Source organism: Sminthopsis crassicaudata, chromosome 4 (genome assembly GCF_048593235.1).
Source record: "Sminthopsis crassicaudata isolate SCR6 chromosome 4, ASM4859323v1, whole genome shotgun sequence".
In the NCBI taxonomy this organism is placed as follows: Eukaryota; Metazoa; Chordata; class Mammalia; order Dasyuromorphia; family Dasyuridae; genus Sminthopsis; species Sminthopsis crassicaudata.
Genome location: NC_133620.1, coordinates 441,310,190 through 441,380,467, shown reverse-complemented (window position 1 = coordinate 441,380,467; position 70,278 = coordinate 441,310,190). Strand labels below are relative to the sequence as shown.

The window sequence follows — 70,278 nt, the reverse complement described above, 5'->3', positions numbered from 1 at the left end:
CAACAGTGTACCTATACTGATGGTAAAATATACCTCACAGCCATACTACAAAGAACCTACAGCGGCTCCTTTGGAGGAGAAATTGCAGACAGTACCATGGTACAGAAGTACAACAACAAATTGAGGAATTCATCAGACAAATGTACTCTCCCCTAGACTACCACCCCCTAGCGCTACCAAAATCCCGAGGTATAGACCTTGACACCCAGAGTTCTACTATTCTAGAAGCCACGCTCAGAGCTTTGAACTCCACCAACCCCACTCTTGCAAGCAACTGCTGGCTGTTGGCCACCCATCCTCCTTGCTATTCCCACAAATAACACAAATATTCCTCTACCAGAAGGTAATTGTACCATTGCCCTCCCTTTCCATGTTCAGCCTGTAGGATTTAGTTGAACCTTGTGCATTCAATGATCCCCACAGAATAATACTTATATCGATGTGGGATTTATGACCTTTGTTGATTGCTCCTCAATTTCTACCTATACCTCTGCCCCACCCCCAGACAGGTGTTCATATGTGGAGGAAACATGACTTTCACAGCTCTCCCCACAAACTGGTCAGGACAGTGCATCCAAGCTACCATCCTTCCAGACATTGATATCATTCTGGGAGACGAACCAGTCCCCTCCCCCCCCCCAGCCTTGATTACATAGGAGGCTGTAAAAAAAGGGCTGTCCTCCTGGTACCACTACTTGTAGGTCTAGGAATTTAAAAAAGGGCTGCCCTCCTGGTACCACTACTTGTAGGTCTAAGAATTACTGGGGCTGTAGGTTCGGCAGGACTAGGAGTAGCTGTTCATTCCTACACTAAACTTTCCAACCAGTTGATTGATGATGTCCAGGCCCCTTCAGGTACTAGAAATGACCTTCAAGATCAGATTGATAGCTTGGCTGAAGTAGTATTACAAAACAGAAGAGGTTTAGATCTTCTCACTGCAGAACAAGGTGGGATTTGTTTAGCCCTACAGGAACGATGCTGTTTTTATGCCAACAAATCTGGAATTGTGCGAGACAAGATAAAGAAGCTCCAAGAAGACCTAGTGAGGAGGCACAAAGAACTATCTGAAAACCCCTTTTGGAGTGGGTTGCACGGAGTCCTTCCCTATCTCCTTTCCCTACTGAGACCCTTACTTAGCTTCCTGTTACTTTTGTCCTTTGGGCCCTGGGCTTTTCGGAAACTAATGGCCTTTGTTAAAACTCAAATAGACAGTATTTTGGCAAAACCCATTCAGGTCCATTACCATCGCCTCAAAACAGGCGATCTCCCTGATTCTTATGTGGAGATGGAGAGATGCCCCCAAATAACAAGGCCTGGTTAGCCAATGACGGTTAAGATTCCCCAAGGACTGTTCAACCTAAGCCAGGAAGTGCATGATATGCCATACCCTTCCCATGACGGGTAAGACCTTTCCCCAGGGGAACAACCGAAGCCAACAACCGAACAACAGGCCAAGGGGCCATAAAATTCACCATCCAACCATCTCCACAATTAATAGAGAAAAAAGGGGGACCTGTAGAGAGCCATTACTGATCTATAAGAAGCTGGTAAAGATTGTGAATCCGGGTAACCATAATGGTGGTGATCTTGACAGTGATAGAAAAGTTGAGAAAAGGGAGTGAGGAGGAAGAGAATGTATTGAGATCTGCAATAAAATTACTAATCCCACGATGCCTGTTCATTCTGTGCCACTTAGTCTCACTTTAAATAAAAAAAAGAAGCCTTTTTTCCCCCAAGAATTTCTTTTTCTTTTATTTTTTTAAATAGCTTTTTATTGACAAAATGTATGCATGGGTAATATTTCAACACTGAGCCTTGCAAAAACTTCTGTTTCAACTTTTCCTCTCTTTCCCCCCCACCCCCTCCCCTAGATGGCAGGTAGTCCCACACATGTTAAATATGTTAAAGTATATATATGTTAAATACAATATTTGTATACATATTTATACAGTTGTCTTGCTACACAAGAAAAATCAGATTTAGAAAGTTAAAAACAAAACAAAACAAAAAAACAAACCTGAAAAGGAAAACAAAAATGCAAGAACAATAACAGAAAGAGTGTAAATGCTATGTTGTGGTCCACATTCATTTCCCATAGTTCTTTTGCTAGGTGTAGCTGGTTCTGTTCATTACTAATCAATTGGAACTGATTTGGATCCTCTCATTATGGAAGGCACCCGTGTCCATCAGAATTGATCATCATATAGTATCGTTGTGGAAGTGTATAATGATCTCCTGGTTCTGGTCATTTCACTCACATCAGTTCATGTAAGTCTCTCCAAGTCTCTCTGTATTCATCCTACTGGTCATTTCTTACAGAACAATGATATTCCATAACATTCATACACCACAATTTATTCAGCCATTCTCCAACAGATGGGCATCCATGTAGTTTCTAGTTTCTGGCCACCACAAAGAGGGCTGCCACAAACATTCTTGCACATACGGGGTCCCTTTCCCTCCTTTAAGATCTCTTTGGGATATAAACACATTGCTGGATCAAAGGGTATGCACAGTTTGACAACTTTTTAAGCATGATTCCAAATTGCTCTCCAGAATGGCTGGATGTATTCACAATTCCACCAACAATGCATTAGTTTCCCCACATCCCCTGCAACATTTGTCATTATCTTTTCCTGTCATCTTAGCCAATCTGACAGGTGTGTAGTGGTATCTCAGAGTTGCCTTAATTTATATTTCTCTGATCAATAATGGTTTGGAACACCTTTTCATGAGTAGAAATAGTTTCAATTTCATCATCTGAAAATTGTTCACATTTTTTGACCATTTATCAATTGGAGAATGGCTTGATTTCTTATAAATTTGAGTCAATTCTCTGTATATTTTGGAAATGAGGCCTTTATCAGAACATTTAACTGTTAAGATGTTTTCCTAGTTCACTGGAGATGCCTTTTAACATACTGTCTGAAGGACAAAAACCCACCTTCTATGGTGAGCTTGCCATAGTCACAGGTCATCAGGAGGAGGAGTTTGTGTGAGGAGTGTGTGTGTGTGTGTGTGTGTGTGTGTGTGTGTGTGTGTGTGTGTGTGTGTGAAATTTTTCTAATGGCTGAAGCTGCTGCTTTTTAGGGTAGGGAATAGTAAGAATAATTGGGGATAAAGGTTGTTGCTTGTGATGGAGACAAGCCTAGCACGACTTGGATAGGGAGGTAATAACCTTACTCTACACATAGAGACCTAAAGCAACTTATCCACTCACTGCCTGCCATTAGCACAATCTAGTAAGTGAGTAAGTATTAGTGGAAGAGGAACTAGTTAGCACAAGATGCGCAAGCACATGTAGGTAGGGATTACATTACCTTTCATCCCAATCTTGTTCCTCTTCTAAACTTCCCTATTTCTATTGAAAGCATTACTATCTCTTCAATTACCTGGTATTTTCCTTGACCCATCAATATCCCTTACCCCATATATCTAATCAAATGCCAAATCTTGTCATTTCTACCCCCCAAAATCTCTTGTATATCCATACTTTATCTAAATGCCACTAATGTAGTTCATACCCTCACTAATTCTGATTCTTTTCTAATTAGTCTCTTTGTCTCTGGTCTCTCTTCAATCTATCCTTCACACACCTACCAAAACAATTTTCACAAATCACCAATCTAATCATTTATTCATTCCCAATTGGGAATAAAATATAATATCATTTTATCTTTATCTCATACTTTTTATAATTTTGTGTAAGCTTTACAAGATTATTAGGACATATATGTAATTTGTAAATAAGTAAATATTTATTCAGAGAGTGAGATCAAAAATTTTCTTTCAGAGACATGCAATCAAAAAAAGTTTGAGACTACTGCTCCAGATTCTCTCCTCTTTGCTTAGGAAATGATTTAGAAGTTTGAATGTTCTACATGAAGAGATCTACAAAGGGGAAAAAGAATTATGATAAATAGAAAGATAATTACATCCAAAATATAGGGTTCTTAAAAAGAAAATTCAGTCTCTGGATTTTAGGATCAATCTGAAAATAAATCCCTTATGATGGTTGGAGGAGAGAACTGTTACCTATGAAGAATCGTCTCCAGCCAGCACAAACGTGGAAGTGGGAATGAATCTGACTCTGCCTCCCAGAGTGTGGGATTGTGGGTTTCTGCCTTGTGAATCTCCCGGAAATCAATCCCAGTTCTGAATCTCCTGGAAGTCCATGAGCAGGCTTTTCCTTTAGACTTGGGAATCTCCCCACTGAATCCTGGCTCTGAATCTCTTCCTAGTGGGCTTGTCCTTTTATATGCTCTCTAAAGTTGTGAAGTCTAATTTGTGAATCAATGAGCAAACTCCTTTAAAGGTTTGAACTAAGTACATAAGTACCTTTTTTCAAGTTCTGGCCCATAACATCTCCTTGTATGATCAGATCAACCATACTGAATTAGATAATTATTGTCTCTTCGTTCTAGTGACTTAGCACCTTGTAAGAATCCTAACCAGGTGAGGTTGTTTAGCTCTCTAAAGTTTCTTATGAAGTTAAATTTTTTGGCTTTTTTGATCATTTCAAATCAAATTATTTAAAACCAAAATGGTTTGTTCCCTGATTTAAAAACAATCAACCACTCTCCATTGCCTACAGAATAAAGTTTAACTTTACATAATCTGGTGAAAATTATTAGTCCAGTTTTGTCTCATATTCTATAACCCTTCTGCTCTACTGATTTCCTTGCTAACTTTGGAGTATTTATACTTTTCTGCCCCCTTGTTTCTACTGATCACCAAACATTCATTAACTACTAACAATGAGCCTGTGAAGATACAAAAACAAAATTAAATAGTACTTGATTTCAAGAAGGTTATGTTCCTCTAGCCTGTTAAGTGGCTTAACATCTGTTTCACTGAATTCAAATGCTATTCTTCCTTTAAAGTCTATTACAAATGCTAATTTATTCATTCAATAAACATTTTTTGAGTTCTTACTATGAAGCATTATTATGTACTGGAGATTATAAAAGTAAACATATTAAAGGTTGATGTTTAAAACAATGTGGTAGTTGTTAAGGGGGATATATAGATACATAAGATAGTTTCTGCTGTCAGTTCCTTTACTTAGAAAGAGATAACAGATGATGTATATGCAGATAAATGCAGTGTTCCACGTGAATGGTTCAATCAATCAAAAGTTATTAAGGGTCTATTAAGTTCCAGGCACTGTACTAAATACTGAGAATGTGAAAAGGCAAAAGCCAGTCCTTGCTTGCAATCTAGTGGAGGACATAACATTCAAAACAGATATACATAAAGCCAGTTATATATAGGATTACTAGGAGATAATAATGGGAAGGCCCTGGAATTAAGAGGAACTGGGAAAGACTTCCTACAGAAGGTAGGTCAGCTAATTCAGTAGTCAGAGTGGAGGGGGGAAACATTAAGGTATAGGACCACGGACAATTCTTTGAGATGAAAGATGAAGTGTCTTGTTTGTGGATGCTAGTATTACTAGATCAAGAGAGAATGTATAGGATTTTAACTAGAGGATATGACTTCCTTGAAGCTGTGACAGGGACTTTGCAGACTCTGGAAAGGAAGCTGCAGCTGGAAGGGACTAGACTTCTAATACTGAGTCACTGTTTTGACTTTGGGCATATTACTCCTCTGTAAGTCATTTTATTCATTTGTTAAATGAAGGAACTGAATTTAAAGACTTCTAAAGTCCTATTCCATTCCAAATGAGGTCATGTCTCTAAATTTAGTATCTGATGATCCTACAGGGTGACATGTACCTTGAGTTTTGAAGAATGTGAATAAGTTGAACTACTGCTTATATTAGAGATAAAAAGAATTTGAGGAAAAAGCAAATATGGATATGATTAGTGGGAAATAAGACTAGAAAGGTGGGTTGTGGCAAGACTGTAGAAGATCTTGAATGTTATACTAAGAATTATATTTAAAATTAAAGAATTGCTCTAGGTTTGGGGTAGGGGCAAGCTGAGGAGGGAAAGAAAATAATTTATTCTGAAACACTTTCCATGATCATCAAATCCCATAATGGTTGTTCTCCCATTTAAATTCTTACAATTTTTATCGAGAAATACAATAATTTAGCATTTATTTGTTAGAATGCTAAGTGCTAGAATGTATCTTAGATTGAGTCAGTAAAGAGATGAATCTTACCTCCCAACAGCTAATTGTGTTTTTTTTTTTTTTTTTTTTTTTTTTTTCCCTGCAAGAAATGATGGCTATGAGAAATTGTGTAAAGCCCTGGGAAAACTTGTAGGACTTGATGCAAAGGGAAGTATAAAAAGATGACAATTTATTTAATGAATACAATAGTGTCAACCAATTCCAAACAAGACTAAAAACCCACAAAATAATTATGACTTTTCTGGGTTTGGAAAAGGGTAATGAATTATCATTGCTATCCTACCATAGTCAGTGGAGACTAGGCAACTAGTAGAAAGCAGCATGCATCTATACTTTCAGTGGCTTTTGGTTTTGCTGTAATTTTTCTATTTGTCTCAAGTGAGATTCAGCTTGCATGCTTGGGAGGGAGGGTGTTCAAAGACAGAAGACATATCAAAACAGTAAAACCTTAAATAATTAGTATTATTTAAAGATGGAATGGGACTCTCTTTAAAAGCTTTTTTTCTCTCTCATGTCTTTACCCCAGAAACTCATCTAGGAATATCAGAATTTTTCTAGTTATTAAGTCTCCACAAGGAGGAAACCAGGAAAGGGAAGTAAAGAGGATGACAGTTAACATGCAAGCAAATAGGAAAAGCCGGGGAAGGGAGCAAAGGAACTAGGATTTATTTAGTATCTACTAAATGCCAGGCACTATGCCAAATGCTTGATATACCTAATCCTCTCAAAAACCTAAAAGTAGGTACTATAGTGAGGTTTAAGCTACTTGTCCAGAGTCACAGAGGCTGATTTGAACTCTGGTCTTGCTGGCAGTGCTGGTCCAGGAGTTGTCCACTCTGTCACCAACTGCCCAAGAAAGTTGCCTGAGGGAATATTGACTATAGAAGAGCCTTTTTGGAAAGGGAACTCTCTCTCCACCTCTCCAAGTGTAAAGGAGACATAATCAGATCCATTTGTCATCACAGTGAGAGCAAGGTGTGTGTCTCTTCCAGTGGGCCTCTGCCTTGGCCCAGGATTTGTGCAGTCTGCCTTGGGCAAATACTGGGCCCTCTAGAGGGTTGACCAGCCTGGACTTCCAGGGAAATGTGTCCATGAGGGTCTGCCCTAGATCCTCCTGCAGCTTCGACTCGGTCCTCCTCTTCACCTCAGCTGCTGGTTGTCCAGAGGGCTGGTGGGAATGAGGCTGGTGCCTCTTTCCAGGGCACCACGTCCATGGACACCGTGGGTAGGCCTTGTGTTCTGTGTTTTAGTGCTGGGGACTATGGATCCCACATCACTCAACAGAGCCGAATCTTTCACCCTCAATGTGGTCACAGGATGGGAGGGTTAAAGGGTAGAGTTAAGAGCTGTGAGGAGACCTCAGAGGCCATTAAGGGCTGAGTCCTTCATTTAAGGAGGGAGGGAAGAGAGGTCAAGAGAAGTGACCTCGGTCCAGTAAGCGGCTACAGTGGGACTGCTGCCCAAATCCTCCTGGCTCCCAGCCCAGAATTGAAACCGCGCCCCCCCCCCCCATTCCTCTTGGGATGTTGGCACCTGGTCAGGGAGAGACAAAGGCTTCTTTAGTGGAGCAGAGAGGATTCAGGACCAGGGGGATCTGATATCTTGCTAAGGTTTTAGCCAGAGAGCAAAGGGAGGGGGATTCTTCCTGGGGTGTGAGGGGGTTGGAGGGGCAGACCCCCCGCCCCTCCCCCACCCCACAGTGGACCCTGACCTCTCTGCAGGTAGCCAATATACTCAAATCCCTTTCTGTCTGACTGAGCACAAGCAGTCACAGGCACAGTCTGTGAGGGGATTGTGTTTCACAAACACAAGCAGATTTAAAAAAGATCTAAAGGGATGGAGTCTGTCCTGGTCCAGAAAAGGCAGGTTAGCATAAGACCAGGGAAGTCTGCAGATTGTTTGTTGAAAAACAAACGTAGGTTTGGAGGTGCCGTGGGTTACTCTCGTCCCTGCCTGGCTCCTGACACTCTAACCTGTGGCTAGTGGCTCTGCAAAGGAGGTTTGTTGACAATACTTGTAACAAAGAAAGCCTGGAGATTCTTGTGGCAACAGTTGCCAGTTTGTTGATCCGGGAGTTCAGCAGTTACTGTCTTTACAACCCCTCCCAGATCTCTTCGGAATCGGAGGAAGAAGCCGGGAGATGAAGTGCAGCCGACCCCGTCTGGCCTTTCTAACCTCTGCCTGTGTGGGGGTCAGCAGTCTGGCGGCTGAATCTGGGGGGTGGGAGAGGGAAGGGAGGCGAAGTTGGAGTGCTCGGTGGGGGGAGGGGAGAGGAAGGAAGGGGAGAGATCCTAGGAGATAGTTCGGTCGGTTTGCCTAATTATTTCTCAGATCTATTTTTAGGAGTAAAAGATCAGCGAAGGAGCTCCCTCACAAAGTAGTGTGGAGAAGCAGGATGGGGAGGATGGAGATTAACCCCAGTGTGCAGGATACAGGGTGCGGGTGAGAGACCAAGCAGGTAGAGCTGCTGCACATAATTATGAGGGGAGAAAGGAGGTCTCTGGGGATAAGGCTCTAATTTTGACTTTCCCATGAGTCCCTAAGTCTCTCTCAGCACTTTAGGGGAAACGGGAGGCCCGGAGGTGAGAGGGGACGGGTTGACTTGGGGGGAGAAACACTTCCTCCCATCAAGTTTTAGCGGTGACCATCCCAGCAGGCAGTTGCCCAGGTACCCTTAATCTCTGCTGTCCCTCTCCTCCCCTGTCTCTGGAGGAGTGCACTCATCCATTCTTGTCCAAGCCAAACCTGGAGTTGTCCAGTGAATGCTAAGCTCTAATTACGGTGAGGCATATTTCTCTCCCCTCCCCCCACCCACGGCCACCCCAGCTTTTGAATTTTTAATGAAAGACTTCGACAGGGCTGGTGGTGGTGGTGGTGGTGGTGGTGGTGGGGTTTCCTCTGTTAAAAACAAACACTCCAGAAACACGAGATCTATTTGCTGTGGTGAGAGCAGGTAGGCTTTCCAGATGCTCCTTGGTGTCAGGAATAGAGACTCGAAGGTCATCTCTTGTGGTGCTTCCCATTCAGCCATGAATTAGGTTGGGGGACAAATTAGGTGTGCGCCATTTCCTTTGCTGTGAAGGTCTGAGAATAAAAGGATTATGTGGAACGTACTGTGTGGTCCTTGTGGACACTGGGACATTCACCCACACTCTAAAGGGTTCTAGACTAAAGGGAGCGTTCAGAACTGCTTAAATTAAGCAAGTCGGAGTGGAACCCGTAGTATTCTCTCCGACTTCACAGCTCAGCCTTTCATTTATCCGAGAGTTTTCGAGTAATTTTTATTGGGCCTGGCAGTTGGAAATTAGAAGTTAAAACCGTCCGCGCAAGCTCTCCTGGACATCCCTGCTCCCTCTCCTCCTTTCCCGGGGCGTGGTGATGTGTCCGGTGCTCCTCCTAAACGCTGGATCCTCACAACCCGGATTTCTATATGAAAAAGGAGAGTTGCTAATTCACGTTTTTTAGTCCCTGTCAATGGTGTCTCTACTGTGTGACCCACCCTTGAAATTTCCTTGGAACTGGCGTCCCAATACTGGGGGGGTGGGGGAGGGGAAGGGAAGGGAGAGGGGAGAAGAAAGGGCGATTTCAAAGTACTCTTCGCGGTTTCAGGCCCTCTGCTTAGGGACCCGGCCGTGGGCCCGAAGAAAATAGAAGTGGAGGGTTCCCCCTCCCCCCGCCCCCGGGCAGCCGAGTCCTCCACCGACGGCTGCGCGCCTTTGTCTCTCCAGCTCAAACCGCAGGCGCCCTGCCTGCCCTCCCCTTGCCCAAAGACCAGGTTACCAAGAGGAAAAAAGGCAGGAGGAAGAGTGACTGGGCCCCTTTAGGAGTCGCAGCTTTGGCGGGAGCAACTACAGAGACCCCAGTTCGGGGCGTTCCTTCCTTCCCCTGGCGTGCCCCGCCATAGTGCTGTCCGGACCGAGGCCCTGCAGAAGCCTCTCCTCCTCTCTCCCGCAAAACTTCACCCCTAGAGTCAATCTCGAACTCGCCCCTCAAGGGTGGGAGGACAATCGCAGGTCATCTAATTGAGACCTAAGTGGCCACTTTCCCACCGCATCTGTCGTTCTCCGGCTTGAGCAGAAATCCTCGGAGTTGAATTCTACTGTTCCTACTCAGCAGTTTCTAGATTAGTCGAGTTTGGGGACCACGGCAGCCACTCCAATCCCCCCCCCCCCCCCCCGGAGCTCTAGAACGCAGCCCGCTCAGAAGGTGGAGGAACCTCGGGCTACTTTCAGGAAAACGATCGAGGGAGGGGAGAGGAAGTGGGAGAGGGGCCTCAGCCTAGTCGAGTGATTAAAAAAAAAAAAACCCAACCCAAACTGTCCCTCAGCCACTGAAACGCGAACACTGCTAGTCCAGAAACGGAGTCTGTAACTCGGTCCAGACTACCAAAAATTGACAAGGAACTGTTCCCCCCCCACTCCCTGTCCCCCCCTCCCCCCCCCCGTAGGTTAGCAAAGCGTCGTCTCCTATGGGCTGGAATCCTTGGCGCGGAGGGTGGGGTGCAGGTTGAGTTTCTCTCCGGCAGCGGGCTTCTCCCTCTCGCGTTCTCCCCGCCTCCCGTCCCCCGGGTGGCCCCTCCCTCCTCCCTTCTCCATTTTCTGCTTTTTGCACGCTTCCCCAGCAGAGGCCGGGAAGCGATCGGAGCCATTTTCCTTCCTTACGGGCGAGGAGGGCTGGGGGCAGCGCACCAATCACGGCGCAGCCCTTACCTATATATAAGTGGGTCAGCGCGGAGCTCGCTTATTCGCGAGTCCGCGGCGTCCTCTAGTGACTTCTCGCTGTCGCTGCTGTACGGTCCCTTCGCTGCCATGTCCGAGACGGCCCCCGCCGCTCCCGCTGCCCCGGCCCCCGCGGAGAAGGCTCCGGCCAAGAAGAAGGGCAAGCGGGCTTCGGCCGCCGGGGAGCGCGGCGCAAGGCCGCGGGTCCGCCCGTGTCGGAGCTGATCACGAAAGCCGTGAGCGCCTCCAAGGAGCGCAATGGCGTGTCCCTGGCAGCCCTGAAGAAGGCGCTGGCGGCGGCGGGCTACGACGTGGACAAGAACAACAGCCGCATCAAGCTGGGGCTCAAGAGCCTGGTGAGCAAGGGGACCCTGGTGCAGACCAAGGGCACCGGCGCCTCGGGCTCTTTCAAGCTGAACAAGAAGGCCCCGACGGCCGACACGAAGACTAAGGCCAAGAAGCCGGCCTCGGCCAAGACCAAGAAGGCTGCCGGTGCCGCCAAGAAGCCCAAGAAGGCGACGGGTGCCGCAGGCGCCAAGAAGACGGTGAAGAAGAGCCCGAAGAAAGCCAAGAAGCCGGCGGCCGCCAAGAAGGCGACCAAGAGCCCGAAGAAGGCCAAGGCGGCCAAGCCCAAGAAGGTGGCCAAGAGCCCAGCTAAGCCCAAGGCGGCCAAGGCCAAGAAGGTGGCCAAGCCCAAGACGGCGAAGCCCAAAGCCGCCAAAAGCAAGAAGGCGACAGCCAAGAAGTAGAGAGGTAGCGCTCGAACCTTGACCCACCCAAAGGCTCTTTTCAGAGCCACCCACTCGCCTCAGGAAAAGAGCTGAACCTCTCGACCCCGCCAGTTTCTAGAGAAAATATTGCAATCCTATTAAAATAAAAAACCCACCTAAATGAGCAAATAAAAAAAAAAAAATTCGCAAATAAAAGTAAGATATCGTAAAAATTATTTAATAATAAGTAGCATATATCCATCCAACCCAATGTTCTTCGCTCCTCCTCGTTTTCCTTGTGCTGATGGCAGTGTTAAGAAAAAAAAATGTCCCGTCCCCCGTCTGTCTCCCTTGCCCAGTTGGCCAAAGTCTGTGCGTTGAACAAGGAGAGGGGTTTTGCTTTGCTCTTTCCCCCCTCTTTCTCCCCCAAATCGGAAGTTTACTAAAAAACGTTTAGTTGCCAGTGTGCATGCTCCACTCCTGACTTGTGTGCGTGCGCGCAAGTAAAACCAGCAGGGAGGGCAGGGAGGGCAAAAGGAATTGGACGCAGCGCCGCCCTCGGCGCATTCACTAGCTAACCATCTGTCTCCGCAGTACGCGGGCACTTGCGGGAGTCAGTCCTTCGTCATTGGGTCAAGACAGCAGCAGGGACCAAGAGGAAGCTGCCGTTTCGCGGCTACTTCCGCCGAAAAGACCCACCTGCCAAGTTGCCATGTCATTTGTACAAGAATCAAAACCCTGAAAATCCGCTGACCGTCCAAGGGAAGGCCCATGAATTCCATTTCTATATGCAGCGAAACCCAGAAATAAGTGCCAGTTGCAAGGTTAGGGGAGGGAGGGAAGGAAAAAAAAAAATGGGCGCGATTACAGCTACTCTCGTGAGATCGTGGGTGGCTCTGAAAAGAGCCTTTGGGGGTGTAGACTTCCACGGGCGGAAAGCGGCACCTTACGCCCGCTCACCGCGGATGCGGCGGGCCAGCTGAATGTCCTTGGGCATGATGGTCACTCTCTTGGCGTGAATGGCGCACAGGTTCGTGTCTTCGAACAGGCCCACCAAGTACGCCTCGCTGGCCTCCTGCAGAGCCATCACGGCCGAGCTCTGGAAGCGCAGGTCCGTCTTGAAGTCCTGGGCGATTTCTCGCACCAGGCGCTGGAACGGCAGCTTGCGGATCAGCAGCTCGGTGGACTTCTGGTAGCGCCGGATCTCTCGCAGGGCTACGGTGCCGGGCCGGTAACGATGAGGCTTCTTCACGCCGCCGGTGGCCGGAGCGCTCTTACGGGCAGCCTTGGTAGCCAGCTGCTTGCGGGGGGCCTTGCCACCGGTGGACTTACGGGCGGTCTGCTTGGTACGGGCCATGGCGGTAGAGGAACAGCTGCGCTTCTCCTGAGCAGAAACACGACTGAAAACCCAGCGCGCGCCTATACCTTTTATAGACGCAGAAGCACCCTGATTGGGCTGAGGGCGTTTGAAATTCCCGCGCTGGGACCCGATTGGCTAGGGGCCGAAACCTACAACAGTACCTTTCCATTGGACCTCCCGGTTTGCCGTCTCTCCGCCGCCCCGCCCCTCAACCCTTCCCACGCCCCTCCCACCCCACTCTTCCTCCGCCCTTTCACTTCGGCCCCACCCCCCACCCCAGCTTGACCCTCGCGGAAAAACCTGAGCCCGCTGAGTAGATCTCGTTTGTTCATCCCTTCTCCCACCACTGGCTTTTCTGGTAACCAGTCCGTCGAAAAAGTTGTGCAGTCCCTTCCCCGCAAACTCTGGGTCTCCTTGCCTTTCTCCCACCTCCCCCTTTCCTGTTCGCCCTCTCCCTCTGTTCGGCGGGAAAAGAACACCTCAGACGTTTGTTCGGGGCGCTGACGTGTGCCCGTGCCCGATGGATTCCCCCAACTTTCCACAGTTCGCTGGAATTTTTGCGCGGCCGGCCACCGACTTGACCCTCCCGCGCTTCTCCAGGGCACGCCCTTGGCTTTTCAGGGCACCCACCCAACGCCCGCTTAAAAAAACACCGGCCGGCACTCCCGAGACCACAGGGACCAGGAACTTCGGTTTTATTTCCACTTCTCCCTCCTGTTAAGTTACAACAGTAGTCCTAAAGGTGCGGGACGCTACTTCCAGCAGCCAGAAACTCTGCCACCACCGCCACCACCGTCTCTTCCTCCCCTCACCAACCCGTTCCTCCCTCCCTCCCAGGGTTCCATTGCGTATGGGGCTCAGGACTGCGAACGAAAAGCCCGCCTAAGCGGCGGATTGGCCGGGAGTGAAGCTCCCGAGTTATCCGAGGGAAAGTTTGGGCTACGGGCACTTTAGCGAGTCACTTCCAACGCCCTGGGGGTCATCGCCCCGAGAACGGCAGTCGGCCGGCCACACTGGTCGACGTTCCTGTCAAGTGCAGTACATTGGGGCGCCGGACAAAACTTGGTCGCCTTATGTGTCGGGACAAAGTGGCATTGAACGTTGTGACCAACAGCCTTGCGGACTGGGGGGAGGGGAATCAGCTAACTGGGTGAAGCGAGAGAGAAACGGGGGTCCTGACTCGACCTCGCTAAGGGAAGCGGGGACTTTCCTCCCGTACTCGGGTTGCTGAGTATTGACTGGGGCGACTCCGGTTCGTGCCGGAACTGAGGGACGGGAAAGGGGTACGTACGCGGCTCATCACGCCGCTTTCGGGCGCCGGCGGCCACCGGGATCGGGAACGAAGCCGAAGTTCGGAAACAGCCCCTTTTCTCTGACAGGGTGGGTGGCTCTGAAAAGAGCCGTTGGTTTCGGGAGTGAGCCTTTCGGCCCCGGGAGCCGAGTCGGCTTACTTGCCCTTGGCCTTGTGGTGGCTCTCGGTTTTCTTGGGCAACAGGACGGCCTGGATGTTGGGCAGCACGCCGCCCTGGGCGATGGTCACCTTGCCCAGCAGCTTGTTGAGCTCCTCGTCGTTGCGGATGGCGAGCTGGAGGTGGCGGGGAATGATACGCGTCTTCTTGTTGTCCCTGGCGGCGTTGCCCGCCAGCTCCAAGATTTCGGCCGTCAGGTACTCCAGCACCGCCGCCATGTAAACGGGGGCGCCGGCGCCGACGCGCTCGGCGTAGTTGCCCTTGCGCAGCAGACGGTGCACACGGCCTACGGGGAACTGCAGGCCGGCCCGGGAAGACCGAGACTTGGCCTTGGCACGAGCCTTGCCACCCTGCTTTCCGCGGCCAGACATGACGAGTACGAGGAGTGGTGCGAGTACGACACAGCTGAGTCAATCGCCAACTGGAAAACTACACTGGTGCTTCGGCCCGCCGCGCCGGGGCCTTTTATAGCTTGCGCCGGGACTGCGCGCCGCAGCCTTCTGATTGGTCGGCGCGATGTCTTTGTCCGAACGGCCACTAGGGAGGCTCGCCTCGGATTCCGTTATTTACATGGCCGGCCTCTCCGCCTATGACGACACTCCTGAGAAGCCGCCAATCGGAGCCTAGCTCTGCCCGAGCCTTCATTTGCATGTGAGCACTATAAGTAGCGGGGGCCGGCTCGGCGGTCTTCGTTGTTCGTTTCTCGCAGTCGTTGCTTCTCTGCCTTTCGGCTCTTTTCCTCCTCTCGATATGCCCGAGCCGGCCAAGTCCGCCCCTGCCCCCAAGAAGGGCTCCAAGAAAGCCGTGACCAAGGCTCAGAAGAAAGACGGAAAGAAGCGCAAGCGCAGCCGCAAGGAGAGCTACTCCATCTACGTCTACAAGGTGCTGAAGCAGGTCCACCCCGACACCGGCATCTCCTCCAAGGCCATGGGCATCATGAACTCCTTCGTCAACGACATCTTCGAGCGCATCGCCGGCGAGGCTTCCCGCCTGGCGCACTACAACAAGCGCTCCACCATCACTTCCCGGGAGATCCAGACGGCCGTGCGCCTGCTGCTGCCCGGGGAGCTGGCCAAGCACGCCGTGTCGGAGGGCACCAAGGCCGTCACCAAGTACACCAGCTCCAAGTAAGCGGGTCTGCCTCCGGAGTCGCTCGCGCCGCCCCCGCCCCGAAACAAAGGCTCTTTTCAGAGCCACCCACCTTTTCTCGCGAAGGAGCTGTCTCGCGCCAAAAGTCCTTTAAAAGTTGCTCGCTCTCACCCACACGTCTGCCCCGCTTCCTTGCTCGCCCAAAAACTTGGAAGCCCACCTCTTCCCCGCACGCCCCCGGACCGAGGCACTCAAAGGCGGCGGAAAAACACCTTCAGCGCTTGCCGTCCTTTAAACTTTCCCTGGACCTTTGCCTGGCAACTCTGGCTCCCCTTTGCTTGCTTACTCTCCGCCCTCCATCCCGGACACCCGCAGCTTCGACGCGCATGCTCCTCACAAGTCCTTTGGGGTTATGAAACCTCCCTAGGGCAAATTCAATCCTCCCTTTCCATTACGGGAAAAAAAAAAAACCTGATAATCCCCTGAGTCCCGCCTGAACTCCCGGTTCTCTTTATTTTCCATACAGGTTCTTCCGGTTCTTTTCCTTTGTCTCATCACTTATATTATTTAATCCATTTGGGTAAGAAGTTCAGTACAGTTCAATTCTCAAAACTAATTCATATTTGAGAAAAGGAGCAGAGATCCCAACATACTTTTCATATCTAAACGTGAGGATTTAAAAGTCAAAACAAACCACGGATTCGTATTCCTAATGAACACTGGGGGAAGTTTGAAAAATTATCAGTCCATCAATATACTGATAATATTAACTATTTTAGCCAGATTGAATTTATGTTAGAAATGTAGTTTGTTTAGGTATTAAGAAAGTTACTGGTAATATAGATTACATTCATCTATAATTAGCAACCCAAATCAGTATTATAGTCATAACTGCAGGAAAAGCTTTTAATGAAATAAATCTCCATTTATGTTCATTAAACAAGTAAATATCACAATAAAGGGACCCTTAATTATTATAAATAATATTTCTTATATAGCTTATAATATATAATGTCAGATAAATAACATCTAAAACCAAGGGATGGCTTTATATGTAAATTGGGATAAAATGGATTAACAAGGATATCCATAATCAATACTACCATCATTTCCATTATGATTAATGTAACTACAAACTATTCCTTGTGGAAATAGTCCTGAATATTGAAATGTTGTTATAGACTGAAATGATATAATAAAAATGACAATATTATTTAAATCGATTTACTTTTTAAATGCTATATCACTCAGATTTGCCCAACAATTATTTCATAGCATTAGGTAGGAAAAGATTGGGGGGAAACTAGGGAGTTTTAGGAATATCGTTCCTCAAACTTTAATATTCAGCTAATCATCACAATGATTTCATAATGGTTTAAAAATAGAGATGATCTATAGGAAAGATCAGATGTACTACAAAAAGATAAAAATGAACCTTGTCTTTTGTAGAATAAATCCAAATACTTCAACTATTGAAGTAATGAGGCAATATTTAATGAAAACTGCTGGGGGGGAAAAAAAGTTTGCCAGAATGTAGGTGTATATACTAATATCTCCTATTACCATGATCTTGCCATATATTACTTAAATAAAAAAGGTTATATTATAAACACATTAAATAAACCCTTTAATAAAAGGTCAAAGGATATGAACAGAATTTTTTTTCCCCCCTTAGGGTAGTTTTTTTTTTTTTTTTTTAATTTTCTGCTCTCATTATTCTTCATCTGACAAACCAACTTCCCACACTGGACAAAAAAATTTTTTAAACCCTTCAGCACATAACTATAAAGGGATTAAAAAAAAAAAATGTATGTCTCCTGCATTTTAAATTTCGCCTCTCTGGCTAGAGATGTGTGATGTATTTCATCTTCATTCTTTTGCAATTTATTGTGTTCCTGAATTCTAAAATCTTTCAAAGATGTTTTTCTTTATAATTTCTTAAGTAGCACAAATTCTTGTTATTTCCTTACATGGCAATTCATAGAGGTTTGTCCCAATTCCCACTAAAATTGTCCATTATATTATTTTTATGGCCCAATAACATGCTATTACCTTCACAGACTACAATTTGTTTAGCCATTTCCTAATATGAGAAGAGCACCTAACTTTCCAATTTTTGACTACTCTGCTATAAAAATTTATTTACATGTGGATCCTTTTTCTTTTGGTGAGGGATTATATAGATTTAGGAATCCCTTTTTGAAGAGGACCATATAGGGTGATCACTTATTTATGAATTGAATTTGTTAGGCCGAGTTGCACAGTCATCATCTTCACTCTTTCTTCCAGAGTCATCAAAGTCCAATAACAGGACAAATGTCAAGACTGGTAATGGCCTGGGATGAAATGGACAACCTTCCTTGAAGCCTTTGATGTCTGACCAAGCTCTAAACATCTGCTTCAGCCACCTTCATAGCCACTGAAACAAAATGTTTTCACATGCTTTGAAGCCTATCAATTAACTTCAACCTAGTTTAGCCCATCTGCTGAAATATGCTACAGTTTCTTGGAGCCACAGGTAGAAGTTCAGTGACCAGTTGGACATCAAGAGATGGATGAACAAGGATGGACAAGCCCTCACAGCAGAGAGGTTAGTCCTCCCTCAAGACCCTGTACAATCTTGTAGTAGTATAGTTGAGTCAAAGTATATAAACAGTTTAAAGATAATTTTCTAGCCTAATTTCTTTTTTAAAATAAATATATGCAAAGACACTTTTCAAAATTCATGCTTTCAAAACCTTGTGTTCCAAATTTTTCTTCCTCCCCTCTCCCCTAGACAGCTAGTAATCCAATATAGGTTAAACATGTGCAATTCTTCTAAACATATTTCCACATTTATCATATCCAGCCTAATTTCGCATTCATTCCAGAATCTCTGATCCAATTCAACAGTTTTTCCAACAGTGTGAATGTGTATACTTCTTTTCCCGTAGTCCCCCTAACACTTATCATTTTCCAAATTTGTTATCTTTGCTAGTCTCATCAGTGTGACATACAATCTCATATTTGCATTAATTCTCTTACTAATTTAAATATGATTGCCAATGGATTGTATTCCTAGGTATCTAATGGCTCTTAATCTTATAAAATGTACATCTGAATCCATTTTGGAAATGATATCTTTAGCAGAGAAACTTGTTTCAAAAATAATTTCCCACATACTCATTTCCTTCTAATTTTTATGGCATTAGATTTGTTTATACAAAAATTTTTAATCTTATATAATCAGAATTTTTTATTTTATTTTGTGATTTTATTGCCTAATTAGTCATGAAATCTTTCCCCATATATAATGTAGAAATGAAAGCTGTTTTCTTCCATTCTCCTCTAACTTGACAGCCATGAACCATTTGTAGTTTTTCTTACTATATGCTACAAGGCATCGTTCTAACCCTACTTTATGTCAGATTAATATCCTATTTTCTAGTAGTTTTTATCAAATAAGTCCTTCCCTCAATAACTGGGGTCTTTGGATTTATCAACTTCTTAATCATTCCCTTCTGTGTGCTGCTCTCCCATTGCTCCTGATCAACTGCTCTCTCTTTTTAAAAAAAGTACCAACTCATTTACATGATTATTGCTTATTAGTACAGTTGGGTTAAATAAACTGATGAGAACTGGTAGTATTCAACTCCTTTTTTCCCCTCTTTTTCCATTATTACCCTTGTGTGTTCTAGATTTCTTTTGTTCCTCTTGGGAATTTTTTGTTGTTTTTTTCACGCTGGGTATACAAAATATTTTAAGTTTGGTACAGCACCAAATAAACTAATTTAGCATGTATTTTAGTTTTTATTTTGTCAATTTTACTTGTGAGCATTTAATATTTTTCCAAATATTTGTGATTTAACTTTAATTTTAATTTAATCTTTGTCAAATAGTGTTTTTCAATTATATATATATATATATTTAAACTTCTGTAGTTGTGATACCAGAGAAACTGAGGCAAGCAGAGATTGGTTTTTAATCTTTTTTTTTTTTATTTAGAATTTTTTTTCCCCACAGTATATATGCATGAGTAATTTTTTTTATAATATTATCCCTTGTATTCATCTTTCCAAATTATCCCCCCCTCCCTCCACTCCCTCCCCCAGATGACAGGCAATCCCATACATTTTACATATGTTACAATATAACCCAGATACAATATATGTGTGTAAATACCATTTTCTTGTTGCACATTAAGTATTAGATTCCGAAGGTATAAGTAACTTGGGTAGATAGACAGTAGTGCTAACAATTTACATTCGCTTCCCAGTGTTCCTTCTCTGGGTGTAGTTATTTCTGTCCATCATTGATCAACTGGAAGTGAGTTGGATCTTCTTTATGTTGGAGATATCCACTTCCATCAGAATACATCTTCATACAACATTGAAGTGTACAGAGATCTTCTGGTTCTATTTATTTCACTCAGCATCAGTTCATGTAAGTCTCTCCAAACCTCTCTGTATTCCTCCTGCTGGTCATTTCTTACAGAGCAATAATATTCCATAACATTCATATACCATAATTTACCCAACCATTCTCCAATTGATGGACATCCATTCATCTTCCAGTTTCTAGCTACTACAAAAAGAGCTGCCACAAACATTTTGGCACATACAGGTCCCTTTCCCTTCTTTAGTATTTCCTTGGGATATAAGCCCAGGAGTAGTACGGCTGAGTCAAAGGGTATGCACATTTTGATAACTTTTTGGGCATAATTCCAGATTGCTCTCCAGAATGGTTGGTTTCTTTCACATGCATCAGTGTCCCAGTTTTTCCACAGCCCCTCCAACATTCATCATTATTTGTTCTTGTCATCTTAGCCAATCTGACAGGTGTGTAATGATATCTCAGAGTTGTCTTAATTTGCATTTCTCTGATCAATAGTGATTTGGAACACTCTTTCATATGAGTGGAAATAGTTTTAATTTCATCATCTGAAAATTGTCTGTTCATATCCTTTGACCATTTATCAATTGGAGAATGGCTTGATTTCTTATAAATTTAAGTCTCTGTATATTTTGGAGATGAGGCCTTTATCAGAACCTTTAACTGTAAAAATGTTTTCCCAATTTGTTACTTCCCTTCTAATCTTGTTTGCATTAGTTTTGTTTGTGCAGAAAATTTTTAATTTGGTGTAATCAAAATTTTCTATTTTGTGATCAATAATGGTCTCTAGTTCTCCCTTGGACACAAACTCCTTCCTCCTCCACAAGTCTGAGAGGTAAACCATCCCATGTTCCTCCAATTTATTTATGATTTCGTTCTTTATGCCTAAATCTTGGACCCATTTTGATCTAATCTTAGTATGTGGTGTTAAATGTGGGTCCATGCCTAGTTTCTGACATACTAATTTCCAGTTTTCTCAACAGTTTTTTCCAAATAATGAATTTTTATCCCTAATGTTTGTATCTTTGGGTTTGTCAAAGACTAGATTGCTATAGATGTACCCTTTTTTGTCCTTTGTATCTGTTCCACTGATCTACAGGTCTATTTCTTAGCCAATACCAAATGGTTTTGGTGACTGCTGCTATATAATATAGCTTTAGATCAGGTACACTTAGACCACCTTCCTCTGACTTTTTTTTCATTAATTCCCTTGCAATTCTCAACCTTTTATTCTTCCATATGAATTTTGTTGTTATTTTTTCTAGGTCATTAAAATAGTTTCTTGGGAGTCTGATTGGTATAGCACTAAATAAATAGATTAGTTTGGGGAGTATTGTCATCTTTATTATATTCGCTTGGCCTATCCAAGAGCACTGAATGTCTTTCCAATTATTTAAATCTGACTTTATTTTTGTGGCAAGTGTTTTGTAATTTTTCTCATATAATTCCTGACTATTCTTTGGTAGATGGATTCCCAAATACTTTATGCTCTCAACATTTGTTTGGAATGGAATTTCTCTTTGTATCTCTTGCTGTTGCATTTTGTTGGTGATATATAAAAATGCTGAGGATTTATGTGGATTTATTTTGTATCCTGCCACTTTGCTAAAATTCTGATTCTAATTCTAATAGCTTTTTAGCAGAGTCTTTGGGGTTCTCTAAGTATACCATCATGTCATCTGCAAAGAGTGATAGTTTGATTTCCTCATTTCCTACTCTAATTCCTTGAATCTCTTTCTTGGCTCTTATTGTCGAGGCTAGCGTTTCTAGTACTATATTGAATAGTAATGGTGATAGTGGGCAACCTTGTTTCACTCCTGATCTTACTGGGAAAGGTTGCAGTTTATTTCTATTGCATATTATGCTTACTGATGGTCATAAATATATGCTCTTGATTATTCTAAGGAATAGTCCATTTATTCCTATACTCTCAAGAGTTTTTAGTAGGAATGGATGTTGGATTTTGTCAAATGCTTTTTCTGCATCTATTGAGATGATCATATGGTTTTTATTAATTTGATTATTAATATAGTCAATTATACTAATAGTTTTCCTAATATTAAACCAGCCCTGCATTCCTGGTATAAATCCTACTTGATCATAGTGTATTATCCTGGGGATGATTTTCTGAAGTCTTTTTGCTAATATCTTATTTAAGATTTTATCATCAATATTCATTAAGGAAATTGGTCTATAATTTTCTTTCTCAGTTTTCGATCGACCTGGTTTAGGTATCAGTACCATGTCTGTGTCATAAAAGGAGTTTGGTAGGACTCCTTCATCCCCTATTTTTTCAAATAGTTTATATAGCATTGGGGCTAATTGTTCTTTAAATGTTTGGTAGAATTCACATGTAAATCCATCTGGTCCTGGGGATTTTTTCCTGGGGAGTTTATTAATAGCTTGTTCTATTTCTTTTTCTGAAATGGGACTATTTAAGCAATTTATCTCCTCCTCTGTTAATCTAGGGAGCCTATATTTTTGGAGGAAGTCATCCATTTCACTTAAGTTATCAAATTTATTGGCATAAAGTTGGGCAAAGTAACTCCTTATTATTTCTCTAATTTCCTCTTCATTGGTGGAAATATCCCCCTTTTCATTTGTAAGACTAACAATTTGATTTTCCTCTTTCTTTTTTCTGATCAGATTTACCAAAGGTTTATCTATTTTATTGCTTTTTCATAAAACCAACTCTTGGTTTTATTTATTAATTCAATAGTTTTTTTTACTTTCAATATTATTGATTTCTCCTTTTAATTTTTGTATTTCAAGTTTAATTTTTGGTTGGGGGATTGGTTTTTAATCTTAACAGTCAAATTTAAGCTTGCTGATTGCATGGGACTCTTGTGCAAAGCAGTTGGTCCAGATAAACCGAGGCAGGTAACCTGCCTCATAAGTTTTGAGCTAACTAGGGTTTGCAAACAGAATATATAACCTGAATATATAAGCTTATAGGGGAAACAAAGGCAGATAAGGGGGGTAAGGAAACTGGGAGGACAGACAAGCCATAATTCCTGGAAAGGATAATAACTTAATCCTGACAGGATAGGTGTAATGTTCTCTTCTCTAAAATATAATGTTCTCTGGGTGCAGGTTTCTTGGGGAGCTTCTGGAGGCAGCCTAACTTTCAGTTCTGTTCAATAATCCCAAAATGCAGCCAGGAGTGAAAGTCTAGATCCTTTATTTTCTCCTCCAAAGTCTTGTGTCTTTTCCTGGGCCTGGTTAGCTTTCTTTGAGGCCCATCTCTCTCCTTGATTCCCATTCTTGTCAAATATCTCCAGTCAGTACAAAGATTGAAATTGGAGTAAATCTTGACTCCTCCTCCCAGAGAGTGGGCTTGTGGGTTTCTATGGGCTTGTGGGTCTGACCCTGAGAGCTGCTTTCTTATAGTTCTGCCCAACTTGTGAATCTCCTTGACTTGTGATCTCCTCCTCATACAAGCTCTCTAAAGGTGTGAACTCCTTCCTAAGTACATAAGCATTGTCTCTATCAGTGATTTAGCACCTTGTTTCAAGTTCTGGCCCATAACAGATAGGGGTCAAGATAAGAAAGTGGAGGACCGGAGACATTCATTGGGTCTAGAAGCAATACTCAAAAGGAGGGGGATTTATCCTAGCTAGGATCAAGATAATGCACCTGGAGTTTGACACAATGATAATGTAAAGGTGGTCAGAGCTTTTTTTTTTTTTTTTTTTTTCTCAATTTCCAGGCCTAATTGGCTCAACATAGTTATTTCAAGTCATCAATGTTTTAGTAACCACCTAAAGGAAAACCTGTAATGTTGGGAGAAACTGAGGTAAGACAGAGATTAAGTTTTTAGTATTTTAAAAGTGGAGAATCTGGACTAGCGGCCGAACAGGACTCATGTCTGGCCCCCAGCCATCTGAATGGGACTCTTGTCTGAAAGCATCTACCCCCCAGCACATAATTCCAGACTTTTATATTCCTTTGTTTAGGCAAGGGGGGGTGGGGGTGGGGGAGAGGGAGCAGAGCACTGGGTGATTGAAAATTCCAGGAAGGGCCATAACTTTTTAATTCTGACAGGGTTGGGGGGTCAGGAAGGTAGCCGAAGGCCAAAAAGATAGTGAATACCATGGGGGCATTTGAGATAAGCCATCTGGAGTTTTATGACTCTGGAATGTGAGAGTGGCCAGAGCTTCGAGGCCCTAATTCTCTCAGTCTTAATGGTTAGGAAGGGGGGTTGGGGGTGGCTACAAGGAAAACTGAGGCAGAACAATTTAGGGAAACTGAGGCAAGGAAACTAAGGTATTACAATTCAGAGAAACTAAGGTATTACAAAACCTATCAGGTTTTTCCCACCGGGTGCTCCGCATGCTTTCAACCCCATCATCATCTCCTTCACTTGCTTTAACTGTAATGCCAGAGAAACTGAGGCAAGATAGAGATTAGAGAGTTTTTAATATTTTATTTGGATTTCTGAGAGGAGAGATTGTGCTGGGGTCATGTTGCCTCCAGGGCTGATGTCCAAGGCACCCAGCATCAAATATGAGTTCTCAGTGACATATATATGACTCTCAGTTCAGATACACAAAGGGGGATGGAATCCAAACTCTAGTGAGCAAGAATCTCCAGGCTGGGACCATCAATCCTGTTGTGCCAGGCTGGGTGATAGGACCATAAATTCTTACTAACTGGGAATTAAGGAGGTATCCAGCTAGAGACAGAAAGTCTGAAACTCAGAGGATACCAATTAGGTATCTGAGATAGGACATCTGGAGTTTTATCTTCTGAAATGCCAGATCTCCGCAGATCTCAGTTCTAATGGGCAGAAAAGGAGAGTTGCAACCAGAGGGATTGAGGCAAAATAATTCGGGGAAATTGAGGCAGGACCATTAGGGAAACCAAGTCAGGACAATAAGGCTCAGAATTGCAGCCAGCTCTTCATTTCCTACCAGTTATCTTGTTTGGTTTGCCTCCACCATCATCATACCCCCTACCCGCCCCCTCTGGCTGCTACCCTTCTTCCCCCTCTTTAGCTTTCTTCCATAGCATGTCTTCTCCCATTAGATTGTAAGCTCCTTGAAAGCAGGAACTTTTTCTTATGTGTATTCAGTTATCAACAGAGTGCCTGGCACATAGTAGTTCCTTAATAAATGTTTGTTGCCTTGTTTTGTAGGTGGATTTTGGGTCTTCTCTCTCCCCACCCCTCCCCCCAGAATAGAGCAAAGAATTGTCATTGCTCTTAAGAGGACAGCACATAAACAACATACACAACACACACATTCATATGAGATAATCTTAGAGGGAAGGGACTAAATTTAATGAGCACCCAGAAAAGTTTCTTGCAGAAGATAGGGTTTTCTCTGAAACCTGAAGAAAGCCGGAAGGTGGAAATAAAGAGGTGGGACAGTTCTCAATGAAAATGTCTAGAGTCAAGAAAGCATAAAAAGAGCAGAAGTAGAGGAGGAAACCAAGTTAGAAAGGACGTTAAAAGCCAAACAGATGTTTTATATTTGATCTATATAAGCAGTTCTGGAATTTGTTGAATAGAAGGTAGGGGTGCCATAGAATGGAGTAAACATTTATTTAAGCACTTAATTTGGTCTAGGCCCTGTGCTAAGAACTTAACCATCTAATTGGATCTTTATAACTGCTAGATGCTATTATGATTCCCAATTTGCAGTTGATAAAACTGAGGCAGAGTGATGTTAGGTGACTTGTTCAGGATCACACAAGTGGTCTGAGGACAAATTTGAACTTTTTCTGACTCTTGTCCCAGCACACTACATCTGCACTACCAAGCTGCCTGTCAATGACACACACCTTTTTAAGGAATAGAACTTTAGGAAAATCAATTTGAAAGATGAGTAAATGTGGACTGTGATTTGAGGAAGGAGATCAACCAGTAGGCTACTGCAAGCTTGAAATGATAACTAGTAGCAGGTTGGATTCAGAATAGGAGAGAAGAGCACACAAAGGAGATGTAATTAATGTAGATTCAACAAGACTTGGTAACTGAGTGGATATGAGGGTCCGGGGGGAAGGGGGACTTAAAAGAGTAAGGAGGTCAGCATAATAGTTTGCCAGACTGGGTAGTTTGGAGGATGGCTATGATGTTGGCAATAAGAATAATATTTGGAAAAGAGAATTTGGGAAGAAAAGAAAATTAGTTTGGACTTGGTTATGTATAGTTTAAGATGTCTACATGACATCTACTTAAAGCTGTATAAAAGGTGATGTGACCTATGATGTGGAGTTTAGCACCAAAAGTTGGGGTTTGGTCATATGAAGGATTCACAATGACCATTCCCTTTGCAAAAAGGTAGATTTATTTAGGGAAGATGTTATAGACAAAATGAAGGGATATAATAGACACCGGGAATGGTAAATACGAAATAGAGTGGGAGAACATATGCAAGACAAGTTCCTCAGTGGAACTCACAATTACCCAGTAGAAATGAAGTACCCCATGAAAGTGGAGTATGCCCTTAGCTGGTAGGCTGAATCCGAAAAGGGCCTTAGTACCCTAAAAGAGCTAGGTATAAGGAGGAGTGGGATTGGGAAGCAGAGTGGAGTGAGGGGAGATAGCACATGGCATGGGGGGAAAAGGTAAGGAGAAAGACACCACAAGTCAGAGTGCCAGTGGCAAGTTGACTCAAAGGAGGGTAGCACTCATGACTAGGCCCATAACTAGATTTTATAGGGAAAATTGAATCTCAGGAACATGACAAGGATTTCTACGGGGTGTAGGAAGAGTCTCAGAAGTTTGACATAACTTTTTGATTTTGGACTGGATCACCTCCCTAAAGGATGGGACCAGGGAGCTTAACTGATCTCTATCAGACTTCTGCCCCCTTGACTCAGGGATCAATTCTTCAGTTTCTCTTGGTCTAAGACACCATTTAGGACCTCATCAAAGGAATTTAGAGATGTGAGGCTAGAGGTCAGAGCTTAGAGCTACATAAATAAGAATTATTACTGAATTCATGGAAACTGATGTTATCACCAAATGAAATACAGAGAGAAGAGAAAGGAATGCAAGGCAGAACCTTGGAGGAACACCTAAAATTATTAAGTCAGATCTGGAAAGTAGCCCAAAGGAGACTGAGAAGGAGTAATCAGACAGGTGAGTGAGAATGCCAGATCTAGTGCCAAGGACTTTTGAAAGGTTGAGAGATGATTTTTGAAGAACAAAGCCTTAGATAAGCAATCTATGATTAATTCCTTTCCTTTTTTTCCCCCGAGGCAATTGGGGTTAAGTGACTTGTGAAGGATCACACAGCCAGGAGGTATTAAATGTCCGAGGTCAAATTTGAACTCAGGTCTTCCCGACTTCAGAATTGGTGCTCTACTCACTAAACCAACTAGCTGCCTTATTCCATTATTTTAAACAATTTTCTCTTTCTTGTTAGATTTTGTTGGTTAAATATAGGTAAAATGGGATTTAGGGAGTTCCTAGTTTGAAATAAACATATGACAAATTCACAATCGTCATTCTCTTTGACAAAAGGCAGATTTATTTAGGAGAAGAGGTTACAGATAAAAATAAGAGGCAAAATAGGGACCAAGAGTGGCAAATATGAAATAGTTAGAAGAACATATAGTTAAGATTAACCAGGATCAGTCAGAGTAAGGAAAAAGCCACCATTAGAGGGAATGGGCACTATAAGGAGGGAAAGAGAGAGTAACCTCATAGTGGCCTTAGTCCTGAAAAGAACTTAGAAAAGTTCATCATAATCAGTTATTTTATACAGGAAATATGACCTTAGGGGTTTCCCAGGCAAAGACTAGGTGGAATGCACCAAGATAGTCTGGGAAAGCTAACTTCTTTTTTGTAAGCAATTATGGTCCTATAGGGGTTACATTATGACTGTCTTAATTTATGATAATAAAACAATTGGGGAAAGCTAAGTTTCCATCACAGTTATCTCAAAGTTTGTAACTATCTTTAAAGATGCTGACTAGATTGAGGATAAAATGGATGAATTAACAATAGACTCCCATTATTAACATCACATTATTCTATAGAAAAAGGATACTCTGGGAAGCCATTTGGGCTTCTTCCTGACTGGGGAAGAACATAAGCCACATCAGGTATGCTGAAGATTTACATAAATTCATCTTATGTCCTGCAATTTTGTTAGTTATTATTTTAATTAATTTTTATCTAATTTTCTTTATATAAAACTATTCAATTAAAAAAAAAACATAGTTATGTCTCTTTTTTTCCTATTCTTATTCCCTCAATTTCTTCTTCTTATAGCTTATAAAAGTGTATAGCTTTTTCTTATAAGCCTTTTATTGGTAGTGATCATATTGGAGGTTATATCCTTGTTTTGCTCCTGATTTTATTAAGATTCTAACTTTTCTTCATTATATAAAATACTTTTGAATGAAAGTGAACACCATGTCCTGTGAGGAACATACATTTATTCCCATAGTTTTGTTGTGCTACAGTTCCCTTTTATTGTTCTGCCTCAGTTTCCCTGGTTCCCCTTTTCTGCTCATTAGAACGAGATTATTAGGGCTGTGGAGATCTGACATTCCAGAAGATAAAACTCCAGAGGTCCTATCTCAGATACATAATTGGCATTGTTTATAACTTTAAGTTTCAGACTTCCTGGGTCTAGCTGAACACCTCCTTAATTCCCAGTTAGTAAGAATGTATGATCCTAACCCCAACCTGTCAGAACTGGATTAATAGTCCCTGCCTAGAGATTCCCTGCTCACCAGAGTTTGGACTCCAATCCTCCCCTGCCTTTGTTTAGCTACCTGAGCTTAGAGTAATATACATGTCATTGAGAACTCACATTTGCTTTGAGACATCAGCCTTGGGGGCAACATGCCTCCAGCACAATCTCTCTTTCTCAGAAATCCAAATAAAATATTAAAAATTCTCTCATCTCTATCTTGTTTCAGTTTCTCTGGCATTACAATTTCTACAGTTTTTAATAGAAATTAATGTTCCCTCAAAAGCTTTTTTAGTATCTATTGGCAGAATTACATGTTTTTTATTGTTTATATTGCTAATATGGTTTATTATAGTTAGTTTCTTGTTATAAAATAATTAGTTTTTATTTCAATTCATATTGAATTACATAAAATTCATTTAAAAATGAATCAGTTAATTCATTTAAAAATGAATTAGTTAATTCATTTTCAGAAAAAGAAAATCACTACCTGGTTACAAGATATACTTCTAAATACTGTTTTAAGCAACTTGCTAATTGTTTTTGTTTTTGTTTTTGTTTTTGTTTTTGTTTTTTAATATATCAAGGTTCAGTAGAAATGTTGCTCTATAGTTTCTTCCTCTTTTTGCCTTTCTGTGCATTAGGGAACAATATCATATTTGTATCATAAAAAGAAAGTGGAAGAGTGCACTTTTTTGTCATTGCAAACATTTTTTTTTAGAATCGGGATCAATTTTTCTTTGAATATGTGATGGATTTGAAGATTAAAATTTAAAGGATTACATGTAAATCTTTCTAGTCCTGGATTTTTCTTTTTTTTTCAATTAGGAATTTATGGCTTGTTCCACTTCTTTTTCTGATACTGAGTTTCTTAGTCTATTTATTCCTTCATTGATATGGCTATTGTAATTTTTTCAGGTATTCACTTTTTTCTCTAAGTTATCATTTGTTTGTTTGTTTTTTTTTTTTTTTAATTTAGTGAGTGCTTTACTATCCAAAAGACCTGAAGATACAACCATCTCTGCTCTCAAGAAGTTCACACTCTAATAAAGGAGACAACACATATAGGAGGTTTCAGCTGAACGTCAAAGGGAAGGTACCATTGTTCTTAGTATACAGCAGCTAAGAAGATGGTAATGATGCAGTTTTTTAATGGCAAAGTCATATCCATTTGTTTCTTTTTATTGCTATGCTTTGTTTTTACATTTCTAAAGATACACTGTTGTACCACAGTTCTCTTTTAATGTCCTGACCCAGTTTCCCTAATTGTCCTATTCAGTTACTCTGCCTCAGGTTATAAATGTAACACTGGAGAAACTGAGCTAGACCGAAATTAGAACGTATTCAATACAGAATTTATTAAATGGAGAGATTTCCTGGGACCAAATGGATCTATGGTTAGTCCCAGGGCTGAACTAGACTTATCATCTCAAAGAATCCAAAAACAATGTCAGATACACAAGATTCTTTATAGGGTAACAAGAACAATAACATAATGGGGGGAGGCACCTAGGATGACATAAAGAAGGGAGGTAGTGGAGAGGCTCCAGATAATTCTGATATCTAAAATGGATAAAGACCTTTATTCCATCAAACATTAAGAGGGAATAAGTATAGCCTAAGGTCTGAGATATAAGACCTTTATCCTAACATTCAGAGGGAATGGTTATAACCTGAGGCAGAGTAACAGAATTGGACAATTAGGGAAACTGGATCAGGACTTTAAAAGAGAACTGTGGCACAACATTCCACACTCTCTTCTTACTATTCAAATCTTTGAATTACCTTTCTCTAGAAGGTCTTAGCCCCATAATTTTGACCAAACCTATGTGAAGTAAATAAACCAAATAAAAACTAAAATAAAGCTAGAACAATGACTTATGGCAAAGACAAGTCTCTGCCTGATAATCCCAGAGTTAATCAGCAATACACTAAGTTCCTCCTTGCAATCATGTAGGTCCTCTGCAGTTGGGGAGCATATGGACCGTTCACTGTGAGTTAGGTCTGTGGTCATTTGTGCATTTAACTCAGCCTCTGCTTATAGAGCATCAGGGCTCAAGACAGTCCTAAATTCGCTGCCCATCCTAAGAGGTGCACTCCAAGTCCTAGGGGGAAAAGTGGGGCCTGGAGTAGCCCCATCTGTCCCCTCAATGGAACAGGAGCTTCTACTAGTATCCAGATTTCTGAGCAGTGTATGCAGTTAGACCAAGGCAAGCAACCCCAAACTTTTAGAGGCCCGATATCAAACTGCGGCAAGATTCTTTGAGAACGCTGAAAAACTAATTAAGGAACTGGAGTTACAGGAGTGGAAAAACAGATCAGAGAGACTGCCAGATGTCTGACTTCTGGCTGTTTCTGAAAAAACTGAGTCTGCTAGGGCAATTCAACAGAATAAGGGATTCAAAGTTAAAGCATAACCAGCAAATCATAGTCCAGTAAATTTAAGGATGTCCAATTCAATCTGAACTAGTGAGATAGGGGGTAGGGCAAAAGTGCCTACACCAATTTCCCCAATTTCTTTTTTTCTTACAGAAATGAATTATCAAATAACCATTCCATATATAAATCCCAAGAGCAAATCAAAATTCCTATACATATACATAACAGACTAAAATTCCCTCAAATATAACAGCAAGTTTAACAATTTCCATCCCAAGTCTTAAATACAGTAATAGTTTTAACAATTTAAACACTTTCCCACTCCCCCATATCAGTCCAAATTAATCAGGAGCAGTTTTCTCAAAAACTCCAATCCATGGAGGGGGATGGGTATAATGTGGACTGCCGATAATCAAAGCTCAATCTAGGTCCCAGAAGCAAGTCAGTATCTGTAATTCGACCAAATCTAGAAACAAAAATAAATCTAACAAAAGTTAGAACAGTCTGAGATAGAAAAACTGGTCCACAAGGACTGCCACAAGGACTGTGGCTTCTCATTAGTTATAAACTTAAAACAAACAAACAAACAAAACAAAACCTGTAACAGATCTAGTAATATCTAGTAATAGATAGATGACCAGACTAAATACTTATTTGCTCAAGTATTTAGGATATAATGATTACAGATAACTGGATTGGAAACAGCAAGGTATGACATAATTGAATTGCATTAACAGTTTCTTATTGACCATTATTGATTATAGAAATCAGTTACAAAAGGGGAAAACATATACAAATCCCAAGAAATTTATCCTCCAATAACAAGTTTCATTAACTTCTAATAACCAAAGTTTCAGATAAATCCTAAACAGATATATATCATAACCTTATATTTACAAGGATCAGTTTGCTCCTTTTAGCCAAGAACAAGGTGGCTACAACTTAATAGAAAACAGCTGGAACAGTTTAGAGGGAGGGGGCAGGAAAGGATTCCTCCTAAGAGGCAGAAGGGAGGGAAGTGGAACTAAACTTCACTCCAGGGTAACTAGATGTTCCATACCCGAAGTAGCTGGGGGGGGGGGGGGGGGGAGAAGGGAGGAGAGGCTAGTTTAAATCTTCACCTTTGAAGACAAAAGATACCTACCCCACCCAACCTTTAAAGTAACAGAAATTAATGGGAGGGGTGCGGGGGAGAGATTCCATAAAATCCCCATGTCCAGCAGAGTTGGATTTAAAGCATAACTTACAATGTTATACTATAAGTAACAAACTCTGAACCAAACTAAATACAGCATTAAATTCCCAATAATATAAAACTGCTTTTCCGGCCATTTTTCCCCCCTGAGGTTGGGGTTAAGTGACTTGCCCAGGGTCACACAGCTAGGAAGCGTTAAGTATCCGAGACCAGACTTGAACTCTGGTCCTCCAGAATTCAGGGCTGGTGCTCTATCCCCTGTGCCACCTAGCTGCCGCTCCTATCATATTTCAAATAATGAAACAGCATAGTTTTTCTTTCTCTCCCTCTGGCCCCACGTGGCCATAATTCTCTTAAGTTCCAACTTGGCCAGAGTTGGAGCCTTTAGAAGTTAGATCCTTTTTGCTACATACTTTACCTAATTAGACACACATGACCTCTTTCAGGCAAGTTAACAGAATTTCATTTTAACAAGCTATTGTTCTTTTAAGATCTTATACTTAAAGATAAGTAAATCTAGCCAGCACAGGCAACCCTAATTTTCTTTTTTCACAATTTAAAATATCCTACAATTCCTAATCAAATGTTTTCTCCAGCTAGAGTTCAGTATTGAAATAACCAATTCTAAAATTTGATCATTGTTCTTAAACTTAACAAGAGCTCTTAAATTAACAGAGCAGACAAACAAATCACACAGAACACAAAATACACATAGACTGCACAGCAGTCAAAAATATTTAACACATATCAGGGGCTTATCTGGAAAGAATAGCCCTGAGGGAGGTTGTCAACTCCAGTCTGCCTTTCTATAATCCAAACAGAGCCTGCAGTTTTTGTTGTTGCTGTTTTGTTTTTTAGCCAGATGGTGTCTGTAAAAAAGACACCCAGACTTATACTCTGGAATTCCCAGAGTTGTGCCAACTGGCACACAGAAATATGTGTCTTAGACACCCAGGTAGGGTCCCCTGCATCCAGAAGACCCTACTCCCAGAATTTATGCCCGTCAGCAGTTCGTAATTCTGGGAATCCAGATGCTAGCATACAGAACAGAACAGGTATAAGACCTTATACAGATCTTATACCAACAAAACAGGTGGTACCTCAAAAGGTACGCAGACAGACTGTAGCCGGTGTCTAATCAGGCTGTTGTAACTGGAAACTTATCCCGAAGGCTCTGGAAAAAAAAAATTCAGGGGGTCAGCCTCTCCAGGCCAAGAATTAAGATACTCAGCCACTCAGGCCCAAGCAGAGACTGGAAAGTCTCTTATCTCTAATCCTGCTCATTTGCGAATATCTCGCTGGGGAGCTTCAAAATGTAGTGCCAAAAAACTGAGCAAGATAGTGATTAGAGAGTATTCAATACAGAATTTATTTAATGGAGTGATTTACTGGGACCAAATGGATCCATGGTTGGTTCCAAGGCTGAAGGGAGACTATTGTCTCAAAGAATCCAGCCCTGAATATCGGAGACAGCATTTTTTTACAGGGTAACAAGAACAATAACATAATGGGGAAAGGAAACCTGGTTGGGATTGACCTAACTGGGGGGAGGCACCTAGGATGACATAATGGGAAGTACTGGAGAGGCTCCTAATATTCTAATAATTTCTAAAATGGATACAGACCTTTATTCCATCAAACATTAAGAGGGAATAAATATAGTTTAAGGTCTAAGATATAAGACCTTTATCCTAACATTAAAAGGGAATGGTTATAACCTGAGGCAGAGTTATTGAATAGGACAATAAGGGAAACTGGGTCCGGGAATTAAAAGAGAATTGTGGCACAACATAACCATTCCCTCCTAATGTTAGGATAAAGATCTTATATCTTAGATATAAGATATCTTAGATACCTTAGGCTATAGTCATTATTGGTTATACCCATCCAGGTACCTCCTCCAGTATGTCATTGTTCTTGTAACCCTATAAAAGAATCTTGCTATGGGACATTCAGGGCTGGATTCTTGGAGACGGTAGTCTCATTCAGCCCTGGGACCAACCATGGATCCGTTTTGTCACAGTAAATCTCTCCATTTCAAATAAAATATTAAATTGTTTTCTAATCTCTATCTTGCTCAGTTTCTCTGGCATTACAAGGGTTATTCATTGAATCATTAGTAGTTATTGTATTCAAAGTTAATTGTTTTCAATAATAATAAAACTTAAATGTTTTTAATGTGCTGACCGTTAGACTAAGCACTCTACAAGTGTTATCTCATTTGAGCCTCACAACATCCCTATGAGGTAGGTGCTATTATTATCCCCATTTTATAAATAAGGAAACTGAGGAAGAGGATAGGTGACTTGTCCAAAATCATATAGTTGGCATCTGAAGTTGGATTTAATTTAGTTCTTGACATTGAGATCAACACTCAACTACAGGTGGGCCTTTGTGGGCAGGATTAGAATCAGAAGATAGGCTGTTGTGCCACAATTCCCTTTTAATGTCCTGACTCAGTTTCCCTAATTGTCCTATTCAGTTACTCTGCCTCAGGTTATAACAATTCCCTCTTAATGTTTGATAGGATAAAGCTCTTTATCCATTTAAGACATCATTAAAAGCCTCTCCTGTACCTCCCTCCATTGTCATCTTCATCCTAAATTCCTCCCCCACTTAGGTCATCCCCATCCAGGTACTTCCCCCCTTATATCATTGTTCTTGTTCCCTACTAAAGAATCTTGTATCTGACATTCACTGCTGGATTCTTGAAGATCATGGATCCATTTGATCCCAGTAAATCTCTCCCATGTTCTCTAATCTCTATCTTGCTCAGTTTCTCTGGCATTATAAAGTCTTCTGATTCTACATCCAGCATCTTTTTCGTTCCATGATACTGATTAGGGTTTCTGGTGGTCCGGAAGTTAAAGGATGTCTAGTGGCAGGTTCGGGGTTCAGAGAGTCAAATGGAGCTTCCCTGCAACCCCTCAGAATTCGGCACATGGGTAGGGAGTTAAATGAGACCCGAAAGCCTAGATTGATAAAAGCGGTTTATTATGGGGATTGGAAGTAAGGTTAAGTCTTATTAAGGAAATAGGTGAAGGTAGCGATAAGAGGGCATTGCAAACAATAGTCCAGTGGGCAGAGACCTTTGTGTCAAGCATAGAGCTGGCATGTTTGGAACCTCTGTAAAGAGAAGGTTTTAGTTTGGCTCTTTTATAATAGGGGGTTTTGGCTACAAACTGAAGGGGGCTCGTGGGTAGAGTCCCAAGTTGGCTCCTCACTGGGTTTCAGCTAGGATTAGAATTTGAATTGAATTCAGTGGGTTTCTGGATGGAGCCAACCCCACCCAGATAACAAAGATGAAACTGTGCTTGGGGTGGAGTCCCTCACTAAGGCAGAGTTGAAGGAGGTCTTCTCCTTTAAGGATTTTCAGTTTTGGGGTTCCCTTTTCAATACTGCCTCCTACTTGAGTTTCTTTTTACTTTACATGATTTTCCTGCTTATGCTTATTTTATCCTGGTCAGTTCTTTCCTACATTTCTCTGAATTCTTCCTATTTTTCCAGTAAAATTATATTGTATTATATTTATATATCTCAATTTATTCATATTCTCATCTTGAACAGAGGAGAATTCACAAGAGACATCTACAAAGCTTATAATTTGTTAGGTTTTGGACTCTTTCATTTCTTAATCACCTGTCTTTAGCCATTTTCTACCATGTACCTGTGTCCACCTTCTCAAGAAAATCTCTGAATACAAGGATGTTGACCTCCCTGGTGGTCTATCTGTTATCCACCTCCTCCATATTGCAAAGTGGAATAACCACGTAATCCAGGAAATGATGAATTTGGGTGTTTTGGGTTTTGGATGACTCAAAGATCAACTACTCTATCCTGTGAGGTATCCTTCCACTTAACTTTGCCCTCTTTGTGTCATTTGACTCCACTTAGAGTGAGACTGTCAGGAACAAGAAGAGGACTCATATAACTTGCTGGACAACTGAATTGACTTTATAGTAGGAATATTTCCTCAATGTCAAATGAAATTTTGTTGATGATCTACACCTGATTCACAGACCTCTAGCATATGAGGTTAGCTAGTCCCACCCCTGCTTTTAAAATGAAGAAACAGGGCCCTCCAAGGGGTTTTGTGGCTTCCTCAAGATCACACAGCTAATGTCAGAAGCAGTATTGAAACCCCATACCTTTGACTAGATGGCCATCATTCTATTGTTCTATGTTGATTCTTTGCATACTACTTCCCTTAAAATAGAAGTAGAAGAAATTCATACAGGGTCATTAAAATTCATTACTGATCAGCTAACCTGCTAATTGGAGTTTTGGCTTGGTTGGACCGTGGACAGTGGTTATAGTTGTTAATAAGGCTTCTATTTCTATAAATCCAGCAGGGTGTAGTCACTAGAGAACTAACTTTAAAACTCCAAAAATTTGGATTCAAATCCCACCTCTGATACATGTGTGTTAGGATTACAAGGTGAGAACTCAGGTTGACTTGACAGTTCTCTGGCTCAGACCTGTAAAGGGAGTTTTACACCTTAGGAATCCTAGAAGGAGCAAGCTCATTGGTTGAAGTGGTTCTTCCCAGAAGCCCTTGCATTATCCCACGCCCATTCTCTGGGAGGATAAAAAGAGGCAACATTGAGCTTGGAAAGCAGTCTGCCTGGGGAAGGACAAGAGCTGGAGGAGATTCAGAGCCAGGATTCAGGAAGAAGAAGAGGTTGGCTAGAGGCTCCAGAAGCCTCCCAAGAAACCTGCTAATAGAGGAAAAGATTATACAGAAAAGGATTACAACTGAGAGACGATCAGAACTTTACACATGTGTATGTAACCCTAGGCAAGTCATTTAACACAGATGCTCCCTGACAACTCTAATATTTTAGTTGAACTGCATTGATAAGAATTTCCTCAGAGAGTTCCAGGAGTATATAAGTAAATGTTTAACAAGAAGCTTTCTAGGAAAAATGATTTATGGCATTCAGGTTAACCTGCATTATTATTTGTGTAAAATGTTAAATCAATTAAACCAATACTATGAATTCTTGATTTTTAGCTTTTGCTAATTTTTGAAATATAGATGTTTATATTGAATATTTAACAGCTGCTACCATCAATTTCCAATCTTGATGAAATCACAGATCCTGGTTCTAGCCCTATACTCCTAGGCTTTCTGATTCAGTAGAACCTGAATGAATTTAAGCTCTGCTGCATTTTAAAATATTATTATATAAATTATTCAGCTTCAACTCATCAGTTTTTAAAAGTCTTCAGAATTGTTCATTTTTATATTAATTGTAAATTGTTCTGATTCTATTCACTCTTTATTAGTTCATGATATCATATGTTTTTTGAAATAATTTATTGCTTCATTTCTCATTTCCCAATAGCATTTCATCACATTGGTATAACATAACTTAATCAGCTTTTCCTCAATTGATGGTCATGCACTTAGTTCTCAGGCTTTTCATCAATACACAAAGAAATATTTTTATTTTTTTTTTTTGTATGAAGAACCTGTTTTTCTTTCCATGATCTCTGTGGTATAGGCTTAGCCCTATTTAATAAATTTCTGTGTATAATTCCAAATTGTTTCCCAAAATGGAAAAAGATTATACTCTTTCATGGGTCTATAAAGAACACATCATTGTGCCTATTTTTTCATAGCTCCTCCAACCAACACTAATCATTTTCCTTTTTATCCTTTCGATTCTGGAGAGAGTGAGGCAGAATCTCAGAATTACTTTAACTTACATTTCTCTAGTAATTTGGAGCATATTTCTTGAATTGGGTCTTCCTTTGAGAATAGCCTTTCAAATTCTTCATTATTTAACTGGAAAATAATTCTTATTCTTAAAAGTTTTAATCATTTCTTCATATATCTTGGAAATGAGATTTCTATCAGAGAAATTTGCTTCAAATATTTTACATTTGTTTCTTCTTTAATCTTAGATTGATTTAATTTGTGTAAACACTTTTAATTTTGTGTACTCAAAATTGTCCATACTTTTTTTTGCGATCTATTTTATCTCATGTTGAGTCATGAACTTTTCTTCTATTCATAGATCTGACAGGCTATTTCTTTCCAAGTTATCACACCAAACAAAACAAAGATAACTCAGAACCAGATTGTAGAGATCTTTCTCTAATTCATTTATGATATGAACTCTTATATCTAGGTCAAAAAAACATTTGAAGATTCTAAGTATGAAGAATGAGGTTTTAATCTTTTTTTCCCATATTCCTTTCCCACTTGTTTAGATCAAATAATGAATCTTTATCCCAATAGCTGGAATCTTTGTATTTTCCAATACTAGGGAACTAGATACCTTTTTTTTCCTGTGCATTGTGAACCCAATGCATTCTATGAATCCTGTTATTTTTAACCAATTATATTGTTAGGGGCCAGAACTCTGAACTTGAAACAAAGGATTCTTACAAGGTACTAAGTCAGTGGAATGGATAGAGACAATAGTTATCTATTTTAGCATGGTTCATTATGATTGATTTAATCCTTCAATCCATAGGCCAGAACTTGAAACAAGGTACTAAGTAGAATTGAGGAGACTATGGTTAAATCTAGTTTAGCATTGATTTATTAATCCTACAACAAATAATGGTTTACTAGTAATATAATGATTAGTTTGTACTCAGTGTGGAGCTTATAGAGACAAGCAGACATGAGGCTGGAGGCTGAAGGCTGGAGCACAAACCCTTGGACTCAGACAGATTCATCTCCTCCTTTGCTTCCCCACTGAAATCAAGACTCCGTGAGGCCTCCAGAAAACTAGCCAAGCTCCAAGTGAAGGAGATAGTACTTGGAAAGAGATAATAAAGGATTTGGACTTTTAACTGGCTGCATTTGTGATTACTGAATTGAAACTAAGGCTGCTCCCAAAGACCCCAAGAAAACCTCAGAGAATATTACATTTTAGAACATTACATTTTATATTGCTTCCATTACTGCTGCTGTCAGGAAGCAATTCATAGATTGAAATAAAACGTGACAAATTCACAATGGCCATTCTCTTTGCCAAAGGGTAGGTTTATTTAGGAGATGAGGTCCTAGAGGTAAAATAGGTACCAGATGGTTATGGGCGAAGGATAATGGGCTGCCCCAGAAAGACAAATCCGATACAACGAAATAACCAGAAATGCTGTGCAGATTTGTCATATTAGAGCCCTTGACAGAATGGGAGTTCAAGGTGGGACCCGAAGACTATCCGATTTGAAACAAAAAAACAATGAAAAGCCTCTACAATTTATTTCTAGAGTACAAGAGACAGTAGAGAGTACTTTTGGAAAGACAAGGGGCTGCCCCTCAGTTAACATTGCAACTGGTAAAGGAGGGACTCCGACCAGAGTTCAAGCCTGTTCTTGCAAGCCTCCCATCAGATCCTACACTAGGAGAGTTAATTGATAAACTCCTAGATATTCCAGAAAGAGACTCCTTGAGTGCTTTTACGGAAACAATGACAGCAATAGTGAAAGAAATAAGGGAACAACCAACAGAGAGAAAATGTTATAACTGTGGAAAATCAGGGCATTTTAGATCAGCGTGCACACAACCAAAAAGGGGAGTACAATGTAACTCCTGTGGAAAACTCGGCCATATTGCGAAATACTGCAGATCAGGACAGAGACAGAAGGCGGGAAATGGGAGACCGGGATGCCAAGGGGGGATGAGCCATCCCACTCCTCCCCCAAGCAAAACCTTTTCGACCCAAGCAAGAGGAGAAATAATTGCATTAAATTAACCTCTGGTTGAGCTCTCCCCGTGGAGCACAATAACAGTAAAAAATAATTGAACAAAACTACCCCCGTTTAGTTATTGGGTCTGAGTATTTTCCTTCTATTATAGTACATAGTTATTAAATCCAAGGGAAAGAGAAATCTGGATTACGAATTCCCATGCATGGCCAATTGAGATTACATATGAAAAGGAAATTGCAAAGGCCATTCCACTCCCGTGGGTAGATTAGGATTATATAAAGACAACTCCTAGAACTCTGATAAATTGGGCACAACAAATAACAGCAGACCGCCCCATGATCATATTAGGGGTAGAAGGACATTATCTAGAGAGCATGTTAGATACTGGAGCAGATGTTTCAGTAATAAGGGAGGATTGGCCCTTAGAATGGGAAAAGAGACGGAAGCCTCAGCCAATAACTGGGGTGGGTGGTCTTCAGGCTGCATATACAACGCCAAGATATTTGAGATGGGAGTATGAGGACAAACAGGGCGTTTTCAAACCACTCTGTGTGACTGGGCTCCCTGTAAATCTATGGGGACGGGATGCCTTGAATAGCATGGGGGCGCAACTATGCACTGAAGATCACCATTTAAACTGATTGGGGCCACCTGGGAAGCGAGGGCTATCCCTTTGAAATGGAAACATAATCAACCTATATGGGTGGACCAGTGGCCCCTAACACAACAGAAATTGCGAGCCCTCCACGAGATAGTCAAAAAATTATTGAAGTAGAAACATATTGAACCATCAACAAGCCCCTATAATTCTCCAGTGTTTGTCATCCCAAAGAAATCAGGGAAATGGAGAATGTTAATAGACTTAAGGAAAGTGAATGAAGCATTAGTGCCGTTTGGTGCACTCCAACCTGGCCTACCTTCACCCACTGCCATCCCAAGGGGATGGAAAATATTCATAATAGATATAGCAGACTGTTTTTTCTCAATTCCCTTACATCCGGATGACTGTGAAAAATTTGCATTCTCTGTTCCTTCTACTAATCTTGAATCCCCCGCAGAGCTTTACCAATTCAAAGTACTCCCTCAGGGAATGGCTAACAGCCCCACCTTGTGTCAAATGTCTGTAGCTACTATCCTTAATCCTATTAGAAAAAGATTTCCTACAGTGAGAATAATTCATTATATGGATGATGTACTAATTTCACATCCACAACAAAAAATTACAGAAGAAATATTGGAACAAACTATTATAGTATTAAATAATAACCACCTTCAGGTGGCCCCAGAAAAGATTCAGAAAGGATCGCAATTTCAGTACTTAGGCCATCAAATTAATGGGAACCAGGTATCTAAGCAAATTCCCAGATTAGCCCCTGAGAAGATAAAAACACTTAATGACTTTCAAAAATTAATAGGTTCGATCCAGTGGATAAGAACCTCCATTCCTATAACAGATCAAGAGATGGAACCCCTCTATGCAATTCTTAAAGGAGACCCCCAACTAAATTCGCCCGAGAATGGTCTAAGGATGCCTTAGAGGTCCTGGACATCATTGCACAAAGAACTCCACAAACCTTTATGCGCGTTGATATAGAGGAACCTATAGGGCTAATTATACTTAATAATGAAGGAATGATTGCTGTCCTTTTTCAATCATGGGGGGTTTTAGAGTAGATAAATGGAAATAAAGTAATGTCTGAGACAGCGCCAGGAATCACAAGCAGCAATAGTAATGAAAGCTAGTGAAAGATGTGTACAACTTTTTGGGAAACGCCCAATCATTTACTCATCAACTCCTCAAGAGGTCCTCAGAGAGTTAAGCCAAGAATATGAAGCTTGGGCTATGATATATACCACCCATACATTCACCTCTTCACCTCTTCCCCCCGTCATTCGGGGATGGAAAGAGATGCCCATAACCTTATCTAGAAGCCCTCTTTCACAGTACCCAGTAGATGGAGTAAACGTGTTTACAGATGCCACTAAGGCTAATAGGGCTGCTGTGTACATCCCTGAGAAGAAAATACTGGAAGTCATGCAGACCCCTTTCTCTTCTGCTCAGAAGAATGAGCTAGCAGCCATTTGTTTTACATTGAGGTTATTACCTCATGATCCCTTTAATTTAATCACTGACAGTCTATATTGTGCTAATGCTCTTCAACACATAGCTGATGCTGAGTTGGATATGTCAAGCTCTTCTATTAAGGAACTGTTTAAACAAGTTCAAAGTTTACTCCTTGCCAGAAAAGAATTTGTGTATGTCCTCCATGTCAGATCTCACACCTCGCATTGTGGGCCTATATTCCAGGGCAATTCTATAGATGACTCTTCCCTCGCATCTCCTATAACTACTATATGGTATTTAGCCCCTGAGTTAGCTCATTCTCAGTTCCACCTATCCGCTCTATCGTTACATCGGTTATATGGTATTTCCCGGGATCAAGCCCGCTGGATAGTCAAACACTGTAATAGTTGTATTCCCTTTAAGCCCCCTCCCCAAGAACCCTCCTCTAATCCTCGAGGTGATCGACCTAACTTTCTTTGGCAGATGGATGTTACTCACTTTCAATCCTCTTTACTTCATGTAACGGTAGATACCTTCTCTGGCTTTATAATGGCAACTCTACAGAACAGTGAAGCCACAAAAAGTGTGATACAACACATGCTAGAATGCTTTGCAGCCATTGGAGTACCTCACACTCTAAAAACGGATAATGGCCCTGCATATACCTCTCGAGGCTTTAAGGCCTTCCTAAACGAGTTTGCCATTCATCATATTACAGGCATTCCTTATAACCCTACAGGACAAGCAATAGTGGAACGTGCTAATCGATCCCTAAAATGCACGCTCATTAAACAAAAAGGGGGAGTTGCAGGAAGGTTAACTAGAGCACAGGTAGCCAAAGCAGTTTTTACTCTGAACTATTTACAAATCAGAGAGGAAGGCACAATACCAGCCATGAAATTTTATATTACTTCCCCAATTAGAAATGAAAATCACAAAAAACAAAAGAGTGATCTGCACCCACAGACGTGCCTGGAGGGTAGCACTGTGTGGTGGAAAGATGAGAGAGGAAATTGGAAGGGCCCTCATAAGGTCCTTGTGAGAGGCAAAGGATATCTTTGTGTCTCCACAGGAGGAAACGAAAGAGATGGAGAACGATGGATCCCTCTGGGAAACTTGAGAGAAATCCCCGAGACCACCAAAGAAACCTGCATATCGCTGACAGAGAGGGAGGCCAAAGAACGCGATAAGAGGGATGGATCAATAGACACAGCCATCTCCGTACTCAACCTGGCCCTAAATGTAATAGAGGTCCAAATCTACCAGATTCAACAAGAGGTTGCCTTCTTAGCGAAAAGTCTCCAACAATTTATGATAAAAAATAATGCGGCCTGGCAACATCAAGAAAAGATAGAGTTTTAATGACTAGACTCTCCCAGATAACTGAAGTGGTTCAGGTTATGTAGTTCACCAGCAGGCTCTAATGTTAAGATACATGAGAATGCAATGCCATTATAAATATTACCCAGTATGTGTGACACCCATCCCCTTTAATAATTCTTTATACTCTGAGCTCGAGACCATCTTAAAAAACGCCACTTATATGACAAATGCTACTTCTGAGTTAGAAGCTTTAGACAAAATACTATTAGCAATGCAGAATGCTACTATAACATTTGAGGATAATTGGGAACAAAAGGAGAAAAATTTCATTGATTGGTGGAAAAAGATTAATCTAACAGATATATTTCATTGGCTTGTGATTGGAATGATTGGAGCTGTATTATTAATGCTCATGTTTTGCTTTTTACCTTGCATACTATCTGTAATCCTTAGAGCCATCCGCACTGTCCTCGAAGCTATAAAAGCAGAGGCTCGCTATCCATTAAACAAAAAGGGGGAATTGTGAAGGGCTCTGGACCTAGGCCTCCTGAGTGGAAAGGAGACCGCCTGATGTTGGGACCCGCCACAGTGACACTGCTGACGCGACAGGATCTGGGCGGGTGCTGGGGAGGCATCTGAAGGGGAGACACTGCTGACTTGTAACTTCAATAAACATCACTGTGTTCTATCCGCCTCGGCTCTCTGTCTGATGATTCCCTCCTCCTGTCTCAACGAGGAGGGCCAGAGACGTCCAAAGCCCCGTTGGGTCGGGGAAGCTGGAAGAGGCAGAGGCAGTCACCGTTGAGTTTTCCTGTGACCGGTCCTGGCCCCTAACAGTGATTATTTCCAGGAATTCTAAAGAGTATTAAATTCTCTCCCTTTTACTTATATTTCAAGACAATACCTTTCTTTTTTTTTTCACCCCCCCTCCAATAAAAAAGATTTTATATAAAATTGGGTATCTTCATTCCATATCACTTATCACTTATAGGTGTCTACTATCTATCATATCTGAAATTCTCATTTCTTACATCAAAAAAAACATTCCATTCAATGAATATTACACAATTGATTGAATCATTCCCAATTTTCTAAGAAATCTAAGAATTTAATGGAGTACCTATTATTCTTTTGACCCTCCCCTTTTAATCTCTCCATCAGGATCAGGAAGTTGGTTATACTTGTGACTATCCTTCCCAATATGTCTATGTTTTCAGCCTTCCCTACTTCTCATTTGTATTGTTGGCTTTGATGTATTTCAATACCAAATTCATGTGTGTTCAATCATCCTTTGCCCATTTCAGATAAAAATGTTCCTAAATTCCTAATCCCCCACCCCATCCTCCATGTTTGATATTCTTGCACATATCCCAAGTATGAGAGCAAAATTTCTAACCCACCTCTGCCTTTCTACCTTCTATAACTAGTGTGCATTCATAATTTTTTGCACCCTTAACTTTCTTCTTCAGACATTCACAGCATAACTAATTCAATCCTGAAACCTGTTTTGATCTCAATTCTTTTTGAAGATTAAAGTTTTGAAAGGACACTCCCCACACCCCCTCCCACTTTGTCTCTCCAAATATTAGCACTATAAAACGTTTATACTCCCTTCAATATTGCTCAATGAAACTTCACCTTTCCTGGTTTTCCTTTATTCTTGTGGACCTCTTCACCAGAGTTGCTTGACAATTCAAGATCCATTTCTCCCCTTGCAGCATAGAATACTCAGCTTTGCGGAGTTTTTGTGTAAGAATTATCTCATCTTGTGGAATACTGTATTTCAAGATCTCTCATTTTTATTAGAAGCTGGCAACTCTGTAGGATGCTGACTGCAATTACTTAGTACTTGAATTGCTTATTTCTAGATGATTTCAGTAGTGGGTTTTCCCCCCCTTACTTGATGTTGATGCTTTAGATTTTGGCTTTGATATTCCTGGAACTTTTTCTTTCGGGGTTCCTTTCAGGAAATAATGGGTTGATTCGTCTATATCTTCTGATTTTAATAAAGTTGGTCAAATTTCATTTATAATTTCTTGCAATATAGTGGATGGGTTTAGTTTTTCTTTTTTTTTTTTTTTATTATGACTTTGAGGGGATCAAATAACTCGAAATACTTTTCCCTCGAACTCTTCACCAGATCATTTCTTTTTTGACATGAGATCTTAAATTCTCTTTTACTTTTTTGATCTTTTTATTTTGTTCTAGTCTTGCTGTCTCATAGAAATCACTGGTTTCTCTATATTTCACGGTATTACTCAAAAGAATTTCAACTGGTTTTGCTTTTATCACATTCTCTTCAAAGCTATTCTTCCAATAATTTCCTTCAGTCTTTATATTATACTTGAATAGTTGGAGATACCAGTAAATCTCTTGTTACCTTGCACTCTCACCTTTGTAATACAGAGAATACTTTGTATTCTAACTTAACCTCAATTCTTAAACTCCCCCCACCCCTATCTGGCTCCAAACATACCTCAACTGCTTTGAAAACACCGAGGAAGGCATGAAAAAGAATGCCAAATGGATTCACTACAAATTGAGGCAGTCTAGTCCCTAATGGACAAAAATAGTGCAGGCAATACTTTTTATTCTTCCTGACTGGTCTTCTATTACACGCTCTGTAGAAGTTATTCCAAACATTATCTGGCTTCAAACTTCCTCTTCTCTCTTTCAGCATAGATCATCTAATTTAAGAAAAGGGAAAAAAAGAGGTGGATGTTAGGTGGAGGGATTTCATCTTTCCCTCCCCTTTCTTCACTCTCAACTACTACCCACTCAAAGCCTCCAAACACAAAGACACACAATGCTTACTTCGAAGTTCTAATATCAATTCTAAAACTTGGCTTTCAACTTAGTATCTTTGGCAAACAAAATTTTTAAACTTTTATTAAACACATTAGAAAGCAATTATGTTTGGAATACTACACTAAAAATAACTTGACAGTGTTAAAAACAGGAGCTTTAAATGGAAGGAAGTGAAGTTGTTTATTCTAGAACCGAGAAAACAGAGGGGCGGGACACTGGAGATTATGAAATAGTTTTTTCCCGTAATGGAAAGGGAGGATTGAATTTGCCCTAGGGAGGTTTCATAACCCCAAAGGACTTGTGAGGAGCATGCGCGTCGAAGCTGCGGGTGTCCGGGATGGAGGGCGGAGAGTAAGCAAGCAAAGGGGAGCCAGAGTTGCCAGGCAAAGGTCCAGGGAAAGTTTAAAGGACGGCAAGCGCTGAAGGTGTTTTTCCGCCGCCTTTGAGTGCCTCGGTCCGGGGGCGTGCGGGGAAGAGGTGGGCTTCCAAGTTTTTGGGCGAGCAAGGAAGCGGGGCAGACGTGTGGGTGAGAGCGAGCAACTTTTAAAGGACTTTTGGCGCGAGACAGCTCCTTCGCGAGAAAAGGTGGGTGGCTCTGAAAAGAGCCTTTGTTTCGGGGCGGGGGCGGCGCGAGCGACTCCGGAGGCAGACCCGCTTACTTGGAGCTGGTGTACTTGGTGACGGCCTTGGTGCCCTCCGACACGGCGTGCTTGGCCAGCTCCCCGGGCAGCAGCAGGCGCACGGCCGTCTGGATCTCCCGGGAAGTGATGGTGGAGCGCTTGTTGTAGTGCGCCAGGCGGGAAGCCTCGCCGGCGATGCGCTCGAAGATGTCGTTGACGAAGGAGTTCATGATGCCCATGGCCTTGGAGGAGATGCCGGTGTCGGGGTGGACCTGCTTCAGCACCTTGTAGACGTAGATGGAGTAGCTCTCCTTGCGGCTGCGCTTGCGCTTCTTTCCGTCTTTCTTCTGAGCCTTGGTCACGGCTTTCTTGGAGCCCTTCTTGGGGGCAGGGGCGGACTTGGCCGGCTCGGGCATATCGAGAGGAGGAAAAGAGCCGAAAGGCAGAGAAGCAACGACTGCGAGAAACGAACAACGAAGACCGCCGAGCCGGCCCCCGCTACTTATAGTGCTCACATGCAAATGAAGGCTCGGGCAGAGCTAGGCTCCGATTGGCGGCTTCTCAGGAGTGTCGTCATAGGCGGAGAGGCCGGCCATGTAAATAACGGAATCCGAGGCGAGCCTCCCTAGTGGCCGTTCGGACAAAGACATCGCGCCGACCAATCAGAAGGCTGCGGCGCGCAGTCCCGGCGCAAGCTATAAAAGGCCCCGGCGCGGCGGGCCGAAGCACCAGTGTAGTTTTCCAGTTGGCGATTGACTCAGCTGTGTCGTACTCGCACCACTCCTCGTACTCGTCATGTCTGGCCGCGGAAAGCAGGGTGGCAAGGCTCGTGCCAAGGCCAAGTCTCGGTCTTCCCGGGCCGGCCTGCAGTTCCCCGTAGGCCGTGTGCACCGTCTGCTGCGCAAGGGCAACTACGCCGAGCGCGTCGGCGCCGGCGCCCCCGTTTACATGGCGGCGGTGCTGGAGTACCTGACGGCCGAAATCTTGGAGCTGGCGGGCAACGCCGCCAGGGACAACAAGAAGACGCGTATCATTCCCCGCCACCTCCAGCTCGCCATCCGCAACGACGAGGAGCTCAACAAGCTGCTGGGCAAGGTGACCATCGCCCAGGGCGGCGTGCTGCCCAACATCCAGGCCGTCCTGTTGCCCAAGAAAACCGAGAGCCACCACAAGGCCAAGGGCAAGTAAGCCGACTCGGCTCCCGGGGCCGAAAGGCTCACTCCCGAAACCAACGGCTCTTTTCAGAGCCACCCACCCTGTCAGAGAAAAGGGGCTGTTTCCGAACTTCGGCTTCGTTCCCGATCCCGGTGGCCGCCGGCGCCCGAAAGCGGCGTGATGAGCCGCGTACGTACCCCTTTCCCGTCCCTCAGTTCCGGCACGAACCGGAGTCGCCCCAGTCAATACTCAGCAACCCGAGTACGGGAGGAAAGTCCCCGCTTCCCTTAGCGAGGTCGAGTCAGGACCCCCGTTTCTCTCTCGCTTCACCCAGTTAGCTGATTCCCCTCCCCCCAGTCCGCAAGGCTGTTGGTCACAACGTTCAATGCCACTTTGTCCCGACACATAAGGCGACCAAGTTTTGTCCGGCGCCCCAATGTACTGCACTTGACAGGAACGTCGACCAGTGTGGCCGGCCGACTGCCGTTCTCGGGGCGATGACCCCCAGGGCGTTGGAAGTGACTCGCTAAAGTGCCCGTAGCCCAAACTTTCCCTCGGATAACTCGGGAGCTTCACTCCCGGCCAATCCGCCGCTTAGGCGGGCTTTTCGTTCGCAGTCCTGAGCCCCATACGCAATGGAACCCTGGGAGGGAGGGAGGAACGGGTTGGTGAGGGGAGGAAGAGACGGTGGTGGCGGTGGTGGCAGAGTTTCTGGCTGCTGGAAGTAGCGTCCCGCACCTTTAGGACTACTGTTGTAACTTAACAGGAGGGAGAAGTGGAAATAAAACCGAAGTTCCTGGTCCCTGTGGTCTCGGGAGTGCCGGCCGGTGTTTTTTTAAGCGGGCGTTGGGTGGGTGCCCTGAAAAGCCAAGGGCGTGCCCTGGAGAAGCGCGGGAGGGTCAAGTCGGTGGCCGGCCGCGCAAAAATTCCAGCGAACTGTGGAAAGTTGGGGGAATCCATCGGGCACGGGCACACGTCAGCGCCCCGAACAAACGTCTGAGGTGTTCTTTTCCCGCCGAACAGAGGGAGAGGGCGAACAGGAAAGGGGGAGGTGGGAGAAAGGCAAGGAGACCCAGAGTTTGCGGGGAAGGGACTGCACAACTTTTTCGACGGACTGGTTACCAGAAAAGCCAGTGGTGGGAGAAGGGATGAACAAACGAGATCTACTCAGCGGGCTCAGGTTTTTCCGCGAGGGTCAAGCTGGGGTGGGGGGTGGGGCCGAAGTGAAAGGGCGGAGGAAGAGTGGGGTGGGAGGGGCGTGGGAAGGGTTGAGGGGCGGGGCGGCGGAGAGACGGCAAACCGGGAGGTCCAATGGAAAGGTACTGTTGTAGGTTTCGGCCCCTAGCCAATCGGGTCCCAGCGCGGGAATTTCAAACGCCCTCAGCCCAATCAGGGTGCTTCTGCGTCTATAAAAGGTATAGGCGCGCGCTGGGTTTTCAGTCGTGTTTCTGCTCAGGAGAAGCGCAGCTGTTCCTCTACCGCCATGGCCCGTACCAAGCAGACCGCCCGTAAGTCCACCGGTGGCAAGGCCCCCCGCAAGCAGCTGGCTACCAAGGCTGCCCGTAAGAGCGCTCCGGCCACCGGCGGCGTGAAGAAGCCTCATCGTTACCGGCCCGGCACCGTAGCCCTGCGAGAGATCCGGCGCTACCAGAAGTCCACCGAGCTGCTGATCCGCAAGCTGCCGTTCCAGCGCCTGGTGCGAGAAATCGCCCAGGACTTCAAGACGGACCTGCGCTTCCAGAGCTCGGCCGTGATGGCTCTGCAGGAGGCCAGCGAGGCGTACTTGGTGGGCCTGTTCGAAGACACGAACCTGTGCGCCATTCACGCCAAGAGAGTGACCATCATGCCCAAGGACATTCAGCTGGCCCGCCGCATCCGCGGTGAGCGGGCGTAAGGTGCCGCTTTCCGCCCGTGGAAGTCTACACCCCCAAAGGCTCTTTTCAGAGCCACCCACGATCTCACGAGAGTAGCTGTAATCGCGCCCATTTTTTTTTTTCCTTCCCTCCCTCCCCTAACCTTGCAACTGGCACTTATTTCTGGGTTTCGCTGCATATAGAAATGGAATTCATGGGCCTTCCCTTGGACGGTCAGCGGATTTTCAGGGTTTTGATTCTTGTACAAATGACATGGCAACTTGGCAGGTGGGTCTTTTCGGCGGAAGTAGCCGCGAAACGGCAGCTTCCTCTTGGTCCCTGCTGCTGTCTTGACCCAATGACGAAGGACTGACTCCCGCAAGTGCCCGCGTACTGCGGAGACAGATGGTTAGCTAGTGAATGCGCCGAGGGCGGCGCTGCGTCCAATTCCTTTTGCCCTCCCTGCCCTCCCTGCTGGTTTTACTTGCGCGCACGCACACAAGTCAGGAGTGGAGCATGCACACTGGCAACTAAACGTTTTTTAGTAAACTTCCGATTTGGGGGAGAAAGAGGGGGGAAAGAGCAAAGCAAAACCCCTCTCCTTGTTCAACGCACAGACTTTGGCCAACTGGGCAAGGGAGACAGACGGGGGACGGGACATTTTTTTTTCTTAACACTGCCATCAGCACAAGGAAAACGAGGAGGAGCGAAGAACATTGGGTTGGATGGATATATGCTACTTATTATTAAATAATTTTTACGATATCTTACTTTTATTTGCGAATTTTTTTTTTTTTATTTGCTCATTTAGGTGGGTTTTTTATTTTAATAGGATTGCAATATTTTCTCTAGAAACTGGCGGGGTCGAGAGGTTCAGCTCTTTTCCTGAGGCGAGTGGGTGGCTCTGAAAAGAGCCTTTGGGTGGGTCAAGGTTCGAGCGCTACCTCTCTACTTCTTGGCTGTCGCCTTCTTGCTTTTGGCGGCTTTGGGCTTCGCCGTCTTGGGCTTGGCCACCTTCTTGGCCTTGGCCGCCTTGGGCTTAGCTGGGCTCTTGGCCACCTTCTTGGGCTTGGCCGCCTTGGCCTTCTTCGGGCTCTTGGTCGCCTTCTTGGCGGCCGCCGGCTTCTTGGCTTTCTTCGGGCTCTTCTTCACCGTCTTCTTGGCGCCTGCGGCACCCGTCGCCTTCTTGGGCTTCTTGGCGGCACCGGCAGCCTTCTTGGTCTTGGCCGAGGCCGGCTTCTTGGCCTTAGTCTTCGTGTCGGCCGTCGGGGCCTTCTTGTTCAGCTTGAAAGAGCCCGAGGCGCCGGTGCCCTTGGTCTGCACCAGGGTCCCCTTGCTCACCAGGCTCTTGAGCCCCAGCTTGATGCGGCTGTTGTTCTTGTCCACGTCGTAGCCCGCCGCCGCCAGCGCCTTCTTCAGGGCTGCCAGGGACACGCCATTGCGCTCCTTGGAGGCGCTCACGGCTTTCGTGATCAGCTCCGACACGGGCGGACCCGCGGCCTTGCGCCGCGCTCCCCCGGCGGCCGAAGCCCGCTTGCCCTTCTTCTTGGCCGGAGCCTTCTCCGCGGGGGCCGGGGCAGCGGGAGCGGCGGGGGCCGTCTCGGACATGGCAGCGAAGGGACCGTACAGCAGCGACAGCGAGAAGTCACTAGAGGACGCCGCGGACTCGCGAATAAGCGAGCTCCGCGCTGACCCACTTATATATAGGTAAGGGCTGCGCCGTGATTGGTGCGCTGCCCCAGCCCTCCTCGCCCGTAAGGAAGGAAAATGGCTCCGATCGCTTCCGGCCTCTGCTGGGGAAGCGTGCAAAAAGCAGAAAATGGAGAAGGGAGGAGGGAGGGGCCACCCGGGGGACGGGAGGCGGGGAGAACGCGAGAGGGAGAAGCCCGCTGCCGGAGAGAAACTCAACCTGCACCCCACCCTCCGCGCCAAGGATTCCAGCCCATAGGAGACGACGCTTTGCTAACCTACGGGGGGGGGGAGGGGGGGACAGGGAGTGGGGGGGGGAACAGTTCCTTGTCAATTTTTGGTAGTCTGGACCGAGTTACAGACTCCGTTTCTGGACTAGCAGTGTTCGCGTTTCAGTGGCTGAGGGACAGTTTGGGTTGGGTTTTTTTTTTTTTAATCACTCGACTAGGCTGAGGCCCCTCTCCCACTTCCTCTCCCCCTCCCTCGATCGTTTTCCTGAAAGTAGCCCGAGGTTCCTCCACCTTCTGAGCGGGCTGCGTTCTAGAGCTCCGGGGGGGGGGGGGGGGGATTGGAGTGGCTGCCGTGGTCCCCAAACTCGACTAATCTAGAAACTGCTGAGTAGGAACAGTAGAATTCAACTCCGAGGATTTCTGCTCAAGCCGGAGAACGACAGATGCGGTGGGAAAGTGGCCACTTAGGTCTCAATTAGATGACCTGCGATTGTCCTCCCACCCTTGAGGGGCGAGTTCGAGATTGACTCTAGGGGTGAAGTTTTGCGGGAGAGAGGAGGAGAGGCTTCTGCAGGGCCTCGGTCCGGACAGCACTATGGCGGGGCACGCCAGGGGAAGGAAGGAACGCCCCGAACTGGGGTCTCTGTAGTTGCTCCCGCCAAAGCTGCGACTCCTAAAGGGGCCCAGTCACTCTTCCTCCTGCCTTTTTTCCTCTTGGTAACCTGGTCTTTGGGCAAGGGGAGGGCAGGCAGGGCGCCTGCGGTTTGAGCTGGAGAGACAAAGGCGCGCAGCCGTCGGTGGAGGACTCGGCTGCCCGGGGGCGGGGGGAGGGGGAACCCTCCACTTCTATTTTCTTCGGGCCCACGGCCGGGTCCCTAAGCAGAGGCCTGAAACCGCGAAGAGTACTTTGAAATCGCCCTTTCTTCTCCCCTCTCCCTTCCCTTCCCCTCCCCCACCCCCCCAGTATTGGGACGCCAGTTCCAAGGAAATTTCAAGGGTGGGTCACACAGTAGAGACACCATTGACAGGGACTAAAAAACGTGAATTAGCAACTCTCCTTTTTCATATAGAAATCCGGGTTGTGAGGATCCAGCGTTTAGGAGGAGCACCGGACACATCAGCCACGCCCCGGAAGGAGGAGAAGGGAGCAGGGATGTCCAGGAGAGCTTGCGCGGACGGTTTTAACTTCTAATTTCCAACTGCCAGGCCCAATAAAAATTACTCGAAAACTCTCGGATAAATGAAAGGCTGAGCTGTGAAGTCGGAGAGAATACTACGGGTTCCACTCCGACTTGCTTAATTTAAGCAGTTCTGAACGCTCCCTTTAGTCTAGAACCCTTTAGAGTGTGGGTGAATGTCCCAGTGTCCACAAGGACCACACAGTACGTTCCACATAATCCTTTTATTCTCAGACCTTCACAGCAAAGGAAATGGCGCACACCTAATTTGTCCCCCAACCTAATTCATGGCTGAATGGGAAGCACCACAAGAGATGACCTTCGAGTCTCTATTCCTGACACCAAGGAGCATCTGGAAAGCCTACCTGCTCTCACCACAGCAAATAGATCTCGTGTTTCTGGAGTGTTTGTTTTTAACAGAGGAAACCCCACCACCACCACCACCACCACCACCACCAGCCCTGTCGAAGTCTTTCATTAAAAATTCAAAAGCTGGGGTGGCCGTGGGTGGGGGGAGGGGAGAGAAATATGCCTCACCGTAATTAGAGCTTAGCATTCACTGGACAACTCCAGGTTTGGCTTGGACAAGAATGGATGAGTGCACTCCTCCAGAGACAGGGGAGGAGAGGGACAGCAGAGATTAAGGGTACCTGGGCAACTGCCTGCTGGGATGGTCACCGCTAAAACTTGATGGGAGGAAGTGTTTCTCCCCCCAAGTCAACCCGTCCCCTCTCACCTCCGGGCCTCCCGTTTCCCCTAAAGTGCTGAGAGAGACTTAGGGACTCATGGGGAAAGTCAAAATTAGAGCCTTATCCCCAGAGACCTCCTTTCTCCCCTCATAATTATGTGCAGCAGCTCTACCTGCTTGGTCTCTCACCCGCACCCTGTATCCTGCACACTGGGGTTAATCTCCATCCTCCCCATCCTGCTTCTCCACACTACTTTGTGAGGGAGCTCCTTCGCTGATCTTTTACTCCTAAAAATAGATCTGAGAAATAATTAGGCAAACCGACCGAACTATCTCCTAGGATCTCTCCCCTTCCTTCCTCTCCCCTCCCCCCACCGAGCACTCCAACTTCGCCTCCCTTCCCTCTCCCACCCCCCAGATTCAGCCGCCAGACTGCTGACCCCCACACAGGCAGAGGTTAGAAAGGCCAGACGGGGTCGGCTGCACTTCATCTCCCGGCTTCTTCCTCCGATTCCGAAGAGATCTGGGAGGGGTTGTAAAGACAGTAACTGCTGAACTCCCGGATCAACAAACTGGCAACTGTTGCCACAAGAATCTCCAGGCTTTCTTTGTTACAAGTATTGTCAACAAACCTCCTTTGCAGAGCCACTAGCCACAGGTTAGAGTGTCAGGAGCCAGGCAGGGACGAGAGTAACCCACGGCACCTCCAAACCTACGTTTGTTTTTCAACAAACAATCTGCAGACTTCCCTGGTCTTATGCTAACCTGCCTTTTCTGGACCAGGACAGACTCCATCCCTTTAGATCTTTTTTAAATCTGCTTGTGTTTGTGAAACACAATCCCCTCACAGACTGTGCCTGTGACTGCTTGTGCTCAGTCAGACAGAAAGGGATTTGAGTATATTGGCTACCTGCAGAGAGGTCAGGGTCCACTGTGGGGTGGGGGAGGGGCGGGGGGTCTGCCCCTCCAACCCCCTCACACCCCAGGAAGAATCCCCCTCCCTTTGCTCTCTGGCTAAAACCTTAGCAAGATATCAGATCCCCCTGGTCCTGAATCCTCTCTGCTCCACTAAAGAAGCCTTTGTCTCTCCCTGACCAGGTGCCAACATCCCAAGAGGAATGGGGGGGGGGGGCGCGGTTTCAATTCTGGGCTGGGAGCCAGGAGGATTTGGGCAGCAGTCCCACTGTAGCCGCTTACTGGACCGAGGTCACTTCTCTTGACCTCTCTTCCCTCCCTCCTTAAATGAAGGACTCAGCCCTTAATGGCCTCTGAGGTCTCCTCACAGCTCTTAACTCTACCCTTTAACCCTCCCATCCTGTGACCACATTGAGGGTGAAAGATTCGGCTCTGTTGAGTGATGTGGGATCCATAGTCCCCAGCACTAAAACACAGAACACAAGGCCTACCCACGGTGTCCATGGACGTGGTGCCCTGGAAAGAGGCACCAGCCTCATTCCCACCAGCCCTCTGGACAACCAGCAGCTGAGGTGAAGAGGAGGACCGAGTCGAAGCTGCAGGAGGATCTAGGGCAGACCCTCATGGACACATTTCCCTGGAAGTCCAGGCTGGTCAACCCTCTAGAGGGCCCAGTATTTGCCCAAGGCAGACTGCACAAATCCTGGGCCAAGGCAGAGGCCCACTGGAAGAGACACACACCTTGCTCTCACTGTGATGACAAATGGATCTGATTATGTCTCCTTTACACTTGGAGAGGTGGAGAGAGAGTTCCCTTTCCAAAAAGGCTCTTCTATAGTCAATATTCCCTCAGGCAACTTTCTTGGGCAGTTGGTGACAGAGTGGACAACTCCTGGACCAGCACTGCCAGCAAGACCAGAGTTCAAATCGGCCTTTTGATTTGAATATTCCCCTAGTCTTATAGATTTGTATCAATTCCTCATGTATCCTAGTTATCAGACATATCAGACTCTTATGGGGACAGATTTTTTTTTCACCACTTTATTCTTTCTCTCTTTGTCCTAGTTGCTTTGATTTTGTTTTTATTTTATATAATTCAGATTGTCTTTTTGTGTGTTATATTTTGTCTTTTATAATCTTTTACCTTCATTTGTGAAGGACTTTCCCATTCCTACCCAGGATAATGCAAAGTACCTCCATACTTTCTCTTCTATTTTTTTTTTTTAAATGTAGTGACCTTTCAAATAGAGGTGAAGTATCCACATGGGCTGTATTCTGATATCTGATAGAATTGCTGCCCCTTTTTGAATTTCTGCTGAAAAGTTTCCTTTCAGTTTCTATCTAAAATGGAGACCTTCCTCCTGTTTTTTTTTTTTTTTTCCCCCTGTTGCTGGTCAACAATTGTGCCCTCATTCTCCCCCCAAGAATGATATGCTGGATTACTTTTGGTCTTTGCTTATGTCATCTTTTCTTCTGATTTACTTTTCAATATTTTTAAGTAAAACCAAATAGTGCTTTGAAACAGTTTGAAAGCTACTTATAGGTTCATTATTTTTTTTTTTAAACTAATATTTCCTGTCATGAATCTAGACTTCTTCTTCTTTTTTTTTTTTTTTGCTGAGGCAATCGGGGTTAAGTGATTTGCCCAGGGTCACACAGTTAGGCAGTGCTAAGTGTCTGAGATCAGATTTGAACTCAGGTCCTCCTGACTTCAAGGCTGGTGCTTTATCCACTGCACCACCTAGCTGCCCCAAATCTAGACATTTTTTATCCTAAATATATTCCATAATTTTATCTAGTTTTTTCAAGTGTCCTTCATTGGAATTTTTATTGATATTATATAAAATCTGAAAATTAATTTAGGTAGCACAGTCATTTTCACTATATTAGCATAAATAAAGTGTGAAGAACAATTCTTTTCCAATTTTCAGTTTTCCTTTATAACTGTTGAAACAAAACATATTTTAATAATGTCTTTATATAAGCCTCTATTTAATAGATTATTTTGAGTGGAACTTCTCTTTTCAGCAACCTTTATTTTCATGTATAGAAATGCTGTTTTCTGTATTTCTTAAATCTTGTAACTTTCATGAATATATTGATCATTTAATTTTTTTTACTGATTCTCTGGATTTTTTCAAGTTAACCATCATTTGATCTGTAAACAGGGAGACACTCACGCCTTAAGTTCATTTTCCCAATTTGTTGCTCTAGCTAACATTTTTGGAAGTATATCAAATAACACTGGGGATGAGATCATCTCGTGCAGAGTTCCAATTGTTGGGAATATTTTATTTTAAAAGTGTGTGGTACAGCAAATCCAATTTACAAATACTCGGGTTATCTCATGAAGAATAGAAGTATTTATTCTTAGAATCTTGCAAGAAGCAAACTTCTCCAGACTGGACTCCAAACCAGTCTAGAGAGGTTAATTTCCACAGAGATTAAAATGAGTGATATAGTCCTGACCACAAGAATAATGCTTGGAAATAATAAAAACTTGTTAAATTTTGATCTGAATTTTATGACTTTATTAAGTCAGTTTTGCAACTGCTTACAACTATTTACCCTATTTCATTTCTCCAGATAAACTAAATATCAATCTACCTTACTTAATGATTTTATAAGAAACCATATAATCCCCTCAGAAAGATTTGTTTAGAGGTAAGTAATCCATTAAACTAGGGTAACCAAGGAGATTTGATTTACCTAAAATAGATATCAGTTTACAGATCCCTTAGAATGTCTCCAGTTCATTAATTAGTTAACTGCTTCTAAGAAGTTAAGTAAAGGTCCAGAAGACCAGATATTTCTACTAGAGGAAGAGGTCTTTTGTTCTCCTTCCCAGAGCCTTAATGATTAACAGACCCTTGAAACTGGGTCTGGAATTGATGAGGTTTAGGTTTTGGGATTCCCTTCAGAATTATCAAATGACTATTCTTGGGAAGTCCTCAGTTTCCCCTTACATTCAATAGTTCTGTAGTTCAACACATATACTTAGTACTTAATATAGTTCCACAAGATTCACACCTATGATAATGTAATTAGAATAGAATGTATAAACTGAGACAACTCAGCCAGGGTCAGAGCCAAAGAAGACAGAGGACTGGAGGCAGGAGCCACAGCTCCCAGAGCCAAGGAGAAACATTCATTCCATCTTCATTCAGCCTCATGGTGGCTGGCCTGTCCTCCTGCTCCCCCCACTGAGACTAAGGCCAGTCTGAAGGGCTTCAAGTCAGTAACCGGGCCTCAGGCATGGAGACAATAACGAATTTTTCCTTTAAAACCTGGCTATTCTTGTGATTACTAAAACAAAGGTTGCTCCAGAAAACTAACCTAGAACACTACACCTTCTTTGCAACTTCTATTTACCCCAATGCTCCTGGTTTTTTCCTCTGAAGGAGTCACAAGCAACCCTATTCCTTCTTTTCAATAGTCCTTCAATTACTTAAAGATTTTATTATATTTTTCCAATCCATCCCATTCTTTTCTTCTTGAGGCTAATTATCCAATATTCCTAAGGTATGAATCACCAGGCTGGTTGTCTTCCTCTGGAAAAATATCAATTCATGTCTTAAAAATTCGACACCTAGAACTGAATACTAGAAGCCACCTACTCCATTTTACAGGTAAGGAGACTAAGCTCCAGGGAATTGGCCTAAAGTCACACAGAAAATAAACAGCAGAGGGAAATTTGAACCCAGGTCTTCTAATTCCAGATTCAGTCTTCTTTCCATTTTACAACAGTTAGCTTTCCATTTCACTGAGTAGAAATCATACAGCTGAAAGCCTGATTTATAGTAAGGAAAAGTAGACTTTTTTTATGTTTCCAGAAACCCTATTGTTTTATCTATTCCCTGACAAATCTCACAAGAGATAAAGTTTTTATTGATAAGGGGAAGAGGATTATACTGCACATCACTCAAGGAAAGGGAACACTATCGATCTTATAAATCATGGAATTTCTAACCAGAAGGGACTTTAGTGACATCTAGCCCTTTTGGGGATCAGGTGAAGATTAGTGACTTGTCCAAAATTTTAGGACAGAGAAATCCATAATCCAGATCATGGACTCTGATCTGGAGCTACTGATTTTTGATATTTATATTACAACTCTCACAGATCTTTTATTCCACCATAAAATGCTCTTTTCTTGTTACTTAGACATAGTTTCTGATTTTAAAAGAATCTTGGTAAATATTTGTGGACACCTATGCCATGGGAGAGTGTTTTGGTTTGGAGTTAGAATGAGAACACTCACATGGGATTTTCTTTCATTCAAAACTTGATTTTACAAAAGCAGGCAGGCAAAAGCATGGGTAACTAACTGACAATTAGAATCAGGGGGAAGAATGCTTATATACCATAAATCTGGCTTAAGTAATAGTTAGAAATTCTAAAATTGATATAGAAATGCAGTGGTTGTTAGAAACAATGTCTTTAGATAGTAGCCTAGCCACAGAAACTTCTGAACACAGAAATAGTCAAAACATCAATGTGATTATCTGGGTTCAAGGAATTTACTTGGGAAGCCTTTTTTAGCAAGTCTAAACATGCTTATATCAGTGATGTTAGAAAAATTTTATGTTAGTAATTTTCATAGACTATCATGTCCTCTACACCTAAACAGTTTGTGGTATCCAGTTTCAGGCTGGCATTTGCCAGTCTTCAGTGAACCCTCTAGCTGACTGTTTCCCTTGATTTGGATGAGATAATCTTGATGGAGTCTGCCAACTTTAAATCTGTAATCATGACCAACTGTAATTATATATATATGTGTGTGTGTGTGTGTGTGTGTGTGTAACTGTAACATATATCACATGGAGGCATACATTCCTCTATGAGCATTTAATCTGGGTTTCAATTTTCAGTTATAACCCAGGAAAGGAATTTGTGGCTCCCAACATTCCCTTTCTGGATTTCCTTCCAGAAGAGCTCATGTTTCATAACTTTTTACATTTTACAATTAAGTGCTACTTTCCTTACAACTGTATGAAGTAAGCAATCTGCTTTACAGGTAAGGAAGCTGAGACTTAAGAGGTGTGGAAGACTACCTATTGAGTGTGTCAAGAGGGGATTCAATTCAGAGGGATGTTGTACTAAATGTCCTTTTCTGATTCCCACAGCTCTGAGATTCTATGACTTTGGAAGGGATCAGCCAGAGTTCATTCCCCTGTACCACCCTGCTAAGACTTCTTCACATAATTACAAGCCTTAGTAGCTTTTTGCTGTGCCAACTTATAGCAAAGACTTTCCTACCTGAGTGTGAAGTTCAGCCAAAGTGTTCTGGCCCCCAGAATAACTGCATTCCTATTAAACAACTGAAAAGCTTTGTTTCTGGTATAGGATTTCTACTCCCCAGGAGCAGGTGAAAAGACATTTGGGGCATTTCCCCAGTCATGTATTCTCTGTATACAGAGGTGGCAATCCCTGCTGTCTGGGAATTTTTGTACGGTATTGCCTAAAAACATTGGCCTAATGTGCTATAAGCACCAATTAGTCAAAGATGTTATACATCATCTGAAAGGGTTTTGAATATGATGTGAAAAAATGTAACTGTCTCTTTACAGAAATCCATACCACTCTCCTCAAAGGCAATGTTTGCTGCCTGTGCTATCATATTCCCCTGCTGTATTGCCAAAAAAAAAAAAAAAAAAAAAAAAAAAAAAAAAAAAAAAAAAAAGAGCAACAGAAATCATCTAGGTCATGGAAGAATTGTTTCATGAGAAAAGACACTAGAAGAATTCTCCCCTCTCCTTCTCCCTCTCCCCTGCTCCTCTCCTTCTTCTCCTTCCCTATCTCCTCTCTTTTTCCCCTCTTCCCTCTCCTCTCCCTCTCCCCTTTTCTCCTCTCTCATTTCCCTCTCCTCTTTCCTTTCCTTCTCTCTCCCCCTTTCCCTTCTCCTCTCCCTCTGCCTCCCTCTCTCTCTCCCTCTCTGTTTCTAGCTCGGTTGGCTTTTCTCTCTTTCGTTCTGTCTCTGGGTCTCTGTGTCTGTCTCTATATCGTTGTCCTAGTTTCTTTCTCTTTGTCTTCCCCCCCCGCCCCCGTTTTGGGGAGGGGAATGATCATGTATGGAAATAATGGAAGGAAGAAAAAAGGTTAGATTTGGGGTCTGTAGCCCTGGGAGCAAATCCCAATTTTGCACTTCAATCTCCATTTGACCTTGTCCAAATCATTTAATTTTTCAGAGCTTCTGTTCTTTCATCTATAAACTTAGGGTTCTGAGAGGTTCTGAGGTTCTTTCTAGCTCTAAATCTATGATATTATGATCTCATGGATGGACATCAAGATTCCAGAATAGAGAGACAAAAATTGAGACTAAAAAAAAAAAAATTCAAAATAGTGGAGATGGGTTTCCTTTTCCTAGATGAAACTATAGTACAAAGCAAAACTTAAACTTTTTCCATTCACCATCCCTTCTCACCAAAGAAATTTTTACATGACCTTGAGTATATAGGTATATATACTATATAGTATATAGGCATCAAAATCAAACATTTACTGATAATAAATGATAAAGAGATTTTAAAAACCCAATTTTAATTGACATGTATATATAATAAACTTTTTTTTTCATGGATAGATTCAATATTAATTCCAATCAATACGAGTATTAACTTCTCTTTTTATTGTCACTAATTCATCTATATCTAGATGTCAGACACCTATGCCTGCCTGTTGGGAAACCTTTAGTGTTACCATGAAACATACTTTAATTTATCAATAGTATTGTTCCAGCTATAGGCTTTTCTGTTGTACAGTTCTAACTCTCCTTGCCCCCATTTGGGGTTTTCTTGGCAAAGATTCTTCTCCATCTTATTTTACAGATGAGGCAAATAGGGTTAGGTGATTTGGATCATACAGCTAGTTAAGTGTCCCAGGCCAGATTTGAACTCAGAAAGAAGTCTATTTACTCTAGGCTTGGGATTCTATCCACTACATCATGTAACTGTACAAGGTATGGCCAATAAAGTGCTTAATGTCCTGGGAGATATGAATGTAGACAATCACTTCAGGTCAGTTCAACCTTTATAATATTTTCATGACACTATGCTTTGAGATGAAGATACAAACATGACAATATCACCAGTCTAGTGCTTACCACAGCAGGAATAAGAAATTCAAACCAAGAAATAGAATACAAAGGAGTATCATATTGATGTAATCCTGGCTCTAAAACTATATAATATAATCCTTATAAACAATGGTTTCAAATGTTTGGTAGAATCCACTTGTAAAACTGTCTGGTCCTGCTGCTTTTTTCTTAGAAAGCTCATTTATGATCCATTCAATTTCCTTTTCTAAAACAGGTTTATTTAGATAGTGAAGTATAAAATGGATGATTGTTATTACTTTAAATTTAAAAGGTCTTATAAAAATAAAACCAATGTAACCAAGATCAGAAGGAAAGCAGAAAATTGGAAGAAAATTTTATGGACAGTTTCCCAGATCAAGGTCTCATATTTCAAATATATAAAGAACTTTATTGAATTATAAGTATCTGGGTCATTCCCCAATAGAAAAATGGTCAAAGTGTATGCACAGACAGTTTTCTGGTGAAGAAATCAAAACAATTTATGATCGTATGAAAAAATTCTGTAAATCATAATTGATTAGAAAAAAATGTAAATTAAAAAAAACTTCAGATATCATTTTATACTTATCAAATGGGCTAAAATGACAAAAGGGAAAAATGACAAATGTTGGAGGAGATGTGGAAAAATTGAAACGTTATCACTGTTGGGGAAACTGTGAACTAATCCAGCCATTTTAGAGGACAATCTGGAATTATGCCCAAAGAGGTATTAAGCTACCTATATCCTTTGATTCAGCCGTACCACTGCTAGGTCGTATGATAAAGAAAAAAAGAAAAGAACATATATGTTTTAAAATATTTATAGCATCTTTCTTTGTAGTGGCAAAGAATTAGAAATTGCAGGGATTCTCATAGGAAAATGGTATATGATACTACTGTGCTATAAGCAATGATGTGCTTGATAATCTTAGAAAAAAACCTAGATAGACAAAATAAAGAATGAAATGAGAACTAAGATAATATTTTATATTGTAACAGCAATATTGTTTTAAAAACAATTTTGATTAGAAATAATTCAGAATTTTAGCAAAGTCGCAGGATACAAAATAAATCCACATAAATCCTCAGGATTTTTATACATTACCAACACAATCCAACAGCACGAGATACAAAGAGAAATTCCATTCAAAATAACAGTCGATAGTATCAAATATTTGGGAATATATCTACCAAAGGAGAGTCAGGAATTATATGAGCAAAATTACAAAACACTAACACTTGCCACAAAAATAAAGTCAGATTTAAATAATTGGAAAGACATTCAGTGTTCTTGGATAGGCCGAGCAAATATAATAAAGATGACAATACTCCCCAAACTAATCTATTTATTTAGTGCTATACCAATCAGACTCCCAAGAAACTATTTTAATGACCTAGAAAAAATAACAACAAAATTCATATGGAAGAATAAAAGGTCGAGAATTGCAAGGGAACTAATGAAAAAAAAGTCAGAGGAAGGTGGTCTAAGTGTACCTGATTTAAAGCTATATTATAAAGCAACAATCACCAAAACCATTTGGTATTGGCTAAGAAATAGACTAGTTGATCAGTGGCATAGGTTAGGTTTACAGGGCAAGATAGTGAATAAAAATAGCAATCTAATCTTTGACAAACCCAAAGATCCCAAATTTTGGGATAAGAATTCATTATTTGACAAAAACTGCTGGGAAAACTGGAAATTAGTATGGCAGAAACTAGGCATGGACCCACATTTAACACCACATACTAAGATTAGATCAAAATGGGTCCAAGATTTAGGCATAAAGAACGAAATCATAAATAAATTGGAGGAACATGGGATGGTTTACCTCTCAGACTTGTGGAGGAGGAAGGAGTTTGTGTCCAAGGGAGAACTAGAGACCATTATTGATCACAAAATAGAACATTTTGATTACACCAAATTAAAAAGTTTCTGCACAAACAAAACTAATGCAAACAAGATTAGAAGGGAAGTAACAAATTGGGAAAAAATTTTTACAGTTAAAGGTTCTGATAAAGGCCTCATCTCCAAAATATACAGAGAATTGACTTTAATTTATAAGAAATCAAGCCATTCTCCAATTGATAAATGGTCAAAGGATATGAACAGACAATTTTCAGATGATGAAATTAAAACTATTTCCACTCATATGAAAGAGTGTTCCAAATCACTATTGATCAGAGAAATGCAAATTAAGACAACTCTGAGGTATCATTACACACCTGTCAGATTGGCTAAGATGACAGGAACAAATAACGATGAATGTTGGAGGGGCTGTGGGAAAACTGGGACACTGATGCATTGTTGGTGGAGTTGTGAAAGAATCCAACCATTCTGGAGAGCAATCTGGAATTATGCCCAAAAAGTTATCAAAATGTGCATACCCTTTGACCCAGCCATACTACTACTGGGCTTATACCCCAAGGAACTACTAGAGAAGGGAAAGGGTCCTGTATGTGCCAAAATGTTTGTGGCACCCCTTTTCATAGTGGCTAGAAGCTGGAAGATGAATGGATGTCCATCAATTGGAGAATGGTTGGGTAAACTATGGTATATGAATGTTATGGAATATTATTGTTCTATAAGAAATGACCAACAGGAGGAATACAGAGAGTCTTGGAGAGACTTACATCAACTGATGCTGAGTGAAACGAGCAGAACTAGGAGATCACTATACACTTCAACAATGATACTGTACGAGGATGTATGCTGATGGAAGTGGATTTCTTCAACATAGAGAAGAGCTAATCCAATTCCAATTGATTAATGATGGACAGAACCAGCTACATCCAGAAAGGGAACACTGGGAAATGAATGTAAACTGTTATTTTTACCTTCTGAATCCAATTCTTCCCGTGCAACAAAAAATTCAGTTCTACACACATATATTGTATCTAAATTATACTGTAATATATTTAACATATATAAGACTGCTTGCCATCTGGGGGAGGGGGTTGGGGGAGGAAGGGAAAAAATCTGAATAGAAGTAAGTGCAAGGGATAATGTTGTAAAAAATTACCCATGCATATGTACTGTCAAAAAATGTTATAATTATAAAATAAAATTAAAAAAAATAAAAAAATAAAAACAATTTTGAGTGACTAAGTCATTTTAACTATTATAAATACCAAAATAAACTATATATATATAGGATCTATAAAGGAGGATACTATCTGCTTCCAAAGAAGAGACAAAAATAAGTATGTACAGAATGGTTTTACATATGTATTTTGAGTGTGTGTATATACATATATATGTATAATGGTAACCACATTTTTTTATTAAAAGAAATAGCAAGTTGTACATAATAGATTTGCAGTTTCATGTACAATCACCTACTATTCCACTATGTTTTGGAAATGCTTGTTTTATTTCTTAAATTCAAAATTTTAAAAAGAAAAAAACAAAGCAAATCCTAAGATTTCAAGAATTCCCTGTTCAAAGCACAGTATTAAAAAACAAACAAACAAACAAAACATTTCTATAGTGCTTTAAGGTTTACAAAGTGTTTTCAAATAACATCTCATTTTAAATCCTCACAACCTGGGAGATAGGTGATTATTGGCCTTTAAAATTCTTTACCATATGTCCCTTCCTTAGCTTTCCAGGCTTTTTTTTTTTTTTTTTTTTTAAACACTAGTCCCTTCATATCTCAGTGGTCTACTTGATGCTTTTTATTCATAGCACTCCATTTCCTAAATCCATACCTTTATATATTGGCTGAATCCCATACCTGGAATGCTTTCCCTCTTCACTTCTGTATCTTAGAATTCTTAGTAAGTGCTTGGTAAATATTGTTGATTGATTAATAAAAAGTGAATTTAAGAATGATCTGGTCTTATCACTTAAATTATATCTCTTGGAGACATAATTTTTTTTATTATAGCTTTTTATTTACCAGATATATGCATGGGTAATTTTACAGCATTGACAATTGCCAAACCTTTTGTTCCAATTTTTCCCCTCCTTTCTCCCACTTCCTCCCCCAGATGGCAGGTTGACCAATATATGTTAAATATGTTAGAGTATATGTTAAATACAATATATGTATATATGTCCATATAGTTATTTTGTTGCACAAAAAGAATTGGATTTTGAAATAGTGTACAATTAACCTGTGAAGGAAATCCGAAATGCAGGTAGACAAAAATAGAGGGATTGGGAATTCTATGCAGTGGTTCACACTCATTTCCCTGAATTATTTTGCTGGGTGTAGCTGGTTTGATTCATTACTGTTCTATTGGAACTGATTTTTTCATCTGTTGTTGAAGATGGCCACATCCATCAGAATTGATCATTGTATAATCTTCTTGTCATGTACGATGATCTTTTGGTCTTGCTCATTTCACTCAGCATCAGTTGATGTAAGTCTCTCCAGGCCTTTCTGAAATCATCCTGTTGGTCATTTCTTACAGAACAATAATATTCCATAATATTCATATATCACAATTTATTCAGCCAATCTCCAATTGATGGGCATCCACTCAGTTTCCAGTTTCTGGCCATTAGAAAGAGGGCTGCCACAAACATTCTTGCACATACAAGTCCCTTTCTCTTCTTTAAAATATCTTTGGGATATAAGCCTAGTAGTAATACCACTGGATCAAAGGATATGCACAGTTTGATTACTTTTTGAGCATAGTTCCAAATCATTCTCCAGAATGGCTGGATGTATTCACAATTCCACCAACAATGTATCAGTATCCCAGTTTTCCCACATCCCCTCCAACATTCTGCATTATTTTTCCCTTTCATTTTAGCCAATCTGACAGGTGTGTAGTGGTACTTAATGGAGTCCTATGTAGGGCAAAGAAACATTTCTATCTAGTGGATAGAGAATTGAATTTGCCACCAGGAAGGAAAATTTGAGTTCTGAATCTTGCTCTTGATTTGCTTTATGATCACACATAACTCACTAAATCATTCTGACTCTCTAGAAAGCCAGACCAAGAGTCAAGAAGATTCATCTTCTTGAGTTCAAATCAGACACTTACTAGCTGTGTCACCCTGGGCAAGTTATTTAACTCTAATTGCCTCCTTTTTTCCATCTGTAAAACAAGCTGGAGAAGGAAATGGCAAACCACTCCAGTAATTGTCAAGAAAATCCTAGATGGGGTCATGACAAGACTGAAAAATGATAACAACAAAAATTAGAGATTGGTTTTGATTTGACTATTGCCACATCAACAAAGGATATTGCCATATCAACAAAACATAGATCCCTACCAGATCTAGGGTAAAGGCAGAATTGAATTTAGGCTAAGAGTTATAGTTTTGATTTTTGGCTGACTGGTTGGCTCAAAGAATTTGCAGTGATGTTAGAGAGTCATTCCTAGGAGCAAGAGTTTCTCTGACTCTGCCTGTTCCTTAGGTATTTGTCATGTCTTGCACCAATGGTGTTTTGAAGTGAGCCCAATTTTTGTCTTGTGGAAAAATTTTATTCAGTTATGGGAATTGTGAAAACAAAAATAAACCAAAAAAAAAAAAAAAAAACCAAACACCTATTGCATTGTTTGGACTTAAACATGCATGGCTGAGAAGCTGGACCACCTCTAACATCTATGGCTTAACTAAGGACCTGATTAGACACTGACCAGAAAAGTGATTAGATCCAATGATTGATGCAAGATGTTTCTCACAATTATGCATCTCAAGCAATCTCTTATCTGACAACTGGTTCTATATGGATCAATCAGATATTGTTTCCATGTTTTTTTGATGAACAAAGCAACTTGTGAGAAGTGGATCACTTTTTCTGATTTCAGAGAATTGTACCTGTGGCTCTTCCCCTCCAACTTGGAAAATCTCTAATCTTTCCTTCAATTTGGGAATCATATTTTCAAATATTGTATCATGGTCAATTGTTTTATTTTAATTAATCTGTCTTATTTTATTGTTTTTAATGCACCTATCTTCCCTGATATTCAGGGTCCAGAGCCAAAGCCAAGAAGATCTGGTCCTGATTTGATATGTAATTGGTATGCATTGCTTAATAGACATGCTCAGAAGCCTGAACTTTTGTTTTCTCTGTCATTTCATCTTCCACTGCCATACTGAGCCCTTACTGTGGCGAGAAAATAATTTCAGACTTTTGACAATTAACTAAATACCTCACTCACCATAACAGATTTCCCTATTTTTTTTTTTCATCCCTTCCCAAACTTCCTAGATTCCCTCTGCTCCCACCCTCTTGAGAACTTTACTCCATATTTCACTGAAAACTGAGGCCATTTGCTAAGGTCTCCCTCTTTTCTCCTCCTTCCCTCAGATATTTTATCTTTTCCTTCACTCCTATCTCACATGATGTAGTTCACCTTTTTTAGGCAAACCTGTTTACCTGCCCACATGACACTATACTAACTCATGTTCTATAGTAGATTGTGCTCTATCATACGTACTCTCTGACCTTTACTGATTTACTGATTGTTTTCATATTGCCTACTTACATACCTGTGTCCCCATCATCCCTCCAAACCTTGATAGTGGAATAAACTCCTTGAAAAAACTGTCTATAAAAGATATCTGCATTTCCTTTTCTTCTACTCCTCCAGACTTGAATCTCCCATTGCCCAATGGACATCTTGGAGTAGATGTCCTGTAGACATTTTAAATTCGGCACATCTAAAACTGAACTCATCTTTCCCCACAAATCCTCCCCCACTTCCTAATTTTGATATTACTGTTGAAGGCAGTACCATCCTCCTAGGCACCCAAGTTCACTCCTCCCTTCCACTCATAACACATATCCAATCTGTTGCTAGGTCCCATTGATATTACATTTGTAACATCTCTACTATATGTCTCCTTTTCAACTCTGACACTGCCACTGGTACAGGACCTTATCATCTGATCATTTTGTTGTTCAGTCCTGTCTAACCCTTTGTGTTGCCATTTGGGATTTTCTTGATGAAGTGGTTTGTCATTTTCTTCTCCACCTCATTTTACAGATTAATGAGAAACAGGGTTAAGAGACTTGCCCAGAGTTTGTCTGAGGCCAGATTAAATTTGATATGCTCCTAATTTTAGGTCCAGCACACCACCCACTATGCCATTACTTCTTCCTCATACCCACTGCCATGTTTAATCTCCCAAATTCAAGTTCCTCATCACTCCAATTTAGACTTCACTCAGATATCAAATTATTCCTTCTAAAGAACAAATTTGGCCATGGCAACACCCTTTCCCACCCTCCAATATACTTCTGTGGCTTTCCATTAACTTCAGGACCAAATGTAAAATCCTGTTTGATGTTAAAAGCCCATTCTACATTTCCACTCTTATACACTATTCACCCCCTCCCCATGTATTCTTATTATCTCCTTTCTTAATCTTTGAGCTACTTGAGGGCTCCTTTCTTTGTATCTTCAGCACTTAGTATATTGTTTGTTGTCTCAATATTAATAGTCTCAACCCAGGCTTTAGGTATCTCAGAGTTGCTTTGGGGATTAAATGTCAGGACAACTCCCAGCTGATACAAAGAAAGACTCTGGGTATCTGTGTATTCTTAACTATGCCAGAAGACCCTAAGCAAATGGAGATGACTTTCAGCATCTTTTTCTATTCTCTACATAGCCCTGCATAGGGTTGATAAGGCTACTACCTATTTCACTTGTTTTTTTTTTGTTGTTGTTGTTTTGTTTTTTTTTAAAGTTGCTTGTTGTAATCATGAGGCACCCAGGTGTCAAAGTGGACAGAAGCCTAGAGTCAGGAAGACTTGAATTCAAATCCTGCTTGCTAGTTACTAGGTATGTGATCCTGATCAAGTCACTTAACTTTTGTTTGCCTCAGATTCCTCATCTGCAAGATCTGTAAACCCTGCCTCTCAGGGTTGAAATGAGGATCAAATAAGACAACAACAACAAAAAAAGAGCTATATAAATGTTACTTATTATTATTTGCATAGTCCCAGTATTAAAGAAAGAAGGGAAATATCCTATATTTTACCATCTTAATGGAATTAAAAGTTTTATTAGTAACCTTAGAGACATACATAAAAATAAGGTATGGGAGGATTTGTTTGATGTATGGTTCTTCACTCCATGAAGGAGTACTGGGATTGGCTGGAACAAAAATGTACAAAGACCATATCCTAGAGTTGAGAGCCAACGGCTTCGGCCCAGGTGCCCTTCTCCCCTGCATGGGAACCACACCCTTAGGCAAACAGTTCTGAGAATTGGCCGACCACAGAATGTTCCAACATTGTATGTCCCAATTGCAATATGTTCCTGTGCGTTGAACCAGCCATTGCCCATGTTCCCTTCCCAGGCCCAACCCTACTTCTCTTCCTCATGCTTCTTGCTATATAAGCCGTGCCTGAGAACATTAAAATAGACCTTGACAAGAACTTGCTTGGTCTCACTCTTCTTTCTCGCCTGATTCTCTTTCAGGCTGGGTTCCCCTCGACCCCTTCCCCCAAATAATTGAGTCCCGCTGGACGGGACAAGTGGCACCCAACATGGGGCTTGAGGCACGGACCCTGGCCAGACAGACCCCCTCCCAGAGAAGTCGTCGCGACCCCCATTGGAAGGACTACTTTCGCCTCTAATGAGAGTTCCAGTCCTTGGTAAGTCTTAACCTGTCCGTCTCATAGAAACGGGTCATAAGTTATCTAGGGAACAAGTTTTTATAAAGGACCTTAAAGCCTTCAGAGAAAGAGGAGTTAAAGTAAAGAAAAAAGATTTAGTTAAGTTCTTTCTTTTTATAGATGAAGTTTGTCCTTGGTTTCCTGTGAACGGGCCCGAGATCCATCCCCAGAAATAGCAGAAAGTAGGCAGAGACCTAAATAATAAATTACAAAAGGAGGGGCCGGATGCTGTCCCCGTAACTGTTTTCTCTTATTGGGGCTTGATTCATGATATTGTAGAATCGGCACCTAAAGACCCTGACAAACAACAGCTCTTGTCAGTCGCGGAATATTGCCTCCGCCCTTTGTCTCAGGCGGCCTCTATTCCCCCGGCCGATAAGAG

At 42.3% G+C, this 70,278-nt stretch overlaps 9 protein-coding genes and 2 long non-coding RNA genes across 13 annotated transcripts in view; 6 read left to right on the top strand and 5 right to left on the bottom strand.

Annotated features, from left to right (window-relative positions):
• LOC141539927 (uncharacterized) overlaps positions 1-1,736 on the top strand; it is a 7,553-nt gene extending 5,817 nt beyond the window's left edge. For both annotated transcript variants that reach the window (XR_012481417.1, XM_074263333.1), the window contains exon 2: positions 1-1,736. This exon is cut by the window's left edge and continues 362 nt beyond it. The gene's annotated coding sequence lies outside the window, so the exon portion shown is untranslated.
• Positions 1,737-10,838: 9,102 nt separating this feature from the next.
• On the top strand, positions 10,839-11,749 carry LOC141539925 (histone H1.3-like). The gene is given in 2 exon segments (XM_074263331.1): positions 10,839-11,000; positions 11,003-11,749. Coding segments are annotated over 2 exon segments (657 nt in total). The 5' UTR covers positions 10,839-10,907; the 3' UTR covers positions 11,567-11,749.
• Positions 11,745-12,941, bottom strand: LOC141539926 (histone H3). Its single transcript, XM_074263332.1, has one exon. The coding sequence runs from the start codon at positions 12,882-12,884 to the stop codon at positions 12,474-12,476; it is 411 nt and encodes a 136-aa protein (XP_074119433.1). The 5' UTR covers positions 12,885-12,941; the 3' UTR covers positions 11,745-12,473.
• Positions 12,942-13,559: 618 nt separating this feature from the next.
• On the bottom strand, positions 13,560-14,727 carry LOC141539921 (histone H2A type 2-A). The gene has a single exon (XM_074263327.1). It carries the CDS (start codon positions 14,725-14,727, stop codon positions 14,335-14,337), a length of 393 nt encoding a protein of 130 aa, XP_074119428.1. The 3' UTR covers positions 13,560-14,334.
• A 379-nt stretch (positions 14,728-15,106) lies between these two features.
• On the top strand, positions 15,107-16,653 carry LOC141539923 (histone H2B type 2-E). Its single transcript, XM_074263330.1, has one exon. The coding sequence runs from the start codon at positions 15,107-15,109 to the stop codon at positions 15,485-15,487; it is 381 nt and encodes a 126-aa protein (XP_074119431.1). The 3' UTR covers positions 15,488-16,653.
• Positions 16,654-43,114: 26,461 nt separating this feature from the next.
• Positions 43,115-48,890, bottom strand: LOC141539924 (uncharacterized). The gene is made up of 2 exons (XR_012481416.1): positions 48,422-48,890; positions 43,115-45,787 (listed from the first exon to the last, which is right to left on the bottom strand). It is a non-coding gene; the product is annotated as an uncharacterized LOC141539924 (long non-coding RNA).
• On the bottom strand, positions 45,948-46,944 carry LOC141539922 (histone H2B type 2-E). Its single transcript, XM_074263329.1, has one exon. The coding sequence runs from the start codon at positions 46,942-46,944 to the stop codon at positions 46,564-46,566; it is 381 nt and encodes a 126-aa protein (XP_074119430.1). The 3' UTR covers positions 45,948-46,563.
• Positions 47,324-48,491, top strand: LOC141539920 (histone H2A type 2-A). Its single transcript, XM_074263326.1, has one exon. It carries the CDS (start codon positions 47,324-47,326, stop codon positions 47,714-47,716), a length of 393 nt encoding a protein of 130 aa, XP_074119427.1. The 3' UTR covers positions 47,717-48,491.
• Positions 48,891-49,114: 224 nt separating the features above from the next.
• On the top strand, positions 49,115-50,301 carry LOC141539919 (histone H3). The gene has a single exon (XM_074263325.1). It carries the CDS (start codon positions 49,167-49,169, stop codon positions 49,575-49,577), a length of 411 nt encoding a protein of 136 aa, XP_074119426.1. The 5' UTR covers positions 49,115-49,166; the 3' UTR covers positions 49,578-50,301.
• On the bottom strand, positions 50,302-51,218 carry LOC141539918 (histone H1.5-like). Its single transcript, XM_074263324.1, has one exon. It carries the CDS (start codon positions 51,142-51,144, stop codon positions 50,485-50,487), a length of 660 nt encoding a protein of 219 aa, XP_074119425.1. The 5' UTR covers positions 51,145-51,218; the 3' UTR covers positions 50,302-50,484.
• Positions 51,219-69,600: 18,382 nt separating this feature from the next.
• Positions 69,601-70,278, top strand: part of LOC141539916 (uncharacterized) — a 12,018-nt gene continuing 11,340 nt past the window's right edge. Inside the window, exon 1 of one of the 2 annotated variants that reach the window (XR_012481413.1) lies at positions 69,601-69,875. This is a non-coding gene — a long non-coding RNA (uncharacterized LOC141539916). The remainder of the gene's footprint in view (positions 69,876-70,278) is intronic. The other variant, XR_012481414.1, reaches the window with a different exon arrangement.

Coding starts and splice junctions, on each gene's coding strand:
- LOC141539926 (XM_074263332.1), bottom strand. CDS start 12,884: ATGGCCCGTACCAAGCAGACCGCCCGTAAGTCCACCGGTGGCAAGGCC.
- LOC141539921 (XM_074263327.1), bottom strand. CDS start 14,727: ATGTCTGGCCGCGGAAAGCAGGGTGGCAAGGCTCGTGCCAAGGCCAAG.
- LOC141539923 (XM_074263330.1), top strand. CDS start 15,107: ATGCCCGAGCCGGCCAAGTCCGCCCCTGCCCCCAAGAAGGGCTCCAAG.
- LOC141539922 (XM_074263329.1), bottom strand. CDS start 46,944: ATGCCCGAGCCGGCCAAGTCCGCCCCTGCCCCCAAGAAGGGCTCCAAG.
- LOC141539920 (XM_074263326.1), top strand. CDS start 47,324: ATGTCTGGCCGCGGAAAGCAGGGTGGCAAGGCTCGTGCCAAGGCCAAG.
- LOC141539919 (XM_074263325.1), top strand. CDS start 49,167: ATGGCCCGTACCAAGCAGACCGCCCGTAAGTCCACCGGTGGCAAGGCC.
- LOC141539918 (XM_074263324.1), bottom strand. CDS start 51,144: ATGTCCGAGACGGCCCCCGCCGCTCCCGCTGCCCCGGCCCCCGCGGAG.